This window comes from Glossina fuscipes, unplaced genomic scaffold (assembly GCF_014805625.2).
Source record: "Glossina fuscipes isolate IAEA_lab_2018 unplaced genomic scaffold, Yale_Gfus_2 3, whole genome shotgun sequence".
NCBI lineage: Eukaryota > Metazoa > Arthropoda > Insecta > Diptera > Glossinidae > Glossina > Glossina fuscipes.
In genome coordinates, this window is record NW_023998417.1 from 14,943,344 (window position 1) to 15,015,432 (window position 72,089).

Consider the following 72,089-nt stretch of genomic DNA (forward strand, 5'->3'; position numbering starts at 1 on the left):
AGGTGGATACCCTGGCAACCTACATAATGCTTTTCAAACTCCTTGTGTTATGTTCGTCCCGCATCCATATAGTTATTAATATAACAAAATAGTTTTAAGAATCGTTATATTTGCTATTGAAAATGATATCATAAATATTGAGTTTCGGTATTTAAGTTATACTGCAGGCAAAATGTACATAGTTGCTACCACAAATGAAAAAAAATATTATAACAATTGCAACTTATTTACTGTTTATAGCAGCAAATAAGCCAAAGTCAATCATGAAAGAGATTTAAGCTAACAATTGAAAATTAGAAACAAATTGTAAGGCGATTGGCTGATTACTTTTCTCCATCTATTGTCCTTTTTCTTATGTCTAACGGAAAGTGCGTCCGTTCTCTTTACCGCTCAAAGGGCGAGCTATACTTTGCACGCCAAAATTGTGGCATAGCTGTTTACGGGGAATACCGGAAAGTACAAATTACGTCCATAAAGCAGGCCTTCATCAATTACTCCCATATAATGACAGATGGCGATGCGCGATTTCTGTTAGAAAATGTTGGACATGTCAGTATTGATTTTATAAAAATTTCATGCAAAAAAGAATAATTTTAAGTCAAACGCTCGACTTGTTTTTATGTAATGACAGCGACAACGTACTGCAAAAATCTTCTAATATATCCTTTTTCGTACAAAATCCCAGCACAATTGTTGTACGACAACAATTGTGAAATATATTCAATTCCTCTTCTCTCTGTGTATTCGTTTGCTCGTAATTCTTGTGTCTTATCAATATTTCTATAAAACTGTCACGATCTCATTGAAAATAGTATGCTTCTGCAACTAAATTCTCATAAATATTATCTAAAATTAAATCTCAAACTCGTTTGATGTCTGCAACGTTTGAAATAAATATAAAACGCTAAGCGACCCCAAGCCAAGCCATTGACCAAGAAAAAAAAGGAACGAAATAAACGCAATAAAAACCTCGAATGGAAAGCAATTGAAAATGTAAAAAGAAGAAAAAAAAAAAATCTTACTCTCTCTGTTCTTTAGAATAAATTAAAAATTTTAAATATTGTTGTCGCTTTAAATAAATGCACTTGGAACAAATGCTACTATTTTGAAATACATTTTTCCGATTATGAGCTGAGAGGAAATCGGGAAATTTCTGTTATTTCGCAAAGCTCCTTGTTCACGGTAATATTGGCGTCTGTGAATAAAGTCATTATGATTTATGTGCCACTAAATTTGCATAAAAATTTCATTGATTAACAATTATTAACTGTAGGATGATTTCAGCGTTAGCTGACAGCAAGCGTACACTATGCGCATTAGATGTTTTGGTTTAACATTATTTCTAAACTTGCATTCAACTTTTATTGCTTTTTCAATCGGCTAAACCGCAAACTGTATGCGGGCATAACCGCAACGCCAACAGTAACACAGACGTGCTAGGCATTGTGTGCAAGATAAAGTCTTTGCATTACTCCAATTTTAAAATTTTTTATGGATATTAAATGCTCCAAATAGTAAATAAACTCACTTTAACGTGAATAATTGTCTAACGTTTACTCGCAGATGCCGGCTACTCAATGCTCACCTTTCTCGCTTGTTTTCGCCCACCAATACGCTTAGATATAGATGAAGGGTCAATCGAAAATTGAGTTTGCGTCAGATACAATGCAAAAAATATTATATAATATTTTGCGTACTCTTGTGATTAAGTGGATAGAAACGGGTCTTATTGGAGACTCGATCTGAGAAAATTGAAAATTTCTTCAACAAAACTTAGTTTTCTACTTCAATTTTTGCAAAATTTAGGAAAGGCGATAGTTATGTGTAAACTTCGAAATCTTAACACGTACGTATGGAAAATATGTTTATCTTAAGAGAGTTGTTACGACAAATTTAAGAGGATTTATACGATACCGCAATAACTCTTTGGTTACGGTATTAAATAACAAAGAAATGTTGATTCGTTCTCTTCTAGATAAAGACGATAATGCAGTACCTAGTTGTGGACACACGCATGCAAAATAAGAGACAAAGTCGTGACAACTTTTTTTTTATAATTACAATCTCTTAAACTTTTTAGTATGAATTTGCTCTTTGCATAAACAAAAGCCGTATTACTTTTACGGGATAAACTCATCATAAATATTTTGTTAATGAAAATGCATTTCGATGATCTTTTAAATTATACGAGATTTTTTACAAAACTTGCCCAACCTTTCCTATTTTTAAACTGTTTCTATTCTCAAGCTTTTGCACCTGCCGCCAACACGAAAGGATTAATTTATTGCTCTCTTATGGAGGAGAAGTAGAAGAAAAATGTGCATTAAAATATGTCTGAATAACGTGTAAGACTCCTTTAAAAATTTTAGGATAGTAATGCCTATTCTTTGCTCGACTTTACTAATATTTTCAGATACTTGGCGCAGAAAAGGGGAAATAGCAAGCAAATTTTATTAATAATTTGTTAAATTGCGGCCAAGAAACACACACATTTTGAACGCTAAGCAAAATCGAATAAAATCAATGGCATCTTAATAACTCAGTTAACGTACAAAGGGCGATTCTTCTAAAGTGCGTGCGTGCATGTTAATTATTCAAAAGACCACGACTCACAAAAACCGTTCAATTCTTATTCAACTAAAGTGTTACTCAACGTAGGCGCATACACATATGCATAATGTATTAAAGACAACAGTTTCCCGGCCATCCACACTCTGAAAAATCGTTAAAATCTTGAGAATAATTTTTTTGTTTGTGGCTCGTCCCTATCTCACATTTTCCCAAGTTTACCTACATACGTATATGTATACTTCGTCAAATATATTGTCAGCAATCAATTTTCTGACAGTGATATAACGATTTAACAGAGTTATGTGCTCAGCATAAGTGTTATGTTTTTCGATTAAAGCCATAACATGTGATTGAAAGCTTGTCTTTGTTTTGTGGGCGACTCGCAAATGCATGTGAATGCAGCAATGAAACAAAAGGCATTTCATTTGTCAAATTCAAAATGACAATTAAAGTGTATTGTTCTATAAGAGGCACTGGTCAACATCAAAATAAAATTAAATTGACTGGAGCTCCACACAATATGCAATGTGTATACGCATAAACGAAAGGGTATCAAACAGTTAAGGTCGTGTTTGGTTATTGTGCAGTTCAGCCGAGGTTTTCGTATACCAAAAAGAAAGAAAAAAAAAACAATTCGAAAACTGATATGTGACATATTCAGTCTTCAGTAATTCGGTACTCATTTATATCTGCCTCTCCTTCTACGCATTCAATCTAGGAGCCCTATAATCGATTTTCTCGTCTATCTGCTTGATTATTATACCATTTGTTTTCCGTTGTCTTTCTCCCTTTTTCCGCTTCTCCTTTACATTTTACATCACCTTTCTCATTCAAAGATAATCCTTCGTTGGTTTATAATCAGCCGATAGTTATATTCTGGATATAGGAAGAATAAGAAAACAAGTAGCTCTGGAATGCGGGTAATTTTCATACTTGTTAACACGTGTTGAAGTCTCGCCCTGCTACAACAGTTTCAAATTAAACAATTTATTTGTCTAGAGAGAGGATAGAGTATAATCGAATCTTGTAACACTGTAAGCCCAAGAGTTGCTTTCTCGTTTTTGTCTTTGTTTTTTGTTTACCCTTTAAACCACTAGCGATTTTCCGCCTATGGCTATTTTTGCTTTCTCTTATTTCACTAAATGATCAGGCGCCGTTTTGAATACGAAGGACTGGTCATCGCGGTGTATAACCTGTCATTAATAAGAATCCGAAACGCTTCGCAGAGGAAACTAAAATTGAAGAGGAAACACTTCTTCCCGTCTCATCCGTACTTTCAATTGTGAAGCCAATACGTACTTGCTGTTAAAAATTGCTATTCTCAATGAAGAACTTTGCACAGCTAATGAGCTACTTTGCAACAATTACAATTTAAAGTCATTAGGGAGATTTCCTCTTCTTAGGGGTAAAATCCGAACGAAAACAAAAAAGATTTTCGTTAACAAACTCTTCGTTTAAAATAAAAGCAAACAAAATTCTCTTTGCTGAGCTCGCCTTTGTTTTTGAAAACAATGCTTTATTTACATAAAAATAAAAATATTTCATTTTCTTTGTGCCGAGAGAAAATACAAAAAGGAGCCAACTTCATTAAAATTTATCATAGTTCATTATTCGTCTCTAACTTTCCGGTTAGCTGAGATAGGCCGCAAATTTTGTTGTTATTATCATTCATTTTGATATTATTGTACAAACATCTCTTCAACTCTTCTTCTTAGATCTTTATTGTAAACATTTTTATTTAAATATTCCATAAACGTCTTTTATTACAAGTTTACTATGTAAAAGTGTACCATATTCGATAAAAAAAACAGGAGTTGAAACTCTTCTTAACCAAGATCTGCATAATTATGTATAATAAGGATATATATATATATATATATACATATGATTCCTACGAATATATTTTGACTGAAAATTTTCTGTTATAATTCCAGGTGCGTTCAATGACCTTCCTAGAGATACGAAACCCAAGTAAATCATCATCATTGTGAAACGGTAAGTTGCTTTAAATAACTTAAAGAAATTCGAGCATAAATCAATTATAAACGTATAAACGAAAGCCTAACAACCAACACGAAAATATTGACCCATTTGTGATAAAGATTTTAATACGAAAGTTGAAAATGATTCTAAACCCATACAGTTTGGAACTCACATGTACGATACGTGAATGCAGCAAAGAAGAAATGCATAGAAATGAAGCAACTATAAAAAAGCAGACCAAGATACGTCGCCCTTTACCGACTACTTCAACAATTACAATTGGCTTCTTTTGACACAAGAAATCTCCAATAAATTGCATCCTGTTTGTATAGGTAGGACATTTGATTTGTTAGAGAACATCTATTATACGAAATTGTAAAATGGCTTTTTGTAAAATTTATAGTGTCTTCTCGATATGTTAGCAGATGAAAGGTCATATTTTAGGTCAATTAGGATCGCATTTCATAGCGAATGAGTGAGTGTCAAATGAACGATCCGTAGCGTGTTTATGTTGGAATTCTTACTGACCTCAGGGAATACTTTTAACACTAAAGATATCCATACTTCTCATAAGCTATAAGTTGCAGTTATCTCCCATTGTGGCAATGCTGGTAGGATGATCACATTAATTTGTAAACAATCTGTAGTGATTAAATAGGGACGTGCGGGTCAAGAATTATCCGCGTAAGCACATTCACGAAAGCCCGGACGGAGGGACAAAGTTAAAGACTCAGAATCTTATGTTGGTCGAGAATTTATTATACCTCACAAACGGCATAAAAATATTGCCCCGATTGGAATGTGCATAAATTAAAGTTATTCTGCCTTAAATTAAAATATTATATCATTCGGGCTAACTGCTCTAATTCAGGACTCTTTAACAAACAAAAACTCTGAAGAAGAGAAAAAAAAAAAGAAAGAAAAATGAACAGCCTTTTCTCCCTAAGAAATGCCTTAAGCAAATAATACGGCTTTGCATTCGACTGTAGGCCGTTTATGTGCACATATCTTCACTTTTGCATGCAGAACTTGGCAGTCGGTCTGGCTGAATTTCGTGAAATTATGCGGATGTTTTCCGTTTTAGTTGCGTGCTCGTAAGCGAAGGCAAATTTTGCTTAAAGAACGCCCAGCTCGTTTGAATTATTTTCGATTTAACTCATTCTAGCGAATATAACCATTCCTGTAGTAACCAGAACACACCTCGCGCCAAAAATAATGTAATTTTCTAACGTTGGGCATTAAAGATTTATGACCGATTATCACTAGCTATTGCGATTACACATGCATGTAAATTACATAATGCTATATGAAGCAGTAATAGTAGAGAGTTTTTTTTTTTTTTATAGTTTGTTTTCTTAAGTTTAAATATTTTTTTTTTTTCTCGCGTTTGCTTATATTCCATATTATTATTGGTTAACTTTTGCATGTAACCAGCTTAGTTTATGTTTTTAATTTCATATACTCTTTAATACATAAAAGTCGAACATTAACGGGTATAAATCTGACCACCTAAGCTTTTGATATTCTTCGGATCCAAGTAGCTAAGATGTGGGAAAGGGAAAGCGAAAATGATTTGTAAGTCATCCCTTGCTGGCTTTCATTGGGCAAAAACTTATTAGTAAAAATCTTCTGGATAGACTTGTTCGCCGCTACCACAATATGTGTTACCTTGTGTTTAGTTGAATGAATTCACATGTCCGCGGGCTCAAGACGAAGTGAATGTAACATTTGCACTCAATCTCCGCATTATAATGACTCTAACGGTTACCTTCAAAAAGATATTTACTCCTTTTGAAAAACACACATAACATTTTCAACCTTTGTTCTAAAGATTTGTAGTTTACTTTGTTCTAAAGATTTGTAGTTCACTTTCATTTCCATTGTGTCCTAGTTTCTAGTTTTTTTCATTTTTTATGAAACTTTTTATTTTCCAATAACAACATTGAACCTTAAAAAGTATACGATTGTTAATCAAAACTACAAAGGAATGTTTTTTAATAACGTATTTTAAAATGTGTAACGTATTCGTTCAAAGGTTCAGTTAAATTAATTTCTTTATGTCAAATAATTCTAATTATATTTTTAATGTACATTGCTATCGAACAATGGTTAGCGCAGGCAGAGCATGCGAACGCTAAATTTTAAATATATTGCATCGGAATTGGTTGTTAAAAGCAGTCAAAAAGTCAAACGCGATGTATATTTCCGTCTAATTTTGAGTATGTATTTTAGTTCAGTGTAATGCCCCTCTTTAAGGGCGAACAAGCCGTCTCCTATTTGAAAAGAATTCGGGCAACCTTTCCGACCGCTTCGTTATGCCGATCAATATCTAGAGCACAATGTAAAACTAACTGAACTAGTGTTTCGTATACACGCAAACCGACATATGTATAAACATATTATAAGAGTTTGTTTGTTTATCTCATTATAAACGGATATGCAAAGTTTAACCTGCGAACGGTGCTGTATATACAGAAAAATGACAACAGAAATCCAGATGGCGGCAAATACTAGCAACGGAAAAGAAAAAACGAAAACGAAGTCACAGCTTTATCCATATGTTGAAATACAACGTCTTTCTGTTTTTAAGCTCGGGCATGAATTTATGTCTGTGCAGGCATGCATGCATGCATGTACGTGCGTACCGCAATTCATGAAAGACAAATGTAGTTATGCACTTTTTTCATTACAAAATGTATAAAAATGCATTAACTTCGACCGTAAAGTCAATTAAAAATTGCACATCATAGTGCGCGGTCCTATACGCAAAAGTGGAAAAATGACATATTGTGTAGAAGACACGCTTGGACAGGGATGATACGAAAGTAGCCGTGGGCCCATAGAAACACAAATATCGTTGAAAATTCCATTTTTTCTTCATTAACATTTAAAATATTCATAAGTTAAGCATGTCTTCCATGTGTTGCGTTGTGGCCAGCAATCAAAGACGTAACTTGTTAATCACAGGGATTTTTGGATTTAAACGCAAAATACTTGCATGCACTTGTCAGCGAAGATGGTTTTAATTTTATTTAAATTGTAACCTTATATTCTTGGCATTGCTTGTTAAAAGTAAAATCAGGTCAATGACTATGAAATCCGTAATAAATGTTGTTCGATAAGCTACTCACTTGCAAAGCTAAGAAACTTTATCACATCCTTAAGCGTAAAATAACACGTGACGATTGAAAACAACAATTTCCCTGATGAAGCGAGTATTGTGGGAGTTTGAAAAATCGCATTTGGGTATTTGATTACAAGGAGAAGATCAGTTTTAGTGAAAACTTTTACGTAAAGAGGATCCCCTAAGGGGCAAAAGTCGGTATCTTTTTTTTTTTTTGATATATCTGTCAAACGAAATCGCGATAAACAAGTGAGTTTGCAAGCGAGGCAACGGAAGGAATCCCAACAAGCCTATAAACTCTATAACTGGTCATTGCAAAAGTGGACTCGAGCGGTTCAAACGCACCACAAACAATAGGCAATATAAAGTAGTAAAGTTTTCAAACGTTTATCATTACATTACAGCACAATACACACATACACACACACACACGCACACAGCTAAATTCAAATCTGATTGCATAAATGGTTTAAAATACTAAAGTGATAAGAAACTTGAAGCGTTAACTTCTTAATGCTAAACTCCATGCATACAAAACATGTGTGTATGTGAATGAATACATGCGATGGTACACCTTAGTTAACGAAACGTTCCCTCAATCATGATAAAAAAAACCATTATGCATATAATTAAAACGTTATTTTATAAAATTGACACCATGTAGAGGACAACTAATGTATCAGCTCGTAATTGGCGCGATTAAGCGAACAAGAAGAACTTTTTTTAGTTAAAATCGACTTTCTTCCCTCAACAGTAATACAAACAGCCCATTTCGATGGACTTTTTTAAGTTGTCCTCAAAGTGCTCTTCAGTTCCCGCGAAGATCTCATCAGTAAATCGATCTTTTTAAGATGTGCAAACGGATAATAGTCCCTTGTGACCTGATCTAGGGAATAAGCTGGAGGGGATAGCTACTCATCTTCGTAGTTTAATTTACTTCGAATGTCGGATCTTCGTAGTTTAATTTACTTCGAATGTCGGATCTGTAAAGTGAATTCCAATCCGAATACTACGCGTTGCCAATGCTTGACGACCTATAAATGTTTTCATTTGATTCTTATATTTTTCAAAGTTTGTCTCTAACGTTTTCTTTTGACTGAGACGAACCAGCAACTGATTCATTTTTATCTACTAAAGCCTAAAGATATACAATAGCAAACGAAAAAAAGGAGAATTTCTACATACTAGAGGCGAAATATTTAACAATGAATGTGGGGCTAAAGGAGTACTAAACTCTTCCGAAAAGTCATCACACTAATAAGTTTTGAAAATAAGCCGCAGCAGTTCCCGGTTGCTCGATCAAATTCAACACATTTTTCACTCAAATATCTTGTGGAGCGCACACACGCACACCCATCTATTTTATACAACATTTTTCAAAGACTTTTCTACCCGAATACGGTTATCTAGCTAATGAAGGCAAGTTTCAGTGCACACTCGATCATAGCTCGACGAAACGTTGACGAGAAATCGGCGAAAGCTCGACTAAAGCCCGGCTTAACCTCGTGCCAAACTACGATCTTGTCTCGAACAGGTCTCGACCATATCTTGATGCGAACTCGACCACATCTCGGTCAAATCTTAAGCAAATCTCGACCAGAACTTTGATTCGACTTTCCCATATAAAATGAATTTTGTATATATATATATATATATATATATATATATTTAGTCCATTAGAAAATAAGGTTTACCCAAGCGGGAATCAGGTAATAGCCGCTTTTCTTACGTCTTTCGCAATATCTGGGATGGTCGACTGTTCCCTTAAACTGTAGATGAAATGAAAAGGCACTCTTTTAAGAAACATTTGTAGTTTAGTTTTCAGTTTATTTGAATTAAATAACATATTATCCTGTATTTTTAACATTTTCTTTCTCTTTCATTTGGTTTTGTTTCAGTTTATTTTTACTTATTTTATTTAAAAAAAGGGGGGCGAAAAGTTCGGTTCGGTTATTGAAAACGAATATTAAATATTAAAAATTTATTTCAACTAATCATAAGACACAGAGCTCTCTATGGAATTACAAGTGTATAAAGTTTTTGAATAGTTTATTTATTACTTTTGAATTGAAGAAGGGGTTTATCTCTTCATTTTTTTTTTTTTTTTTATATTTGTTTTTTGTATAAATACATTTTCCTAATATTTTGTTTACAGTTTTGCTTTGCAATGTATGTAAGTGTTTGATTGTATATGTGAACAAATTATTTATGCTCTGTATAGGTATAAGTGTGTTTATTTACATTTAAAAAGGTACTTAGGTAAGATATTTAGGAATTAACCATAACATGTGTATATATAAAGTCGTAATAAAGAAGCATAAAAACACAGATCTCAGTTCAAAACTATTCAGCTTGTAAGTTGCATGTCAACACAAAAAAAAAAAAAAACGATAAAAATGCTCGGAGGCAATTGCTTGTCTCTCATATGTCCCAAATTTATCATAGCTTTACACTAGCTAACAGTCGATAATACAATTTTTCCACCTGCTCTCTCGGCTTTAAAGGCATTTTAGATAAAAAAATAATCAATTTGATAGATAGATGGAAAGAGAGCGAGCTGGGCGAGCTTTAGCAACATGCAGACAAGAAGTAGATAAACAAATAAGTAGATATAAAATTAGTAGAAAGTCGAAAGTTATTACAAAATGAATGAAAAGTATATAAAATAAGAAAGTTCATCCTATCTTCGAACGCGCATCCTAAGTATTAGTATTTGAATGTACTCGTACGGTGTTAGAAGTGAAATTTGAATCATTCTTTGGTATTTCTTGTTATTATTATATCTTTTGTTTTCTTATAAGTTTTACGATGATAACAAATGATTTTAAAAAAACAATTAAAGAAAACAAAAATGACGTCTTTTAAATAAAAGTGTATCGAGATAAAGTCATATTTATATAATTCAACAAATAATTATATTTAATATAATAGTAGTCTTTTATCTTAAATTTCCTCTTAATATTCTCTTCATATACATATAAAAAGCTTTAACACTTGGTGTCTCGGCGTTGAATTTTTTTGCTTATTTCATTTAATTTTTTTTTTTTTGGAAAATTTCAATAATAAATTATGATATTTTTATTTGTTTGTTTTCTTTTTTTTCTTTTCTTTTTTTTTTGGAAATTCTTAGCTGCCAAAATATATAGGATCTCTGATTAAAATAGATATAAGAAATTAAGGTACTGATGATATACTGTATTTTAATAAGAATAACAAATGTTTCGATTTGCAATCCCTTTTGTGATTTTTTCAACCTTACTTAGATACGATGTTATAAATTTTTTTCTATTAAACATTTATGTGAGGATAAACTATCCCTCCCTCACTACATATACATATTAGAACCCACTTATTAAGAAAAACTAGTCTAAGCAACATTTACTAAACTAAAAGAAATATTTTTTCATATTTTCTATTATCAGTAACTTTCATTTCTCTTCTTAGTAATTCTGTGTAATTCAAATCAATTGCTAAACATAAACTTCATAATAAAAACAAATATATCCTACATACTATGTAATTCACTAAATTGCTTTAAATCACTAACATTCTTAAGCGCTATGATGATACATTGTCTTCGGAATTGTCTAGTCCTTCGGGAGGATTCTTTTTAACGCAATCCCGTATACCCTGTAGTATGATAGCTAATCTGCGATCCAAAGCTTCGAAATGAGGTTCCCACAGTACTGGACTCACAGGATCCGTCCGCATAGATTCACGTAATAATTCCGACAATAATTTCGGACCATTATGTAAACTGTTTCAGATAGGATATGAAGTAGAATTTCCGGAGTTTTAATCGAGTTTCACTTAGACAATACTTACTCTAGTAACTTCCTTACGGTTCTTTTTCTTAACATACAGCACTGCAGCATTGGCGCCAATATCGTTAATTCATCATGAAAAGGTTTTCCAAATCCTCTGCCATGATCCAAATGCAAAGTGAAAGTGTTATTGCCATAAATTCTGTTTAATAAAAGAGAAAACGAGAAATATTTTATCTAATTAGGTTCGTTTCCATTACCATATAAATCGTTCGTGAGAGTTCGCTAAAGGGATGTGATATGAGGGGTGTGATATGAGCATATGATTACAAGGCAACACCTGCCGTATATAATTCATATTTTGTCGAGCCACCCCGCCCATTAGTAAACATGTTTTGAAAGTAAACGTAAGATCGACATACACATATAAGGCAAGAAAGCAGATGACAAACTTCGCAACATTTCATACTAAAGTGTGTTTCGACCTTTGCACATGAAACTGGCGATTGGAGGGACTAACGTTTTGACCAAATACAAAGTATGTGCACGCACGGCATTAATTACAAAACTAAGAAACCAAAGCATATCCATTCACACAATCTTTCGTAACCATTGCCATTATCAAAAATGTTTGCCTCTAAAATATACTATGAATTTTCGTAATTTGTAAATAATGGGAAGAGGTTCAGAGTTTTTGCTTTTGAAAGGGAAGACAATACACGTTTGCTTACTTGAAAGTTTCATAATGATGCCGATCCATATTTCCGGTAAGAAAATCAAAAACAGACATATCCATTAAATCCAGGAGTCGACGACCTTCATCGTACGGCGGTATATCGCGAACCTGGAAATAGACGAATACTTGAAAGGAATATTTTACAACAAGTCGTAGTTCATTCGTTCATTAATTGTATTTAAAGTGTGGTTTATTTCTGCGAATTTCTAAACCAAAGCTTCTTCTTCATTTTACTAATTTCTTGAACTGTTTTCTAATCTCTTGCTTTACCCGCAATTACATAAGAGTCGCAAAAGAAAAAGCGAAAAATTACTCTTAAATGCAACTAAATGACTTACCAGAGAGCAGTAATTTGCGTCCGTTTCCCACTGCGCCTTTCTACGCTTATGATACGAACGTCGCCAGGGATGGCGCCAAGTCTAGATAAACAAAAATATTAAAGAGAATAAATTAGATAAGAAAATAATTAAGTTAGCGTTAATCAATTAAAAAAATTATTTTTTATTTTTATTCCGCTATGCAAGAAGGCTGATCCAAACACACTTTCAATGTACTTATCATCTGCCTCTAATGTATTTTCCTAGAAGTTTTCATTCCTTAATACTTTATTTTACTGCATAAGTGAAATCCGTGCAGAAACGGGGCGATTCCCATATTTCTGTTAGGAAAAATACGTTAACTGAGAGCTGGTCACAGAAACTTTGTTATTTCATTCTCGAATAGAATTTTTTAACAAAACAAAGCTCGTTTCTACGCCAAGACTTCACAACAAATATACAGACAGCAGCAGGAAATATCAATGTGCAGTCCTATGCAAACATTGAATAACTTTCCAACTCTCCAAAAAAATAACGGTATTGATGGAGTCTTGCCTTCAATTTGCAGAACTCTAAAATGAGCATCGGAAGGCTAAAAGTTGATCTACTAACTTCTACTAATGAGGAATGTTTTTCAGCCTTCACATTAAGTACCAGAATGCTTGCCTCATTATTGAATCATATTTGAAAATAGAAATAATTTCAAATGGTTTTGTCAATAATACGTTATAATCATACTGATGATGTTTACAAGTGCAAAGTTATATGAAAATGCAAGCAAAAAAAGCTTAAAAGACTTATATATTTTCAATAGTCGGACCACAAATCCATTTTAGGTTTGATTAAATTAAATTATGCATCTGTTGTGGATTTTCTTGTCAAAAAGTTTAACTAATTTGTAACTGATAAAGCAGATAAACATTCACGCATCGCCATGTTAAAGAGAATTTGAAACATTCCCCCCACGGCAATTAGAACGTTTGCACTAGTTTCACGTAGATACTAATCTGCACGTCAGTGTGAGTTTGGGTGTCACAAGTGACGACCTTAAGTGATTTACTTGCGTTTCAACGAAGAAGTTTTGATAAAGACACAAAAACTGTCTAAATAGAAATCGAGAAACATTTCAAGCCAATAATTTATTACGCAAGAGTTTTGCTACGCGAACCCTCTTTCGGCCGTTTGTTGTAAACATTTAATTTTTTCGTTATCTTTCCTTTCAGCTTAGTTCCCTTACCCGCTCATTCAACGCCCTTCACATAAGTGCAGTAGGGTGTTGGGGGGATAATCAAAAAGTTGCAGAGTTGAGAGGTGAAATTCTGGTAACTTTACCTTTCGATTGGCCATTTCGAAAGTTGGGAGGAAAGCAGCAAAAGATCCTTCCAACCGGTCAGGATTACCGCAAATAGCATGCGAAGTATCACAGTAGTATACACATTTGCCGTGGAAACACAAATTAGACGCTGGCGATATGAAGAACGTTTTCAGTAAGCTATCGTCCGCTACTTGATAAATTTCGGTGGTAATGTTTAGTAAACGACCTGCCACTGGCATAGCACGACGAAACCCTAATATTCTGCTTGGAATAGGAAAGAACTTTAATGATCTGCTTATTTCGGGGTATGTTGTCAGCGAACTTTTTTGAAGATATACCCACCTGTCTAAATGGAAAGCTGCTATCTCAGCATTATGTCTTTCATAATCAGTAAAATAGAAATGATTAGGTAAAGTCTGCTGGTCCCTGGGAAATCTAAAAATATAAGAAGTAAAAGCAAATTTAGGGTGAAATGTATTTTTGTAAAATTATTTCTACAAAATACATGCGTTTTTTGAGTTTTTTTTAAAAAAAAAAAGTCTTTCTCTAATACACGCAAGGAAAAATCGTCGACCATTAAAATTTTGATTTCTTGATTTGTAAAGAATTTTTTATGAAACTTTTCACCTTTTTCGCCTCGAATCATTTGCATTGCACGTTTCATTAGTAACCCAATTGATTACCCAAGCAAGCACGAAATTACTTTATAGCATACATCAGCATAATGGCGACATATGAAGATATTTAAATACCAAGAGTAAAGCAAAACGCATAGTTTCGCAATTACAGCAATATAATAATAATGCGTGGTCATTGAAAGGCACTTATGAAGTAAAAGCTGTTTATAAATTATTAGTGACATAGTGAACAATTACATCGGAATACGACACAATACCGGAAATATCGCACTGAATGGAATACAGCGAAGCGAGGAGCGAGGAGGTAGCGAAGACCTCTCTATAACCAGAATTGCGAGCATAAGCCCCACGAGTACCAACACTTTCGCTATTTAAGAAAAAAAGAAAAATTTAAATTTCCAAAAAAGAAAATTCATTCCGTTGTTTGTTGAAACATAACCACTTTGAAGAGTAGTCGGGCGCTCTTAATGAATGATTTTATGGGCATATATATCACATGGTTTTCACTATTGCCACGACCGCAAATCGTTAAACACTTGTCAATGCGTTGAACATCTCCATTAATAACGATTCCAACAAATTACCCACCAACTATTAGTTGGTGCTCACACACAACAGCAATGGTAGGAATCTTTTCATATCCTTGCAATAGTTTAAGTACACAACACGATTTATTTGCTGATTGTATGGTCGTGTTATTTATATTGCTATATATACAGTAGGCCAATTGAAAAGTTTGTAGAATTATCCTTTTTAAGTGAAAAAAAGTTCATTCATTTCAAATTGATTCATACAAAAGTTCAAATGATCAAAGGAAATTCACATTGAAAAAAAACCTGCGTATAAATGAACTGCGGGATAAAATCATTGTTTTCACTATATCCCCTTTTGTTTACCTCAAGTTCAGATAATTTCGGAATAACTTCATGCACACACTCAAGCCCTTACCAGGAATGCTTCATTGGACGACTTTTTCAAACAGCGTCATGAGCCGTCCTTGTCCCCCTTCGCAACTTGAATTGCTACGATAGAAATTTATCCTCCAATTTGGACACGTTTCGCCCACTCGTAAGTGAAAATATGTTATTCCGAGATTCCAATTTATTAGCAGGTGTTTGTCAATTGTTTAGCTGTTGTTTTGTTCTTAGAAATACGTATCCCAAAAATCAACTTTTCTGATTCAAAATTAATTCTAGAGTACATGATTACTGATGATTTGCCATGGACTAGATAAAGCAACATATCCGTGTGTGAGCAGCAACGACGTCGCATATCGTTACGCTACAGTGTTGGACTAGAAGGCCAGGGTTACATAAAACATTGCATGTACTGTACTCACGCACTTCACTAATAAAACACATTTTCGTTAAGTTTAAAATCCATTTACCAGAAAGCAAGCAAAAGTCGCGAATGTTGACAGATTCGGCCTAAGTCGAATATAAATTTTTCTCGTATGCAAAATACGTGACGGTTAGATAGTTAGTCCACTTAATTTAATTAAACTAATGTTTAACGGCATGTGTGTCTATGCACATTTATTTGCATGCACATAAGTGTATGCTGTAGTATGCACAAACGCACGTTGTTTTCATTACACGACTTTCTGTTATTTAATCTTTACAGTTTTTTACTCATCTGCACGTAAGCTCAGTCGGATGCATTTTTCCTAATTAGAGTAAATGAAAATTGCTGCTTTATGCATGAAAAACTCCAGTGAAAATAATGAATTAAAATTTAAATAAAATTTCCTTTCTTTTATGCTTCCCCACGTAACTTCCGTACCTATGCAGATACAACATATCAGACGATATATATCGATTAGATATATATATATGAGTTATGGAAGGACTACTTACCTCATTGGTTTCATTAAAGCTTTGATATCATTTGGATATTCAACCAGTAGTTTAAACTGCGTGCCGCCTTCCTTTTGAGCTGTCAAAGGGAGAGGAAATAAAATTACAGCACAAATTCAATAATAAATTAGTCTATGGCTGAAATGTAGACAAAGTACAATCAATTGACATTTTTAGTAGAAATAATCTGCAATAATTTGGAAAAAAGAATATTCTTACAAATTTAATATCAATTTTCATTAATTTCCTTGAAAGTTCTCATAACAGAATGATGTGATTAGTTCATTTCTCTTGAAGGAGATATCCAATTCATAACGAAATGTTCATTAAGTTAAAACTTTCTTCTACCAGAATGATGTTTAATGCTCATTACTTTCTAATCAGAACAATAATTAGTTCTTTAGTTGGACAAAGTTGTACGCTTATGCACATACGAATATGTGTTAGCTCTACTACTATGCAGATCTAAGTAATGTTCATGGTTTGTGGTTAAAGGCAAAGAAAACTTTTTCATATAAATATCACGTATGTTTGTAAGTATGCAACTACGGAGATAGGAAGTGAACTTTTTAATGGAAATTAACGTTTATATAAATTTTATTAAAATTTACTTTCTATATATAGCTTGAAGTCGAATTTTAAATACTTATCTCCAATAGAGAGAATTATTTTATGAGCTATTCTTTAGCTCCGTCCTCACTCTTGCTTATATCACTCAAATTTAAGAGTTCTTTCGAATGCATTTTCAAATACCGCATAAGCGAGCAAATGAAACGGAGCGTTGTTGTTACTAAGTGCAAACAAAAAAAATTGATCTAAGGGAACGTGAATGGAAAAAATCTGCCAAAGACTTTGACTATTGACGCCTTTCGCTTGCAATGCACAGGCAACGACAATATTCGTTTGGTTAATTACTCACTGAAATCAGCCAAGAGATCTTGGATACGTTCATATACATTTTACTTTCCATTCTCTGTTGTTACCATTGAAAGGGGCAGTGGTGTCCCGCGATTCGACATTAGCTGATGCATTGATAAATAAGTTAATAGAGACACACACTAACCAAAAAAGTCTTAATTTGTTTAAGAAATGACTAAACTTTAAACAAATGCGACCTAACTTTCACTGCTTTTGACATTACTGGCTGCTAAGACTTGCATGCATGCATTCATAAGCACTTCCAGCCAATTGTTCAAATAAGAAAAAGTTCTTATATATTTCATAAGTTTACCTCAAGAGGAAACTTTTACATAAATGTATAAATATGTGGGATAGAGTGGAGAACGGGTGATAGGTGTACAAAGGGGGGCAGGGCAGTAAGCATTTTCTTGTTATTTTATTGCTGATATAAGTTAGATAAAAAATTGCGTAGTCTACTTATATATATAAAGTTTACTTATATGTATAAAGTGCGTTTGTAAATGCGTGCGTATATGCATAAGTGTTGTTGATAAAGTAAAACATAAAAAATTCTGTTATAATAAGCAGAACGAATACTTAAGTGCAGGTGAAATAACTCATTAAAAAATAAAATAAATTGATGAAAAGTTTTGAAAATATTTTACTACCGAAAATAAAAGAAGAACAGACGTAAGCAAGCATTCAAGTTGCATACGGTTACGTTACATTTTTTATTTGTGTAATGTAGGTTGAATCGCTTACCTACGTGTAAGATGGATAAAGTAATCATGTCTTTTAAAACTGCTTCCACCAACGGCTCATTCTCGGCGTATAATTCTCTTTTAGAGATCTTCAATTGAAATTTTTCCAAATTGGTAGCGTTTTTTCTAAAACGATCGAAAGATAAATAATTAAAAATTGAATATAAACATATATCAAGGAGATAAACGAGCTTATTTGAAATTAGATTCCTGCGCCTTGCTTTCTTCCCATTTCACTCATCTTTCAATTCTTTCAAAAACGTTGTGAATTTCTTTTAAAGCGCTTAATAGATGCTATAAACTACGGGAAACGTGAGGAAGAAATTTTACTATTTGAAAAATATTTTCTCAAAAGGTCTTTCAAGCACTAGAGGAATGTATATCTTCTGCGAAATTTCCAACATAAGGTATAAATTTGAAGTTACTACTCTTTTACTTTGATAAATACCTCGCTCTCTCGCCAATTGCAGATGGCGGATGTCTTTTTAGCTTTCAGCTGTTGAGAAACAGAAAAACAGAAATATTCGTTAACTTTTAAAGTACTGGTGGTGCGGCTTCTGGAATCCCAAAGCAATCCCCAAAGCAATTTTTGTGAGAAAACATTTCAAGAATACTTTCCCAAAGTTTTAAGTCACTCGGTCAAGGGGAAGTGTCTTGGAAACTCTTACTATTTCTACCACTACTCCTCCCGCTTTGTCTAGTCCTATTACTTTGAACCTTAATCGATTTTTTCTCATAACTAACTCTATTGTTAGGCGACAATCGCGCGGATGCTCTATCTAAAAAGTCGGCGAGAGCCACGCTTCAATGACAAGACTTTCAATGGAAAACTTGTAAAATATTGTTCAAATATTGATTTTTTGTATGCTTGAAGCTTGAGATGAAATGATTCTTTCGTTATGTATATTTCAAAAAAAATTTAGGGAAGATAAGGTACTTTTTAGCCCTTCGAAATCTATCCAGCTACTTAAGGAACAGTAAATAGTCCGGCAAATTGGAATTTTCACTTGTGTTTACATGGAATACCACGCTGGAATACGTAGCTATGAATCTCGTAATAAGCTTGAAAATCGTTTATGGAGGAAAGCGCAAAATTGCGTCTGACTAACCATGAAAAGTACATATATGAAAGAATGTAAGGGAGGAACGATTAACTCGATAAATATTTTTCTTTTATCAGAAAATTGCTTTAGCGTTAAATCTTTCTACGATTTTCCTTCGTTTGTAAAAGAGAAAAGAAGAGAAAACATCAACAAATATTTATAAATAGAACTTTGGTTAACGACTTGTCATGCTACAGAAAATTAACTGTAATCAAGTGAATGTACCATGAAGAAGCAAAATATCATAATAAGGCTATTGAAATAGTCAAGTTCTCATACGGCCAGACTTTCGAAGCGCAAGAAAATAACAACTTTTTGAACTTTGCTACATTGTTTTAGGCGACTGGTAGGCGAACTCTAAGACAGTTTAAAATAGAAATATGCCGCTGAAGTTATTATTTTTTTCGTTATTGTTTATTCAGTAGAACCTCTAACCAGCACTTTATTCTAATATACTTATCTTTACAAACATCTAATTAGACACTTTCCGCATATATCCAAAGTAATGCCTTTCTCTTTTTTTTTTTTTTTTTGTTAAAAATGATGCGGAATAAGTGTCTTTTGTTGACTTTCATTATTTATATATCCGCCCTCTCAGCGTACGTGTATTACTAATTTTGCAATTTTCAACTATACATTCCATACACAGATATGAAAAGATCATTTATGTGTTTCCGTCCGCTCTTTCAATTGCCGGCTATGCCGTAGGGATTGAGCTAGCGGACTCTCAACTATATTGCATCGATAAAGTTGCAAAGTAAAGATAATTTCCTAACTAACATGACTACCGTAGTTGAAGAAAAATCAAAGCAGTTTCGAAAAATATATTCTAATGTTTCATTTTACCAACAATTTCAATAAATTTGTATTAGATATGAACATATAGGGAGAAATGTTGGCCATGGCCAATGTTACAAGGCATTCTCCCAATCGATGCCCACTTTTCACATATTTATTTATCAAGGTACACCTCAGCTAGTAACTTTTTAACTTGTTGTAGTTGTAAGAACAACCGCGTGCGTGTAGGATATACGAATGTATGTAATTGAGTTGCGTTACATATTCATGTCGTTAAATTTATCTACTTTGCACTTTGTAAGCAAAGTTGTGACAGACTTATTAAAATCTGCTGATTGCAGTCTTATAACTTCTTCTTATTATTATTACTGCACACCACACAACCAAAGTAAAATGGTTTTATGCACGCATAAGAGGGTTTTTCAGCAAAAAAGATGACGTTTACAAGCGTTACTGCGGTAAAATAAAATAAATTAATTCATATACGTATCCGCTAAGAGAGCTTTTGCACTTTTCGTGTTTTCAAAAATAATGAGTGAATGATGAGGGCTGGGATAATAGTATGAGGAATAATTTTTATTTGCAAAATTTTTTTGCAAGTAAAAGTTTGAGCGCAAACTTGGTACATAAGTGTTGGAGTTTTTATTAAATAAAGTCGTCTAGCAATCGCATGAAAACGGCATTCGTAACGATCGGTTAGAAAAATTTCACTATCACTATTAATAAATAAATATTCAGTTTACTTACTTTGGTTTTACATGCATCAGGTCACCTAAAGTAGGATTACTCCCACTGTTCTCTTCTTCGCTGCTGTCGACTATGACATGATCGTATTGCTGAGATGCATTGCCATCCGAAAGTATGTGTTCCAGATCATCGAAACGATCCCGAATTGTGGGTCTCTTAGTGCTCAATAACGATTGTTTGACATCTGAGTCCGCTTCTTGTAAACCCGAACTTACGACTCCGCCCCCACCGCTTTGACTGCCGACACTCCCAGGTCTGCCTTGCGTTGTGTAAGGGGTGGATGTTTCTTTGGAGCCGGAAGAATTACTGAGAAAAAACCAAATAATGAGTAAACTGCTTGCGATTTCTTGACTAAAAAAAAACCGTTTGATGTAAGTATATTGTAAACGTAATGTAATCGAAAACACGCGAACTAATGAAAACAAGTAACAGCCGGTAAGTTAGTAAACTAATTTAAATGTTTACAGTTCAGTTGTGACAAACATAATGCACATGACTGTACAAATAAATTTCTAACTTAAGCCTCATCACCGTTTTTGATTGCCATACCCTCAGATTTATTCGCTTCACCCGTAAGTGATTGTCGCTGGGAAATTAATTTGTATCTCAGCCAAAAGTCAAGTGCATTTTCTTTCTTTTGCACGTTTACGCCGCACGTTATCTGTTTTCTATGGTTCCTCTTACAAGTTTTTCTGCTTTTTTCAATTCAGTTTCACTTCCTCAACTACTAATCCCTTTAATAATTATGAAAGTCACACTATATACGACTCAGCTAATGTATGATGTACTTTCATTTGCAACCAATACGATATAAGGGCTACAAGTCACTGTTTGCCTTAGTTACGCTAATTGTACTCAGTCAATTATTAGTAAAATTGAAAGCGATTTCGTATATTTACTATAGAATGGAGACAATGAGGAAGGTATTGTTAAGTCTTTAGACACCCTGTTCTCACCAAAACACGATTGCAAGAATTACTAACAAAGCATGCCGCAATATTTCCGTTAAATATCTGGCATCAAGAACTTTGACTGAAGACGGACTTGTCCCAATGCATTTCAAGGCAAACAAAGACTTATCGTTGCTATCACAAAAATGTATTTATAGCTACGTCGATCCGGCCTTCATTTGCGATTGCTCGTCATGTGCCGCCTTTAGTGTTAGTTTACTATGCTATTGAATTGATTTTGCAAACTTTTCGACAGTTGGTCTTTCCCCATTCAAAGGCACACAGACAGAAAATTCTGAGTAATCCAGTCGTCCAATGCAAACGGAACGAAGCAGAATGATGAGCAGAAAACTCCGACTCCCACTGTTCGTGGGGGAATAACATTTCTGTTTATATATACTTTAGTAAATCGTACCTCTTTTGAAGGAACTTTCGTTTGAAATCTTTGAAAAAGCCGACAGCACCGCCATTTGGATCGTCTACGTAGCGTACCCGCTGATGCTGAGTGTGCTGCGTGTGCTGAGTTGGCATTAAATGGCGATTCGTAACACCGAAATCCATTTGTACATCGACCACAAGCAGTAACGTTAGCAAGATCAGCGTAGCGCCTAAACTGATTGCCAAACGTTCTTTCAATTTCATAGTTCTCAACATACCCATGATGTTGATAATCGGTGGTATTTTATCAATTCTTGGAATGCCCAAAGTAGTACCTGATTTCTGTGCTGAAGTAATTAAGGCCGTGGCTAACTTTGCATTTTTGTTACAAAATTGCTTTAAATTAATTCTTTTTAGCAAATGCCCGAACCAAAACTCGAATTTTCCAACTGAATCTTTGGTGTCTTCGACAGATTCCGATTCTTGCTTGCGTTTCTGGGTTTTTAACTTCTTTATGACACGTCTTCGGACAACGACCTTTTTCACTTTGGTATTTAGGGTTGGGATTAAATCTAGTTCGTTGCGTTGCGATTGCTCAGTGTTTAGGAACCTTAATTGTTTAACAATGTAATTGTTGTTGGCGTTGTTGCTGTTGATTTTTTGTCCGTCATTATCTTTAAGATTTCTTAATCCATTTCTTTTAGATTCTTGTTGAATGGTTTTTTGCTGTTTTTTGGTTCTTGGTTCCGCTGATACCGCGTCCAATGGATATGACCTTTCAGCTAATCGGTTTTGTTGTGCTTGTGATTTCAAATCAGTTTTTATATAATTTTTGCTGCTGCTGCTGAGCGCTGCTAATGAATGTAGCGATAAGCTTTCGTCGCCGTATGAGTTTTGCTGTTGTTGTCGTTGTTGCTTGAGACGGAATTTCTTTAAACGTTCGGCTAATTCATTAGTCGTCGTTGCTATTGTATTTCCATTGTAATCAGCAAAACTGTTTTGCCAATTATTTATTATTGCACTGAAATATAGAAGAAATAAATCCAATATTACTTTGTTCGAGGTCTATCCATGTTTACTTCTACATTTTTATCAATTGCTATGAATATACATAAACTTGTTATTAACTAGAAAAACGCATAATAAATTCCCTGAACGGAATGAAGCTTAAACCTCAAAATTGCAAAAGAAATCAAAAAAAACTAATTAATGTTAAAATCTATTTATTTATTGGAGAAGTCATGGGCTGTCATTTCATCCACAGCGTCTTATGAGTGACTGCCTCTGCATAACTTGGGAAGCAAAAACTTTACTGCGCCGTGTCCATATCATGCTGCTGCAACGCTTACCCACAATGATTTTCCTTTTATTTTGCTCTCTTTTTTGAAACCATAATATTTTTTATCGGTCGAGTCACTTAGCATCTAACATTTGATATCATTCCACACTTCAATATAATATTTTGCAAATAAACATTACGTAGGTGTACAATCGCGAAATATTCATTCGTAATGCTCCTTCTAAATTCAGATAAATAGCGGCCAACAAAGGTTGACCAATTCTAGGTTTAAATTTTTCATGCATCCTAGCGGAATACGCCGTTACGAAAATAAAATCTTCTTGCCTTCGATGCACTACTTCTTTAAGCCTTGTTTTGGCCATAAAATATCTGAACATTAACATCGCTCACGTTACATACAACCAAATAAATAATTGCGCGTCTAACCAAACAAATCTAATAAGCGTTCATAAAACTCGCATGCGATTTATTGCTCACATCTCTTGCCTTTGCATCAAATTTCGTAACTGAGGTTATAAATATTACTCATCTCTCCTTTTTTTTTCCATATTACAATCAACGTCAAAAACTACATATTTTCGATAATTTTCGATAATTAGTTATAGTCTCCGCTCACTAGGTTTAATCTTCATTTTTTTTTTCCACGTAATTGTAGTTCATTGTAATCAAAATCGGGCCCAAATAGCGAAAAGAAAAAAAAAAATCTCTAGGGTATCTTGCAAGGGTGGTCGTGTCAATGGGCGCATGACTTATACGCATAACTTTCACGCTGAATTTTTAATAGAGAGAGTATTTCGGTCCGAATTTAAATCAATTTCTGTGACTTGTTTGGAGTTACAGTACCTTGAAACCTGTGCCTATCATCTAAAAATACACATACATGCAATTTCAGATTTCTGCTTTTCTAATTAAAGGCGCGAAAAGGACGGGCGGACTTTGTAAGACCTCTGCAAATGAATAAGTTACAGAATTGTTTAATAAAATATAAAGAGAAGATTGGTTGGTAGGCTGAAAAGGTGGCGCAACAAGTGGATTATGAATTATAGCCCATTTTCAGTAAGCAGACTCAACTTTAATTTGAAATTTAAGCTTGAACAAGAGATCTGGGATATGGACTTTGGCAGCCTCTTTTGGTATCTTTTCACTCAAAAACAATATACCGACCGCACCGAGATATCAGAGCGATCAACAATAAATATAAATGTGAATAGCAAAGCAATACAGGTTTTAAGAATGCGACTAGTTTAGCTTGAAGATTTTCCTCATTTTATCAAATCTCATATGTGCATTAAAATCTTACGAAGATCATTGATGATATGAAGCTTTGTGGTTTGGTTTCATGTTAGTTGTGCTTCTTTATTTAAAAAAAAAAAACACTTGTGTAAGCTTCTGCTTTGAGAGCAGAGCGATCTTAAAGTATTTATTTTTAAATAGGGGTATGTGTGGGTGTAACTTAACACTTTCACTATGAACCGTATTACAAAAAAATGTTTGCATACATGTTGTGAATGAATTAATTCCGAAAAATACTTTGGGATCATTTTTCTCTCCCATGCAGTTCACTGTGTAATATCGTGACTGAAATTTAATAAGCGGCAACAACAAAGTGCTCTTGTGATAAACATTTACCTTTCATCTAACGAAGTATCGCATGCTTTGTTAACATTGCTGTCATTATCTTCCCAACGAACTGATGGGTTTTCATAGAGCCCATTACATGCTCGTTCTAGTGCCAATATTTGATGAAAGTTCTGCTCCTGTTGATGTGGTTCTAAATGTAAAATTTCATGAAAGTGCTTGGCATCATTGATTCTGCCACCTTTGTACTTGTCAATGGTAATTTTGGCAACGGCAGAATTTGAGTTGCTTACTTCTGTGGATACTAGCATCATAGCCATTGTAGAAGAGTTAGGATGGGCGGCGTAAGCAACTGAAGGCAAATGCTTGATATGTGAATTCAATTGAGCTTTCATCAGTTGTGCCGCACTTTTTTTACAAGTTTTTTTAGTTGTTGTTACTGAGGTGGATAGAGTTTCTAGAATTTCATGCGGTTGGGGTGTCGGTTGCTGCTTTGGTTTCACATTTATTATTGAATTCAATGGCTTTGTATTCGTATTGCTGTTGCCGCCCAAACAAGACTCTTGTGCTTGTTGCCCATAAAGTTCTTTATTTATGTTTACCTTATGAAACGGTTCGCTACACAAAGCAGTTTCATTGTTATCTCTTTCATTTCTATTTTTCTGGACGCCATCGTTTTTATCGCGCGCAAAAACCTCGTTGTCATTATGAACATTTTCGTTTCCAATATTATTCTCATTTACATTACGATGATAATTGTGGTCGTTCGTAGGTTGTGCGCCATCTTCATCATCGTTGCCGTACAACTGATGTTGTGGTTGCCGATTATAATTAGCTTCTCTTTGTTCATTATAAACATTGCCTTTCTTCGAGTCGTTGTTTCGTTGAGTAACAACATTCTTATTGTTAGTGTTGCTAACAATAGTCTGCGCTTCATTAATTTTTATTCGAACAATCTCTTTGCACCCGTTGCATGAGTTGCTTCCAGATTCTCTTAACCAATTTGCTTTGCCCGGCAATTGTGCAAAAGATTTTATTGCCTTTGAACAAATGTCGTCTTTGTACAATGGCTGCTCATACTTGTTATTGGGATATCTAACAACATCATCAGTGTTGAACATTTCGCAATCATCTGCATTAAGTTCAATTTCCAGCGTTTCATTCTGATTGCATTTTAAGCAAATATTTCTATCGGCCTGATTGCTATTGATATTCCTTTCTAATGCCAATTGATTCGCACCCAAAAAGCTTTTGGCCAATTGTAACTTCTTTGTTACATTTCCGTTTCTAGCATACATATGCCAATTTCTTGAAGAGTCCAACTTGTGCTGGTAGCGCAATTTCATTCTATTTTCGCTTTTTATTTGGAACTCGTTTGTACAACGTTTGGCACTTTGCCCACTATTTTGGCTCAGTGCCTGTGCTTGGGTTGTTTCTTTCATTCCTATTGCATCATCGGCAATATACGGAATATCCTGCCTCTTCATTTTCCTCAAGTAATGAGATTTCGATTTTTTTAAACTTCTAACCAAAATTCTTTTGCTATTTTCCTTTCCTTTACTTTGCCATCATTTTTACATGTTGTTTGTAATTGCATGCAATTTTTGGCTTTGTAGTAGCAATTGTGTCTCTTTTGTGGTATCTTTATTTGTAAAATTTGCGTCATTTCCGCAAGTTTCCAAACCATTGCGGTTAACCTAAATTTAATTCTTTTTTCCTAATTTTTACAGTTTTTCAGTTTAAAATTTAACTTTTTTAGCTGCATAATTATTCAGCCAAAATATTACTGGTTGCCAGTGCAATTATTGTTAGTCAGAAAAATCACTTCTGTAAAATTGCAATAAGTAATCAATTGTTGAACACAGCGCCATCGAGTTAGCCATGCATTCTCTTTCCATTTTAAATCACGTTAACAGCAAAAATGAAGCAAATCTTTTTGTTTGTTTTAAAAGTTGTGTAGTATTATCAAAATGACATTTCAAAGCTGCAACTTAAAGTACGCACAACAAACATTAAAACCAAAAATTAATTCTCCCCAAAAAAGAGGTTAGAAGAACAGATTGATTACACTTCCAAAGCAAGCAAAAATTTAGGCATACCCGCTACCGTTGTTTAAAAATTCGTAATCCTTCCTTCCTCGCCTGTTAGGTTAACATGATTCCAATTCGTGCTACACTTCAGATCAATATCTACCACAAGTTTTGATTGTATAACGAAACAAGTAAAATATATAGGAATAGCAATGGACAGATGGCCCTGCGGACAGACAAGCATATATGTATTTGTAGTTCTTTGAATTTGCGCCTGTAGAGTTTTTAAATAACTGTATCGAATCGATGCTTAAGCCACATTTGCTTTCCCGTTTTGCTCGAGTGGCATTTACGAGCTCAAAATCCTCTTTGCACGTCTGCAAATGTTCCATCATGTAGCGGTTTTTGAAATGAATTTGATAAGAGTAAAAGAAAAGAATTCGAAAATTTGAACTCTCGATTTTGCTAAGAAAACTAAACTGTAAAACGCATAGACGCGGGTTATCGATATCATTATCTTGATAGCCACAAGGCTTTTCAGAAAGACCGCAAATATATTCGCTATTGGCCCTGTTTACCATCAAATTCAAATAGCGTTTCCATAAATTGTTTTCTACATACAGAGAATAAGTGTAGAATAGCCTGCGAGTTAGTTGCTTCTATCAGTTAGATACAACAGATCAAAAAAGAAAACATGCTCAGCAAACATTTTTAATTTTTTCTTAGTCTTTGAAAGAATCTCAAGCCAAACTACTTACTTTAGTTGCACTTGCAGCATATCTCACAATAAGTAATTGTAAGGATACCTAAAGAAATCGGCGCATACATTTACACATACGATTTCTCTATGTAAAGTTGCGCCATATTAATAACAAAAACAACAACAACATTAACAAAAATACAGTACTTCATTCACACTGTGCAATCTATTATGCTTAGCTTGCGTGAGAAGGTGCTGAAATAGATTTTTGCTTGGTTGGGGCAAGTAGCGCTTAAGTGCGGGGAGGTACTACAAAAGAAAGATCAAGAAAAAGAAAAATTAGTTGAAGGAGATGTGTAATATTGCATGTATTATATGTAGCTTGCTAGAAATATTCCGTTAATCATTCAAAGATTTAAAGAAATGAATGCGTTCTTTAATTTCAATATCAGTCCAATCACGATTCAGCCAAACAACACATCTGGGCTAATAAACTTTCAGTTAATTTTTAATTGGCCCCGCAAATTCATAACGCATCCCTTATTTAAAATTCGTAGTGCACGTTGTAACAAGCACAAGAATAATTTCTAATCCCTGGCATACTTTCCAAGACTACCTACAACAACGTGTCACCTCGCAATCCTTTGATCGGAACTTGGAGAATTTAGCAAGGCAGCTTGTGAAGAGTTTCTTGATATCCACGATTATGATGCATTTGCGATCCTGCACCAAAAACCCGTCGAAGGGACTCGATAGAGCATTGCTGAAGATGCTTTGCCCTTACTTGACCCCATTAATTGAATTGTTTAATCGCAATATCTACATAAAGATATTTACCCAGAATTTATTCTTTCTTCTTCTTATTCTTCTTTATTCCTACTCTTAATCCATCTTAATCCAGAATATTATCGTCCTAGAGTGAAAGGTTTGCTCTGGAATAGTTTGATTACCGCCTAACAAATTTCTGTCTTTTCCTTTTTACGTCGGCAACTCATCGAAGCGAAAACATCCTCATCGCTGATATCCAGTTACTTTTCTGCGTGAATGCCTTCTATCTTCCAAAAGTGTCAGTAATCTAAACAGTATATATGTCTGGAAAAGATTTCGGAAAAGATTTTAAATCTAAGAATCTCGTCAATACTTGCGCAAGGATTGCATGTCTTTGATCAAAATTATGTGGTAGATGCAAAGCCTAAATTATATATGATTAGTACGCTAACAATGATGAATACTCACTCTATGGATTCCTATTTTTTCATTTTTCTGCTAGTCATAATAAAGTAACTTGAGTACACAAATACTTGCGCTCTTTATAAGTATAATTTTTGCGCATTAATAGTTTATAATTTTTTACATGCGATAGCACAGTTGAGGGGCAAGTGGAACTCCATGAAGCGTGTGAGTTGCTTAAACACTTGCTAGTTAGGGGCAAAATAACGAATTCATTTATTCAATCATTTTGTACATATTTACGGATGTTGTATATTAAAGAGAGATGTATAAGCGTAAACACGACCAAATACGAAATTGGATGATGAGACTGCACTTGACGTAGTTGAGGAAACGTCTTAATAAGCAAAACAAAATAAACATCTTAATTAGCAGAGCTCGATTAAGCGAGAAGTTGTACTAACGTTGCGGTCTTATAATAAACACACACAATAACACAAAGTACTTTCCCCTCGATTTTATTGCTCACCACCGGAGGGAAACGTTCTCCGTCTCCCCAAAGAACACATACAAAATATATTTTGCATGAATACGCGAGACATAATGAATTTAGAGAATCAATTTTCCAAAATTATATGACTCGTTGCAGCCAACCATTGGAGTTCGAATTGCTAACACTAACGGACTTAATCAGAAGTCGATCGTTTACTCCAATATCACAATATCTTGTAACATCTATGGATTAGCTGTTTATAACACAAAGAACTACTTATCTTTTATTCCTATTTTCATTTTTACACGTAACGGATCGACAAAAATTTTAACTTTATTTTAACTCTGAAGAGAACATAAACACTTTTATGTACAAAATCAATCTAAAATCTTTTCATCTTTGTTGTAAGATGGCCACGATTAACAGAATGCTTTCTTGTTTCACAAAACCGATGAAAACGGAAATGATCGAAAATTTGAAAAATTCGTAGCAGCCATAGATATCTTTTACATCGCTATCATATACTTGTGGGGGGTCTGAGAACTGCACTTCTTAAACGAACTCTAGACTTGGATGCCTGGCATCAGTCTACATAGGTATAAGTAGAATAAAGTTTACTGCGCGACCAAATCAACGCATACTGCGTCATATCATAAAAATTGAATTGGATTTAAAGGCTCGTTTGTTTAAGATGTAATTTAGAGAAAAAATGTTTTCATTCCTTCATTTACCTTTTTTATTCCGTTGTTTACATGAACAAATTTTTTAGGCTTCATTCGTTTTAAATTACAGTTTAAGTTTTTTGGTCACAGTTTAAGAGAGTTTCTGAAATCACAAAAATATCTATTTATTTACTATTTGCGATATGTTGGGAAAGTGAAATGAAAACTAAATATCATCCATTGTTATGCAGTTATTTTCAATGAAAACAGATAGTCATGGTGTGTCATGCAGTAAAAATCACTTTATTGATTATACGTACAATGTACAGAAACTGTAATCAATGTGTAACAACATCATAAACCTCGTAGGTAGAAAGTATCGTGGAAAACAATTCATATAACTGTAATCAAAACCCTAAGCAAGCAAGCAAACGGTAGCAATAGCAATTTAAAATTTTACAAATCATAATTACGTACCTTTTCTTTCTTTTTCTCCGCTGGCTACATAGAGCTCTATTAATAACTATAATATTATGTCTACGAGACTCTGAGTTCCGTGAAGAGAGAAAAGTAATAAAGAAAGAAGATATGATGAGTTCATCGAATAGTTGATAATCAGAGACCTTTGCCCGACGCTTCGGGAAAGGCGTTCTGCATTTTCTCTTCTCTCGTAAGGCCACAAATGCTTCTCAGTTTGATTAACGTACTGTACTGGTCTTGCAAAGCGTATCAAAATTATAAAAATTTTACAATAGATGCAACATCAACGCTTGATTGTAATCAACTTCCTCTCTCTTCATTCCTCCATTCATATTAGTTCGGTAATGGAATTAGAATTGCTATTTCTCCATTAAGTGCTATGATGTCGATGATGTTACTCTATCTTTAATCTAATCACGATAGCTGATAACTTAATTTATTTCTTTCTTTGTTTTCAGTTCGTTTAATTTCAATTTTTACATGACCCTTCGTGCCGCTAAACTATTGTTTTAGATACCACTGAGCTTTACTATTGCGTAACTAAATTTTTTTTATTGCTTTACCTCATTGCTCAGCAAATTCATTAGTTTGTAGGAAAACTTGCAAAATCAATGTTCGTTTATTGCGCATTATATCGACATCGACATCGACATCGACATATAAAAATCGTGTAATCAAGAGTAGCATCGAAAACTTTTAAAGACTTTCTCAACGTTGCCTAGAAGGAAACAAAAATAATCTGTAGAAATAAATGCCAATTCCGGAACTATAGATTCTTCTTGCAAATCATGGAACATGAAAATATGGAACTTGTACTCAATCCATATTTAACTTCTCCTAAAGTGTATTCTGTGCCAGGCTCTCGCCCCTTTCTATCCATTTTTCCTTGGGCGTTCTAATTCTGAAAGACTTCACATCTAAGGCTGAAAGATAAACTCGCAGAAATGAGTTTAGCTTGTCGATAGACAATTGAGATCGGAAGAATTTGATCAAAGCAAAGCATCTAACATATGCACACTCACATTGTGAATTATTTATCCGTACACAAAAACAACAAGAAAAAACTTGTAAATTTAGAGATATTCTGAAAAGAACAAAAGTTTAGTAAGACATTCATTCAACTCATTCTCATGCCCAACATGGCATGGGATTGATTAGTGAGCGAGAACTCTCCTTCCACCAAAAGTTTATAGGCCAATATTGTGTCTCACATTTACGGTACAAAAATGATATAAAAAACTCTCGCGTTCACAACATGCAATAAAGAAATTAAATACAAATTAACATAAAACGTTTGAAAACAAAATAACGAAACAATTGCAGAATTCATGTTTTAAGAGCCCAGGTCGTAAAACAAATAAGACGAATAAACTGTACGCGATTACTAACAATGTATTATTTGTAATAACACTTTAACGCCCGCTGTCGCCAGTAGTATGCTGAGTGCAACACGTTGTTTAAGCGTCACGAATATATCGATTAAAAGGAGAATCTATTAATAACACTCACAGGAGGGTGTTGTCAAACGCTGTTCAATTGAATTCACCTGAAACCGATTATTATTGTCTTCCTTTCCAATTTCATTTACTCAAGGCTAATAGCCTTAAGTCGAAGAGAAGCTGCGTCAAAGACCTCTACGGCTTATTAGGAAAATCCAAATATATAAAAATCCAGCATAAGATAAACTTTGCTCGTACAAAGTTGATCAGTAGCGAAAAGAAAAGAGTAACATCAAACTTTAGCCATTTTGGTGAACATCGCACTGACATTATACGTTACTACTGCTACCGAATCTTGGATTACTTGAAGTCTCGTTGGCAAATTTTTATATCCAAACATTAATCGAACTCAACGATTTACCCTTTGGGCAAATTCGTCTCCACTATTTTGACCTTAGATCGTTTTGGTTATGTAACATTTCATGTTCATTCTATTTTCAATTTTATTGACTCATTATCAATCTTAAGTTACGCAACTGTTCGTCTTGTGCCGATTGTAGAGTTTTGATATTTGTTTCTTTCTTCTTGTTTCCCATTCAATCGCTGTGAGAAATTCCCAGCACAGCTAATCGCAATTATTGCAATATGTTGTCTTCAGTTTCAGTTTTTCTTTAGTAAACTTTTTGTTTTTTTCCTTCACAATTACTGCACAAAATTGCAAAATAAACAAACAAACAAATACATGGTATAAACATTATTAACACCCCCACCTCGCTGCACTAACACTAACACCGCGAACGCAATAATAAGACTAATATATGCACGAATACTGAAACAACTACAACTAGTTCGAGTGGCTTGCACATAAATTACTTTCAAATGCGTTATCTTTTTAATATTTATTTTTAAATATTACCCGTAAGTAATCTTAAAAGCACTTAAAATACAATCCACGCTTGTCGCGGAGTTCGGGTTTATTTACTTAAGCAAAAAGATGTTCCTCTTTTCGTATCGATTGCTCTGATCGTTTTTATTATATTTTTGTTTAAGTAGTCAACTTACAAATATCACCTAACAAGCACACCCTACACTACTCTCCCAACAAAAGAGATTAATAAATACATTACTGTTGTTATTAATTTATTTATATCTCTATAATGACTGCATGCATACTCCATGCACATTAAATATATGCTTAAAGTAAAAAAGCAATGATTTCGTTCCGTCTACTATCCGCGTACACAGGAATACTTGATGTTTACGGTTAGCTTATTAGCTGTTGCTGTTGAGGCATCTCAACCTGTTTAATAACATATGCTATTTGATAATGATTCGATTCATTTGCGACAAGTCTATTGAAATTGAAAGTTGTAATTAGCGAGATTGATATATGCGCACAAACACACAATAGCAACGGATTTTTTATAATCTCTTTTAAGCTAATAATAAAAGTGGAAATGTTACGCAGTTGACAAGACCTAATTGATATAATACACGAGTTCTCTTCACATTCGTGCATTTATATTAAAATCCCCAGTAGGATATACGTAGCTCACGTTCCCGAGTGAATTAATGATTTCAAATTGTGTTCCATGGTCGCATAGGCTAAGTCACGTAAGCTTTTACTTGAGGATAAAGAGGACTAGTTGCAGTTAGCTTTCCCGATATCAACGTGTTACGTAGTCGCTGTTTAAGCAAAAGACAGCTGAACGGGAAAATGCAACAATTTCCTCTAAAAATTTTGAAAGAAGAGTATTTTCAAGAATGCATTTACATAGCAGTAGTAAACGGTAAACAACGTGAATAACGAAATTAAGCATTGACCCACAGGTCCTCGTATTGACCTAGCTACATTAGCCATGACAATGCAGCTTGATTTATAGTGCACAGATGAGTGTGCATTTAAAAACATTATTTGGTACGTAGTGGGCCCAATGCATTATAATGAGTCTCATAATTTCTTAGCTCGTTTCGACTGCGGGAAAACTAATGCAAGTCACTTGACAAAAAATAAAGAAATAAATAAAGTAAAATTGATACAACAGAGCTTTGGTTGCAAATGCCAAAAATCGCTACTTAAAATGTCGCACAAGGGAATAAATATGGATTGCTTGAGTATGACCTACTCAAACCCGTATTATGATTCCGTCGTAAATAATAAATCTTTTTTTTATTTATTTATTCGTTAAACCTGAACGCATAAAACAAGGAAAATGGAAACGAGGCTCAAGGTTTTTCAAACCATGTCGGCAATGAGAACACAATCGAATTATGAATAATTTCCGAGAAAACAATATGCGGGCATCTTACGCAGTCAAAACTTTTCCTTCTTTAAAGATTATTGCTGACTGAACACTAAAATGGACCTGACTCGTACCCAATTTTCAAAGCTTGTCTGTCTGTCCGATATTTCCCGTGGCGATACCAGACTACTATAGGATTAATTCGTGTCAAACTCCCACATTAATCAAATATGTGAAACGTCTTAGATTAATTAGCTTATCTTCTCATTTCGGTAATGACTATACAAATTTCATAAACTATTGCTTTATGTTTTCAAGAAATAAAAATTTCACAATTAAAGAGCAGAAAAATTGTACAAATTTTCGCTATGAAATCATTCATAATTCATAAGCTGCCTTTAATATTTTGCAAAAGCGAGCGGCTAACATAGCAAACATTCGCAGTCAATTGCCTCAACACATGTAACGCACACTATATGTCAATAATTCGATAATCCAATCATTATAATCGTTATGTTTTTGCCAGTGGTTTTTACATGTAAGTGCCATAAAAAAAGGCATGAGTAGAAGTATGAATTTTATCCGATTTTTGTATTCCTTGCTTCGTGATAGTGTTATAATAGGGGGTAAGTAAATTCTTTGTAATACACACTAGAAAACGAAAAGATTAATGCAAAAACTCGAACTATGTTTTCTAAATTGAAAGCGAATGCATATATTATGTGTTTTCCTCGTGTAGAAATGAAATTAAGAATGAATGATGAAAAGAAACAAAAAACACTCAGAAAAGGAACGTTTGAAAATATTGCCGCTATGTTGCCTTACAATAATCTATTGGAGAGATATATAAATGAAATTTGTTAAAAAGACGTGCAAGAAAGTAGTCACGATCGGATAACTGCCATGCCCACAATTATCGGTCATTCCTATGTGGTGTCCATCGCGTCCCTGTTCCTCTCTTCAATTAGAAGATGTGCACTCAGTCAAATGCAAAATCGTTTCATTGCAAAAATCGTGACTTTAAATTATGTTGTAACAACAATTTATATCACATGCACATATATTGTGCATAGTAGCATACACATTTATTCACATAATTGCATAAGTAAATTATTATTTTTGCTGTTGTTGCCGTCGTATTACAGACAATAAGTGAACTATACGTAAATTTTAGGTTTCACATGCAAACTATTTGAGCATTTCCGTCGAAACATTACAACTTTGTGTTATGTGTTCATTATTTAATGCTCCAAATGTTTTTGCATGCTTTTTTTTCTTAGGGCTTAAAAATCTGTAGTAGCCCAGCAAGTACTCTGCGTTCCATTTTTCTTGCTTTGTAGTTGTAGTTGGGTTGATTTGAAATTCATTTTTCTTTCAGAAGAGAATGAAAAAACGACTTTATGAAAACACTTTATTTACCCGTAACAGCACACTCCTACACAAACACACTGAAATAAAACGACAATCACATGAATGTCATTACATCATAACAGTAGCAAAGAAGAGTTTTACATTGTACTGTATACTTCGAGGCTGCTCTCGTTTGTCTGCGTCAAACGTAGTCTCTAGCCTCTACTAGTCCACTACTAGAATAGAGGAGCAAACTAATTTTGTCATTTCTTTTACATGGAATACATGGGAAAAGGCAACAGCAGACATAAAGTGTGTATGTATGTACAGGTAAATACAATTAATCGTACGGAGATTTTAGAACGATATTCCGCCTCGTCTATGTTTAAGCTTGCAATTCGAAAAGAGGCAGGAAACGGGACAGACAACTCAAACTTGACTGATAACATTTTAGTTGAAGTCTATAGATTAAGTGGAATAAAAAATCTCAGCAAATTAAATAAATGAATTCTCATCGATATATGGATCGGAACTTTTATAAAATTGCAATCCTACCATTTCCATAAAATTGAACGTTCGCCCATATTCAACTCAAATGGTGTACAATGAGAGCACACTTGCCCTGGCAAGCATAGCAATCCTAACTGCTTTTGCTTCGTTTTTTCAATGCACATGCACTGGCATGTCATGCATAAAAGTTTTGTTTTACACCAGGTGAGAAAACCGCTTCCCTATCTTTACTGCTAGGAATGCGTAGTGACCGTCTGACTGGCTGGCTGGCTGGTTGCCTGGTTAGCTGATTGACTTCGCGACTTCAAGTGATATTTTACTATTCATGCTTCCAAATAAAAAACAAAAAAGACTAACAACAAATCCAAACAATGTTAAGGAAACTTTCCCATGCATTTCCTCTTATGGGTATTTACAGGTATTGTTTGCATTCTCTTTTGCTTCCATTGCTACTGCTTTATTTGTTCTGCTGTCAACATTGTTGTTGCTATTTTCGTTTTTGTTGATGTTTTTCTATTTGCAAAGTTTTTATTATACTAATTGCAGGTTCAATTGCTAAAGTCAGCTTATAAAGATACCGAAAGTAAAACGACCTCAGCGTTTTCCGAATGAAATCGTATTCGTTAGCACTTTAGCCCCGAAGATTATTTCTTTATTTTCAGTTGATTAAGCTAAGTCAGGTGTTTCACTGCTATCTACATCTAATTTTTTGGGGGTATTCTTTCTTTACCTGCATTCTGTTAATTGATAGAAATGTGTTTAAATCATCAATTTTTAATGGTTTTAATGGATAAGACACTCATGCTATGCCACATAAGAGCAATCTCGGTTATAACATTGGATTTTGTAATCCGAATACATAGCCTATGTTTCCTAGATTTCAATTCCATACTCCGATCGAGACCATTGCTATCAATACCTATCTCCGCTATCTTCGCAGCTTTAGTCTGATCTATAAAAAGATTAGTCCTATTATTCATTCCACTTAAAACTATCGGCAAGGATTCACTTTAGCTTCAGCTTACTGCAGAGATTCCATTAAATCGTTTTCAGATCGCAAACGACGCACTATCTCGCATTAAGCATCGCTGTTCGCTGTTCGCTGTTCGGGCCGTAATGGGTTTCTTGATTTTTCCATTCATTCCCAAATCCGCTTTAGGCGTGAGTATAACCTAATATCGCCAAAACGAAAATATGATAACAATTTCTGATGGCATTTTCTCTTTAGAGACATCTTGAGAGACTATTTTTTCGATCTCTTCTTTTTTAAAGGGTTTTGTAAATTTCCAAAACAAAACTTTTGAAAAACTTTTTGAAGGAAATTATCTGTTACGTAACTTTTTAAAGTAAATTTTGAAAAACTTACTAAGCTAGGTCACCTCGAATGCCCTCGTTTTATAAAATAGTGGGTTATACTATACAATAATGCATTCTATTCAATATATTGTCTTACGGTGAAAAATCTAAAAACATTTTAAAATAAGAAACTCTTTTACCAACAATTGCACAAATTTATACAAAAGTGTAAAGAGCTCGTAGCAATTTAACTGAAGCTAAGCTAAGGTTGGCAAAGGCCATTGTTAGCGTCGCAGTATTTGTTCATTACAAATTGATTATCTTGGCAGTCAGAAAGAAAAAAAAAATGCCATCTTCTTTGGGCTCAAAAGCAAGACTAGTCAACTCACTAAAAGTTTGCAAGTTGAGAAAATGACACAAATTAGTAAATAAATCTGGCAAATATTTCTCTTTTAATTTTCCCTTTGCTTTATTTCGCGTAAACAGCACGCATTTTATTACTGATAAGCGGAATATGAAGAGAGCTCTCTCTCCACATATGGTGAAATACAATTTGTAAATTTTTTTCTTCGAGTCGTGATATCGGTTCATCTGATTCTGATACCCAGCAGGCGCATAGAATGAGTCGACAATGGATCTCTTTTTGTTGGATCTCTCATGTTTTTATTTTATAACCGATGGCGACTTTGGTTTTTAGAATGCAAAAACGACGTGCGAGCTGCACAGGGACCGCAAAACATTTGACAAACCAAAGTCACGGCCTTTTGGAAATTCGAACTTTGAAAACAAATTCTCGCATATGCCTTTGAATGCTTTGTCTTTGAATGTTTCCGCTGCTGACAATTGATTGTTAACATAATAAAAAATATTAGAATTTTCCGGACTTGTACTTGATACCATTCGCATGATTTCAAGGTAATCTCGCTGCGAAATAACGACACGATCGAAACGAGAATATCGTGCATCGTTTTAATGAAACCACATATCTACTGTGCATATTGCATATCGATGCTTTCGGGCTATAAGACTTTTGAAATCATCTAAAAGTACCTAAGGAATCAGTTCGTCTGGGGACCTCCGTATTTTATTACATACAAAGCACAGCATAAGATAACCTTAAGCCTGATTTTAAAAATTTTCTGAGCGTTCGCTTTAAAAGTCTTTAGGGAAAGTGTAAAAATGATATATTAAATAAATGAAAGTTCATCACATGCATTTATATGCATAGATTTAATTGTCACTCATACTAACTTTTAAGCTAATTATACAAAAATGTACTGCTTATGGACTACAAACGACATATTGTGCATATCATATAAGTCTCGAATGAAATTTCATACATATTGTAATTTTAGAAACGAGAGTGAGAGAAATATACGTGAGGTTAATACGGGCTTACAAGTGCTTCTTGTAACTTGTACAAACAAAAGATTTCTAGAAAAGCATCTTTGTGAAAGTTGCAAATTTCGCTTTTATGTTTGCTTAATATCAATAACACTGTAATATAACATATACATAGATTAAATTGTCTGCTTCGTGCACATGGCCGTTCCTATACATCACTAATATAGTCCATCGACTTATTTGCCTATGTCCATTCATTTGTAATCAACTATCGGAAAAACTGGCAGAGAGAAACGTTCCGTGCGGTAAAATTTTCTTACTTATTTTGATGTTGAGAAGGCAATATTGCAGGAATTCCAAATGTACCGCAAAGCTGAGTTAACTTGGACTCGATAAATTAATCTGCAAAAGGAATTTCTTTCCGTTTTCTTATTTGTCGTATTTTCGTTTTAATTGACAAATAGCTTTAAAAATTGCATTTGCACAAGTTTCTGCCGCGCATTTTTCACATTCCTTTCACACTTAAGTTCATTATTGCGGCAAAAGTATAGAAGAAGCTAAAAATAGAAGAATTCATGCACCATTTGGTATCATTATAATACGCGATGCTATATTACGTTTTAGAAATTTAATGCATTTTCAGTAAAGAACGATTAAGAGCATCACAGGTAAAATCATATATATATATGGAAGTCGCCGCTAAGGCTTCTTCACTTTTGTTCACAAACTTTCGCTTTAATTACTAACGCAAAAGGTTCAGATGCAAACAAAGCAACCCAGCAGTCGAAAATAACGAATGACCCGAAGCTTCGGCAGGTAAAATGAGTCGCGAAGAGATGTACACAAGAATATAGAAATTCTAAGATTAGAACAAATATATATGCAGAACGGATTAGAAGTCACAAGCACATTTCTGGAAGTTTCAATCAACAGTTAACCTACAGTTAGCCCTTGTCTATCTCAGGTCGGAATGAATAGAAATTAAGAGAGCAAAAGTTTTAAATGAAAAATTGAAATTATTTTTATTGCAGGCTTAAATAACCCACCGGTTGACGTTCACCAATAGAAAGCATGCAGGTTTTGATGCTTGACTTTCAAATATTTTCCGTCTACAATTATAACCACATCCTCCTTTCCTCCATTTTAGAAGTAGTTAGCAAGCTCTTTGAACGCGCTTTTCTCGATTAAATTGTAAAAGTTCTCTTCTACCTTCTAAGCTTAGCGCATATGTGCATATGAATTGATGATTGACAACCTGTGGAATATTTTCTTTTCTGATCTGGTTTTTTACTCCGATTCCAGCCGAAGGGCAGTGGAAAACAGTTAACAAATATTTAAAGGCAAGAGGAAAAGAAGACACAAAACATTATTACCTGCTTTTTTCATTTTTAATTTATAAAAGACATGTCGTGAAAATAGAAAGGGAAGCAAGCTTCACATTCGGGACGAGGCCTTTAAAAGAATCCCTCTCGCATGCGATATTTGGTTTTTTCTTTCTCCGGTCATGTATAGTCCATCTTCTTGGAATGTGATGCTTCCGAAAAATCGTAATTTTTTCTGATGTAAACAATTTCAAATTAATGTTCATTACGAAAAGCTTGATGGCTTTTCTGCTCTCCGCGCGTGTCTGTTGAACTTGGCAACAATTTTTTAAAGTTTTCTCTTTAAAAATATCATTTTCGCTCGAAGTACATTCAACTAACCAAAAGTATATATTTACATTTATTAAGCAGTTCGATTCTCGCTCTTAATAAAATAAGCTTTCCATTACGTAATTAGTGCAATGACTTCAGTGTCGTTTATTTAATTAAATCACTTACCCTGACGGAAACTATTAGAAGATAATTAACTTAGTAATATGTAAATAATGCAAAATGAAACTGGAATACTTATATCCATATGTTATTCTCAAGAATCGCTTAAGTTCTTTGCATTCTTTGCGACACTGAAAACGTTCTTACTTATCAATTTTACTGAATTGCAAAGTCCTTTTTTCAGTAGTAAAGAACGCAACACCAAGTCATTGACATTTATTAAACTGTAATTCAATTAACAGGCGTTAAACACATGCACTCACACCAACAATTCATAAACGTTTGTTGAAATGAAATTAACTAAGCGACACCATGCTCGCATGAAGTGCATCATGTATGGAGAAGAGCGCAGTAAGGAAAAATGCAATTAATTAATCTTTACAGGGAAGAGTGCGAACAGTATAGTATGTTTACAAGTGCATAAATACAATATAGCAACAACTCTTGCTTCACTACCGCTATCGTTATATTATTGTATTGTATATATTTACGCGATATATGTATGTGCATCGTAATTTGTGTGTATGTACACAATGGGTCTCAAACATGTGTTTAGCACTTGTTTTCTGCGGTTTTTTCAATGATAGCACAAATTCTGCCATTAATTATCTAACGATACGGCAACAGCAAGCAAGTGGTGCGGGCATAATTACTATATTAATGTTAATTTAAAGCAGATCCACCCGAGGCTTTAATTCAATTAAATCAATCAAAAGCGACGGCCGTTCTCTATCAACTTTGGGTCAACGTTTACATTGTAAATATAAAATATAAGCATTGATTACATTTATCGTATTGGGGGCGTGGAAACCATCACCACAGAAGACAGTCCGGTATTTTTCTTTCTATTTATATTGACACAAGCTTGTTGCCTTGAAAATGTTTTGTCTCGGTGATAGATAAACGACTACCATGAGGTCTTCATAAGCAGCAAAACAGTCTGTCTGTTTATCCATTTATTAACTGTGTGTCCACCTGTCCGTCTTTCGAATTGAAATTAAAAATGGTTAACAGTTGTAAGGCAAAGATTTAAATAAGGGCAAGTAAAGATTCGCCTTAGGCCGAACCCTCATAGTTATACATTGAACACCATGATATTTTATTACTCCGGGGTTTTAGCTGCCTCGAGCGAGAGTAGCGAGTATTCGGATCAAGTTCGAAATCTTAATAACTCTTACAGGCTTATCTGTGAAGACGCCACTCCCCTTTTTAAAGTTAAATTGTGAGCATAAATTCATATTTGCAGTTTTAACACATACATAGCATGCTTAAGATGGATATAAGAGATATAAGAACAAAACAATCCGACAACTTACACTGATGGAAAAAATTTACTTTTGACGGGGTCGTAATCCGTGTTTTCGAACGTTGTTCAAGGAATGGCGAATTCAGTATATCTTCATCTGTCGTTACCACGTGCAAGAAATTATGTTCAACTTGAATCGAATCTTCTGATCTTTACACTTATTGGCTTCTTTCATTGAAGACATATCGAAAAAACGCTTGTTTTTTCATCAAAGGAAGATTTAAGAAAATACGACATTCTACGCAAGAGGAATCCCTCTATGAGATAACTGTAGTACAGTCTGTTCGCACATATGATGGCATACAGAAGCGCGTCGAAAATATTATGAACACACACACACACATTCAATATAATAGAATTATATAACATAGTTCATAAAGAATAGCTGCACAATATCGTACTAAGTATATTATTCGCAGTAAAAGCACATAATTCATAACAAAATGATGCTTTCGCAACGATTGTTGCACGAAATCCATAAGCTTAGCTTAGGCTTACGGCAACAAACTGAGAAGCCTTACATAGCAAAAGAAGGGACAATAACTGTTTTGTAATACCTTTCCGCATGCGACTGTTTCACGAAAACGAACAAATAAACAAACTTGAGGGCAAGACTGTGTTTTCCAAAAAAAAATATGTGGCCCTCACGATTGCGAATTCAGCAAATGCACTGCGTAGACAGACACCATACACCATACACCATGCAGATAGAGACGGCTAAGTAGGCCTTGCTGCTAATCACAGCAATCAAGAATGTATGCAAATCACTCAATTTCGCGCAAGCAGTGCATGGTTTTAAGATATCCCTGACAGTGATTGTAAAATTGCTGTATTTATTTTTCAAATAAAAATTTTGTTATGTATTTTCTTCTTTTGCCTTAAAACATTAAAGGAAAGAGAATAAAGTTGATCTCAAGTGAAAACAGTGACGAAGGTTAATAAAGTCATTGGCTTAATTTAAACCAGTACTTTAATAGGTTTTCCAGCGTTTAATGCGTTGCATTTATTTGAATACAAATTTGTGTTCTGAGTTCGTCTAAGCAAACGAAACTTGCACGCGATAAGCATAAGCAAGAAAATTAGTTGAAATGAGTTTTAGGCAATAGCTTTAATTATAAAATTATTGCATGTTATTGCTTGTCTATGTTTGTTTGTGTATGCTTGTTGAGTGGTTCATTTGTAAAATGTATGCTTGTTCAAGAATTGTACAAACAAATATTTTCCTCTCTTTTGTGGCGCCATAAACGTGAACCTCATTTAGTCTGTTACGGACCTTAAAAGGCACACTCATCCAGATCTCACAAAACACTGTACAAAGTTGAAAAAGCGGGCTTTCGTAGGGGCCCTTAATAAGCTTGATTTGCTTCGGCTGTTTGAAAGCATCTTTTTTTTAATTTAATAGCGAAATACACTTAATAACATGTCTATGATTGTCTCTATCTTTCTTTTTCCTGAATGTTCACCGTTACATTAAAAGCTGATTTACTTCCGCTTTGATCTGGCTACTTATAATGTTATTTAGGTCAGGTACTTATGGGACATTTTTGTCTTGATTCAGGTTGAACAGATGTGTGGTTAGCTTTCTTTGCATTTTTGTTGCATCGACAGAGTAATTTACATACGGACGACGTATTTGGTTGCGTGCGCATCGCAGGCTGAATAATTGAATGTTCGCATATAGTAATGCTTTGTAAATCTGTGAACATCTTTGAGTGTTTAGAAATGGCGGGATAAGCTATGCGCGAATGTGGGAACTGTAGTTCAAAGCGGACATTGCACGAACATAAGCAGGACACATATAATTGGTGTGCAGAGAAACTCAAGCAGACAAGCAATTCCGTCACATATGGAAGTGAAAAAGGTGCAGACTGCAATCTGAGCATTGGTTGATAGCATCAATGTCGAAATTCCACAAATTACGTTAAATACATATCTTCTTCTGTCGCCAGCATATGTGTTCATAAATTTATGCGTGAATGTGTTTTGCTAGACAACAAACAAACAATGTTTCACCTATGTTTCCTTTCTATGTCTATTCATTTTTAAAAATTCGTTTTTATTATCAACATTGTAATCAATATCGAAATTAACTTTTTTCTTCTCTTTAATTCAAATTCAAATTCAAATTTCAATTTTAGAATGGCCCGTTGCCAAAAGCTATGCAAAATAGAATATTTATCAGCATTCATGTGCAGGAATTTAAAGAAAACAATCTGATGTTTTCGTTCAGAGAATCACTTAAAACTCACGTATTTTCAACAGATATCTTTTGTAAGTAAGCAGTTGTAAGTCAACAGTTGACGTTATAAATATTAATTACTTTGCAAAATTATCTAAGACATGCAAATGTATGGACCAGTGTAAATGTAAATGTTTCGCTCGCATAAATCCGTCTAAATTCATTTGCAATCTCCTAAAAATTTCAGTTGATATGCAAAATTCTTTATGCAAATACCTCGAAAAGATAGTTTTACCACTTCATTAATTATATACAAAAAATTATCTTTGGTTGTGGCCGAATTTCCCAAACGCATCACATTTCAACTCAATTTCTGCGCGCTATAATATTGGTAGGGCGCGTCCGATCTTTTTCATTTTTGTACCAGACAGAAAGATAGGCGTATGTTGTTTTATGTTCGCTTTCACATTTTCCTCCTTTTTTACATTATATTCACCATTCCCGCTTTGACAAAATTATTACGTGATTATCTGAACCAGGAGAAATTTTTCTAATTGTTCCGCATCTCTCAATATTAAAGTTTAAAGCATTCGTGAGGAAGCTTTGCAGCTGATATAGCCGTGCGGTAATAAATTTGTGCATATTTCCCTTATTTCGAAGGTAACGAACCAGTCGTCCTTCTTCTTAGCTCGACCCGTCTAATATTACTATAAAAATTAATTCTTATTGCATTTCCTTCTCAGAAAATCCAATTTATCCTTAAAACCCACTTTTACAGCAAAGTACCACAAGACACTGTATCAACATCAAAGCCCTTAACTTTCTGCAGCGACAACTGTCCCACGCAGGATTTTGAATAGTTTTGCGGCATGTACAAACGTTGTATGACCATTTGTGGAAGCTATTTTTACAATTTCTATGGCATAGACCTCGCACCTATTTTTCTGACCACATGTGTATATGAAACTTTCCACTGCCGTGCTGCTGCTCCTGTAGTTTGTGAGTAATTAGTAAAAAAAAACTTTCAGTACCGTTCGAATTTGAATTTAAAACCTATGTCACAATTTGCGACCAGGACTATATGTGGTCGATGAATGCAGATGAAGAATATGCGTTATATTATAAGGCGTATGCACTTGCCCTCCATATCTTAAAGGCCAAAGCAACTTCACAAAGAATGCCGCCATTTTCAACATTCCTTCTCAATAATAGTCCGCGACATCTAATACGAATATTTGTTTGATCGGTTTGGAAATAAACGAGAAAAGTTATGACATAGCGGGTATAACACAGACTTGTCTGAAAGCAATTTCAACTTTCTTACTGGTTTTGTTTATTTTCAGTTTATTTGAAATTGTTGACATGTTTGTAGCGCCAACAAATACTATACTTTGTGTTTAATTTTCAGTTTGCACTAAAGTTTAAATAACTGAATCCGAAAATTTAAATTAATTTAATTGCAAATAAAATAAAATGCATACTTATTAAGCTTTGAGAAAATTTGTAATTGCTTCAAGTCTAAGGTATAAGAGTAAATTACTCTAATAATCTTATTTAATAGTCACCTTGAGGGCAAACTAGAACAGAGACACATATGATAAACGTAGGAAATTTGTTGAAGTTTTGTTGTTGTAATGTACAAAGTGATACATATTGAAGAATCGTAAACTGCTTGAGAAAATTTCCTAATTAAATGGCGTGAGACAACGGCAAAGAATGGATATAAGAACCTAGACGACTTTGTCCAAATTGCCGGATTGACATCAACGATTGTCATTTGTCGAATATAACATTTGACATCTTCCAAAGTATGGTTGGCTGCGTTATTATCTTAACGAATAGCTAGCTCACTTTAGCTTATGTAAATCACACATGCAATCTACATATTGAAGACAATTTGGAATTGAATTACGTTTTACCACTATTATGTGATATGTCATATATGGAGAGAAGTAATTTCGATTATTTTTCTTCGCAATTTAGAACATGTCATTATCCAATTTATATATACTTTAGTTGTGCACAAATGGATAGAACTAATTACACATAATTACTACCTAAGCATATATGTGCCACAAAAGAAAGAAACTATTTTTGTGGCTTCTCTAGTGCATTCGTTTCTCATTCTTTTTCCACATGAAATGCTATTAAATTTTACCTTGAACCAAACTGCAGCTTATAAGTAATTTCCGAAAGGAAAAGAAAGAAACTCAAAATTCTAAAGGAAATGGAAAAAAAAAAACGACAAGAAACGTAATTTTTTAAAAAATGTTATACGGAAAAGTATGTTAACAGGTAGCAACGCAACTACGCGAACGTAGTTTTAGATTTCAAAATTCTCTTATGTGATAGGATTTTCCTTTTTTGGTGGCAAGTGTTTACATATTTACAAATATCGTGTCGTTACAACTAATTGTTATTCAAGTCAGTATTTAAAATTATGATTAAACGTAATATTGCGTATAAAACAAAAAGACAAGCCATAAATTTTTTTCACCTGACCATCGTTGCGTACTCATAACAAAAACAATATACAATTCACCACAAAGTTCATTAACCGCATCAGTAAACTTTCCCATTACCGTACTTTTATTCATTCTTTATTCAGTGTCTACTCTACCTTATTCAGAAAATACTCGCGTAAAAGTTTTTACTCATTAACTACAAATAAATCACAATGAATTTATGAATATTGGTGGTCATCTCGATTCTCGAACAATACCTAAGATCACAAACGTCACATTCATTAATACGAGACCTTGAATGCATGCGTATAAAGTTATACTTCCCTCTACATAACCTCCTTCGAGTGTCACAACAACCCGTCTAGAGTATCTAGTAGACTTGATATAGCACAACACCGAGCTATGACTCCGTACTTATAATCTCTCTCTCTACTCTAAGTTATAGTTTAAAATAATTTCAATCAGCCAAATATTAGTTAAATGTTCAGCTATGCTCTGTATGTTTTCAGCGTTTAGTGTAACTGCTAGATAATTTTGATTACATTTCCCGTTTACTCATATTTCTGTCCAATGACTTGTCTTTTCAAGTTAACCATATATTTTTCCTTATTCTCCTCTCATGTCGCATTTCAACTGCTGCCTTCAGGTTATTTCCTGCTGTGCATTGTCAACTTGTCTTGTTTACTATGTCAAACTCAAAAAACACATTTCCTTTCTCATTCATGCCTTTCTACAGTATAGATCGCTAAGCTATCTTTGCCAAATCATTCGATCGATAAATCGGTTAACCGCCTAATAGAACGATTGCAGCTTTCAAGATCGTATAGCAATGCTTTGCATACGGCATATATTTACCTCCCTGACCTAAGGATCTAGGATCATTTGTTATCCATTAAGCTCGTTTTAGTGAGGCGTTGCCATGAGTTTGGAATCTTCTGCGAAACTTGTTTTATCTTAAAATGGGTAAATTAATTTCGATGCTCACAATTAATGATTGCTGACTTACGCTTAACAACGTCAGCAGGCTTACATTCTAATTCCACTTACGCTTTTATTTTAATGCCAGTTTTCGTATATTTTCTGTAATCTATATCAGTCGACCTTGGGCTTTATATTGGATCCACTGGACGATCGCCTAGGTAGCGTGCATTCTCCCAGGTCTATGCGTCCAAGAAAAAAAAAACGACATGCTTTCATATTCTGCTTTTTCTCCATTGTACTACTATGTACTGCACTATGCACATACAAAATAAATTTTGCAAATATTAACCTTCCTTTTTAAAACTCCGCCCTCATGCCGTCGTTGCCTCTCTTAGTCTTCTTTCAAATTTGTCTTGTAAAGACGGGAAGCGCTTTGATGTGCCAACTATGGACTAAAAAGCTTTTACTCTGTGAAGCTGTCAATTGAAATGAAAGCTTCCCAAGTCGGATAAAAAAAGCTTTTTGACGAAATTTTCAATCTCCTTGCAAACCGGGTTTTCCTACTCATACCCGTACTCCTTCTTCAACATCTGTCAATGTGAAATCGATCGATTTAAAAAGCAACAATAAATAATTTCTTGTGGTTACTCATCCGTTTTTGGAAGACCGAAACGAAAAACAATTGATGAAGAATGTCAGCTTAACTTTTCTACATACGTGATGGAAAATATACATATTTTATATGAAGGCATCGCACATTTCTTCGGTACATATACTTATAAATTTCACTTTAGGGTCACCTGTATGCCACCTTAGTTATCCTTTTGTCTAAAAGGTAAAATGCCAGGCGACTGTAAATGCAAAACAACATTTGCCGTTCTATGAACCGACAACTAAACGTCTATAATCTTTTTTAGCGAGTATAGGCTTTCGTTTGCATTGACTGAACTGCAAACCCTTTCATGGCCATGTTGAGAATTTTAGATTGCTTTTCTACTTTCTCCTTCCTAATACCGCACGTACCGAACATGTAAATGTTTATGCAACTATGTATGTATGGATTTCCACAAATCTTTATGCGTTCCGCAGCATGCTTGCATCGCTTGGGTCAAAAATTTTCCGCTCAACGTACGCGTTCAACAACATGTGCTTGTCATGCTTATACTAATTTCATGAGGCTGTATAGTGCATGCATCATTAATAGCATGTAAATATTAATTTTTTTTTAAATTTTTACTTCCAGCTTCTTTTAATATTTTTATCATGTGCTTTGGTTCAACAAAACATCAACAGGTGAGTTTTACTTGAGATGTTTATGAATTTGTATGAAAATTTCGCAAAAGGCCTAAAAAAAGGACTGATTCATAACACAAAATCTGACATGTCCCGATTAAAACTTTAAAACTTTAACATACACCTTTTTCTTTGTCTATCCTTATTTTCATTTTTTCGTAATTTGGGCGTTTTTTTATTTCGAAAATAAAAAACTTGGCATCAATTCGAACTACCAATGTACAATTCTATATAACTATCCGGACTACGTCGAAATGTTTGTAGATTTTAGAGTGACATGGAGACATCTATATAGACTTCCAGGCAATAAAGAGAAGGCTATGTGTAAGAGAAGCGGGAGAAACGGTATTTTTTTAGAAAACGCTAATTTTGAAATGCTCCGAAATGTTAGCCCGCAGCGTTACGGTACATTGAAAAGTTGGATTGATTTACAATTGCACGCAAAGTTTTACGACCTACTTTAATTTCATCTTAGCTACATATTGACGGAGAAATTTACAAACAAAAATATATTTCTGACTTCATCTATATGTGACTTGTATAAAAACATTATTTAAATTAAGTAGGAAATGAATCAAATAGTGTGTTAAGGACAGACATACAGACTATTGGTTGCTTCAAGCCACTTATGAACCGAAATGTACAAATGTTCATGTATCGAACAGGTAGTTACGAAGCGAAAAACTAAGACACCCTTGACAAAAATATTTTAAATATCTACAAAGGAAAGAGCAAATAATAAATCAATTAAAATAAAGCAAACATCATCGTTACAATAACGAAACAAAACAAAACAAAAGAAAACAAAACTAAAATCAAAATAAACGCAGATAAGAAAGATTACAGCAAAATGACTAATGCATACGTATGCATGCATGCATGCATGCATGAATGAGAATGTAAACAGCTCATGGAAAACGCGCATGTGCCCAAAATGTCAAATGCTTTCGCAAATAAAGCGAACAACAGCTGGTGCATAAACAGCGCATGAAGTTTAACTGCATATGCTGCTTAGGAGTCTCCAAGCTTTAAAAATGAACCGATAAGGCTGGTGTAACCAGCTCTCCTTTCATCGTCTGCAAACGTGCCTCAAATATGCCCATAATTGATATTTTAATAATTTAGAAGAATCAGTGGTTTTCCTACTCTTTTTTAATGGTTAAAGGGTTAATCGTTCGATTACTAACAAAGGCAGTAACAGAAGTTTGCATTTTCAATTAGCCAATAAGTCAATAGTATCGCTTCTGTCGAACGTAAAACCCAATAAATAAACATTAGACTCTCATGTGCAAATAAATAAATTTCATTTTAATTATTAACAACAAAATATAAAAAAGTAAGGCAAACAATGAACATTAAACTTTATTGCCAGTTCATGCTGTTTAGCACTTTTTAAGCTTTACTCATATTCGTAAAACGTAACAATAAATCTAACTGATGTGACGTTAAACTTAGTGTAAATATTCCAGCAGATTATTTATTAGACAACGCCTTTATGGGCTGATGTTGATTGATTTTGACACTCAGTATAACAAACGTTTTTATCGCTAAAGAAAACAAGCATTATGTTATAATAGGGTGCGTGTGTGAAGTTCATCGTCACAAACGCAGTAACAATTCATAGTTCGTTCTCCGTTCTATTACCTTTACTACAATATTCATAGAATGCAATAAAACAAGATACATTTTTCATTTTCGCAAAACTCCAACGAAAGAAAGCAAATGTTCGCGATCGCTTAAATGGAAATAGAATGCTGCAGATTGGCGCAGGTGTACCTAACTTAGATCCACAGATCAAGTTTCACAACGAATGAAATTCGCTCACAAACATGCAAAGTTGAAGCACTTTACAAGGTGTGGCATATATCGGTCTAGAATTTTGCTCACATTATTTTAAAGTTCACAATGCGACGAATACTGTTTTTCTAATGGGGGTTTTTTTCAAGTAGTTCGTAGCGTGTAAACACATGTGGAAAAAGAAAAGACAACAAGAGATTTTGAGAAAAAACACTTTGTCGTTACAATTAAAAAACTATTAGTTTACTCAAAACAAAATCGTTCATATATTTTTCTTGGTTATTGAGGAAACGTGTTGCCACAAGCACATATTTCTAGGCTAGACTGTATTCATTTGCAGTGTCGGCCTGTTTACTTCAACATATGAGGACTCAAGCATGGACGGAGAGTATGTTGGGTAGTAGAATATACAGTGAAATTAAATAGACAACGTGCTCTTCGAAATTAGGAGAAAGTAGAAGGTCAGTCTCAGGCACAAACTGTCCGAAAGCAAGTTTGAAAAGTCGCCGCCTTCGTTCTTGAACAGGACAAATTTTTCGTGTAGACCTAGGGTATGCCTTTCGCCTTTCGCCTTTCGCCTTCTAGCTGAGTTTGCTGCAGTAATCATTTTGCATTTATTGCAAGTTTGACTTTACAGTCAAGTCATATGAGCGGACAGGATAGCATACCCTACTTGAATGTGTCGCTACGCTACTGATCTGCATGAACATAATGCAATATTGCAAACCCAGCAGAAACGGGATTTGTAGCCACAATAATAAAATGTCAATGTTTAATTATTTCCCTAATTTGCATTGCAAGCGAAATTGTTCCGAAAGAAATCTCAAAGAGAATGCTTAAGTCATCATCGCCAGATTATTAATAGAAAAGCGCAGTTAAGAATATTGAATACAAAACTTAATTTTATTGCTATTATAAAAGAGCTTTATTCGCTTGATAAGCAAGAACAAGCCATAAAGAATGTTTATAAAAAGCAGTTCATTAACATTAGCATACAGTAATTACTTCAATATTATCATTTCATAAAAAGGGCATTGTTGGTTAAGCAGTGTCACCAAATTATCGAGATATTAAATTTTTTCAATGCCCTAAGGAATTCAAGAATTCAAAAAGTTGATTAATTAAAAGATGAGAATGAGGTGAGCTTACAGATAATGACAAGAGTAGATCGGAATGACAAATGTCTTAGCGAAAGCTAGTCTTGCATTAAAAAAAAATAATCTAACATGGTCTGACTGCGAGTCCTAATTTCTTTTCTTTTTCGGAGGATAGTTGCTGCACGCTATGCAGATATATTTACATATATGGGTCTTATACATGTATATGAGAAAAATTCAAGTCAGATAAATTATAGGATGCGAAAAAGGTGTAATCTGATTACTGGAACATCACACGATCGAAATAATCTGTTAGGTTTTTTGAAATAATGGGTAAAGTTTAAAATATCAAAGTGCCGAACAAGACGCTCTGCAGTGGTGTAAAATTTCGACTTGAATTGTTTTGTCTCTAACCAGCGCGCAAGCTGCTCAAATGTCAGCATGTTAAGGATTTTCATAAACAGAGAATAGCGAGTAGAGTTAAGCGGGATTGAGAGCGAGAGAGAGAGAGCGCGCACTAGAGAATTTTGACAATACACTTTTATAAACAAAAAGAGAGTGAGACTGGGATTAAGAATACGTCTGCCTATTGAAGAAGGGTGTGAGTTTCATTTATGTATTCACTGTAAACTTTTTATTTTCATAGAAGTAGATAAGAAACTATCAGTGCTTCACTGGATTACATATTATAATATTTGTAAGGTTTTTTTCAAAAAAGGAAAAAGTTATATAAAATGAATTTCATGAATTTATTCATCATAGATTGTTAACGAAATTTTTACAATTGCAGTCGAATAATGATAACATTAGTAACGGTAAAAGTAGATTTTCCAAATATTTACCTTTAGAAAAATTTTACATTAATTGCACTGCATGCATGTCATATCAGTAATTATGACTGCGCAATTGTAAACAATTAAAACTGTTGGCTTGCAAACTTTCAACTTTCAACTTTCAAACGGTGAAATTGATTTTTGATAACCATCAACTTCTTAGCATTTTCCCAGCTAAATACACAATACCGATATAGGTTTCAATTTTCAACTTTTCCTTAGGACTGATTAATTTTTAAGTTGTAATGTAATTATCAAATTTTTTATCAATTCTTCATTTATTTATTTGCCTCATGAATTTCACCTCTTTTTCTGAATTTTTATTTTTTCATTCTCTTTCCATTTCTTTTCTTTTTTCAATTTAAAAGTTTTGTTTTTGTTTTAAAACTATGCCTCGGTGGGGAGACAACTACATACGTAAAAAAAAAACGGGAGCCAAAAATTGATTATAACGCGCGCACACACGCACACACACATACACACACATACACAAATACATGTACTTTCTCTGGTTTAGGAACACTATCCATTAGAAAGCTCTTAATCAACGTTTTGATTTTATTTACTAAAATTCTGGTCTCTCTCGTCTCGATGAGGATTTGGAGAGATAGACCGAATTAAAGAAGAACTTGTATAGGATTCACAATTATTAGCATTACGTTCCGCGTAAAGGAAAATGCAAAATATATTTTATATTCGTGACCAACAAAAAAATAATAGAAAAAAAAATGTTCAATTTCAAAGAGATCATATTAATATTAACAAAAATATAACAAACAAACACATACACATATATATATATATATATTTATATATCTATATATATATACATATAGATAGATAGATAGATATATATATACATATATAATAAATGCATATACGAATTACTACCGGGACACGAAAGCAGTTCACTACTGCTAGCGAGCAAGTGTCGATAACAACTAAAACAACTGCTTGTACCTCCATTGCACGCTTGTGTGCTTGGTCAAAAAGTGCCTGCTCGTTTCGCTGACATACTAACATACCTATAAAACTACCTACAGATTTGTTCAGTTAGCTGACGAGTAACGATGATGATGATGATGCCCTGTGCAGTGATGTTATTTTAGCTTATAACAAGATACAAATTATGCTATACCTGGCTTAGGTCGCCAGTCATTCAACATAGTACATCTTAAATATCTTATAGGCAATGCGTATTTGGTTTTCTGTACGACTTGGCAGCACTTTATACATTTTTGTTGAAACCCGCCAATAAGCGGACACATTTCGGCTTATTCAAACATGTATGTTCGACTATATTAACTGAAACTTGACTGTTTTTTTCCTTTGAATCGGAGAATATGGTGTATCTGCTTGCCGCTGACGACGCACTAATGGACCTACTTAGCTGATTTAACAATTTCAATTTTTCTAAAGTGGTAAGAAATATTGAAAACTGGGCAATGTTTCAAAACGATAATCCTTACCTTATTTATTCGGACAGACAACAACCACAGATGGTAGTTAGATAGATCAATTTCACTATTAACGGTGGTCAACACGATGCTTGTACTTCATAGCTATGAAGACTGCCGATTTCTATATTATACGTAAATTTAATACACCACCCTGATGGGTACAACCATAGCCATACATTCACTAAGCATATACAAGATTCTACTTTTGTTATTATACGCTTTCGGTTGGGTCAATATTTTCATTTTGTTATAATATCTCTCGCCTCCGCCGCACATCCAACCACCTCAATAGCTCTTTGCGAGTTTCCCGTTTGTTTTTTTCTTTTGTATGTTTGTTATTATTTTTTAACTCGATTTCCAGTTTACTCATCTCCTACATTTTCCTCTCTCTTGTTCGTCTCTCTTACTCAGCTTAAAGCTCATCCTAAAAGAATTGCAAGAATTGCTTTGTGTGTGCTTTGTGTTCTATTGCATTCAATTCGAGAGCGCTGCTTCCTTGCATTCTTCAATACGCTCGTGTAAATACTCTCTGCTTTTTTGGTTTTCCGCTCGTTATCCGCATATGTTATTGTTTTAATTCATTAAATGCATGATGTCTTGTTGACTTTTCAAAACGGCTCTCACTTTCCCATTTAATGTGAAAGTGATGGGATTCTTTTAAAAGCGCAGAAGAAGCATTTCGTTACCGCGTAAATATTTGCGAAGCTATGAACTTTTTGCTAAAAGCACTCCTTCTCGTTTACTGACAGTTACACTTGTCGCTTGAATTCAATCTCAATTGTTACGGTCACAAGCTTTTTGTGTAAGCGTTTGGAAGATGTTTACGCTTTGCTTTGACTTTTATACGCACTACTACATAATATTAGAAGTTTTAAAATAAAAATTTTTTTTTTAAAAATTTGGACACAGCCTGAGATTTTCTTAAATAAAAGGATATACACGTATGGATAGAAGAAGCGAAATGAATATTATAGTTTCGATCAGCTCAATATATATTATAGAAGGCGGATCACACTTACTTTCATCGCCATTATTGTCTTTACATCCCGAAAATAATTAATTATGTGGTACCTTTCACATAGAGGAGACATATTTTCATTAAAAGACAAATGTCTGTCTGTTATACGTGCTAGAAGAATTTCCTCTTTCCGTATATATATTCTTTCCATTATTGTATATATATATATATATATATAATAAGAAGGATTTGAATCGACTGCACCTACTGTAAAAATATTCATTAAGGCAAAGTCGTAGATGTGATGCAAGACATGAAAAGCAAAGCTGGCCGTATAATAATCATATTAATCACATAACCGTAAACTATTAACCGTAAAAATTTATGAAAGCTTTTAAATTTTCATATAAAAATTTAATTATTGCAATTATGAAACTTTTCATGCCTTGAATACAGGAAAAACACTCTAAGATATAAAACACATATAACTGTCAAATGAAATATATGCAAATATATGTACGGACGTACATGCATTAACAGATAAGTGGGTCTAGGTCGATGCCGTACATTGACAGCCGCTACCCCGCAAATATCCGCTTGCTCCTCTTCTACAAAGCATTAGCAATTTTATTAATCATTATTTCAATTTCCGACAAAGCAATAAATTTTCTACCAACTCTGCAAATAGTTGTTGCGTGGACGCAATGTGCACTCACCGTAAAAATAAAATATTATACAAGTAAGTGATGGTTGTTTTTTTTTTTACATTTTGTAAAGTATTTTCCAAAACGCATTTACTAAATTTAAGTGCAAGCAAAAAATGAAAATGCGCTTATTTTGTTTTTGCGAATTTGTGCCAAACGTTTATTAAATTATGCAAAGAAAAGTGATAAAATGAAATAAAAATTAAAAAAAATAAATCAAAGCATCAATTATTTTTGGTCGGGGACCGACATTTTACATTTTACCTAGCGATCTAATCTAATTTCAGTGCCAATGATGAATAAGAAAAATATTTGTTTTCATTCGTCTAAAAACATAAACAATAATTGACTTGGGGCAAATCTTTTAACGTTTACCACCAGAGGCGTATCCAATTTTTTGAGGGATTAGAAATGGGATTAAAATCCAAAACCTACGAATGCTCCAAAAGGCATATCCTGTTAGCTCTTTTAAATTTTAACTCCACGCTAAAATTTCTAAGGATCTGAAGAAGAGCGCCAATCGATTTCAATAAAATGTGAACAAATACACGCACATGTATATGATCATTGCTAAGAAATTACCCGTTACTCCGTAAAATAACGAAGTTGCCATCGTCTTGTTGTTGTGGAATCGATGCAAATGGTCATGCAGGAAAGGCCATGCAAACTAGCCGATATATCGTATATCTCTCTCAAAAATCATAGCCTCCGCTGCTCCTCAGGTTTTTTCCGTCTTGTTTCACGGACCTTGACATTTCCTTGCTTGTCGGCTGAAGCAGCATTCGGGTTAATAAAGGGGCAATGTGAAGAGTACTTTTCCCGCAGAGAGGATTTTATGGAAAATTTACTTATCACCTTAAGCGGTAAACCTTCAGGTTTCGAACCAAACAAACGTATTTCGAGAACATTAACGATAACGTCTATATTATTTTTGATCGATCCGTGAACGCAATTCCATATCATTTTCAATTTTTATACCACTTTTAAGTATAAACTGCATTTATTCTGAAAGGAGCTAGAAAATGGAAATGATTACCTCCGTCTGTTTATATCAGTTGTCTAATCCAACCGAAGAATATCGATCTAAATCGAGCTACAAAGAACTCAGGAATCACACATATCTTTACCATAGCGTTCTTGTAGTTTGGTTGCTTCGCGTGTGCTTAGCGCGTTCCGTTTTTGTGAAATTTAGACTGGTATGTTGACCGCATACATATATTGCATATGGCTTCGTATTTACGTACAAGCAATGTTAGATAAATTGTTTGATTCTTAAATATTAATTGGAAGTAACACGAGAAACACTGTTGATAAGGTCAATACAGGTATACGAGTTGCAACACTTCCTCAGTATGTTTACCCTTGTAGCGTAAACGAGCATAGTTCCTCCGCTTCTAAATTTATTTCAATTGAATTTAGGAAAATTTATTTATACAAGAAGAAAGAAATGAGTGATGAATGGCAACAGATTTGCTCGAGGTAAAGTCTTTTCTTACCATTACTTATTGTTAGTCTTTAGTTTTAATGCGATCACATTGTTATAATGATGGTGTGACTTACAGTACTTACACGGTAACGTCTGTGCATTTGGTAAGAAGTAACATGTACTGAAGTCTCAGCTCATTCGGAAACTAACTAACGAGACGTGCAAATGATGATACATACGTTACATTGACACAGCTAACAACGTAAGCAATGCTAGAAGTTTTCCACGATTCAACATCAGACGATAGAACGCCAGATAGGCGAGCAGACATATGGAAAAGACTAAAGGTAGATCAATTCGTAGTCTCATGCTCATGATCCGTAGTCATCTACAATGTTACAAATAGATGGGGAAATATAACGCACTTCTTTCCATGATGATCTATATAAAAAAAATAAATAAATAAAAAAAAGAGTTGAGCAAGAAACCACTCTAGATGCACTTATGTGTACATAGATTGGCATGTGCGGAAGTACATGCATGTATGCGTGCGTACACTGATGTTTATTGCACTTAAAGAAAATTTTTAACAAAATTTACATCTTTTTATCAATTGCCGAAGAATGGAAATAACAAACTCTGCCATTGCCTGCCTTTGTCATGGCACGCATAGCATGAACAAACAAGTTTGCATATTTAATAAATTAAGGGCGAATATATTTCGAGATGAATAGACGCTACCCAATGCTTCTTAAATAGTTTATGTTCTTCTAGGTTTCAACTCTGAATATTTACTATTTATAAAGATTTATTTCATCTTTTCAAGGAGAAGACGATTCTCTATCGAGGTGATGCGAACCCGGAAATGTAGAAAAGCAGTAGAAGTAGGATAAAAATTAATCCATTTATTAAGCTAAGGCAATGTGTGGCAAACTTGCTCCCGGAATTACGCACTTATTCAAATTGAAAAGTAAATCCAAGTGGCACTCACTCTTTTCAAGCTGCGTCTAACAGAATTAAAAAACTGGCTTTCATTTACCGCATGCTATGCAATGAACCATGAACGGTAGAAACCAATGCTTCTTCATTTTTCTAAATGTAGAGAACAAGCAATTTTTACTTTTGTATACATTTAATAGCAAACGGAAGTACTTAATTTCAAAACAGCGCTTTTCATAGTCAACTCCATAAAATGAAGGTATATTAACCTCCTTATTTGGTTTGCAGTATTTTAAAAGTTGATAAAAAAAAAAAAAATAGAAGACAAAGCTCGTATACGACCGGCTTGATTCCTAAGCAATATTTACAAAGGTGGCTAAGTGTTCAAAACTATGTCTAACAAATCGAAAACTTTAAATTGCTTTCGTTAGTATCTCATAAGGGATAGGCGTTAGCTATCTAATGTTTCGGCTTAAAAATTATTAAAGCTTTAAAAAAACGTTTCATATGAAATCTACTATGACCTGCTTGATAACCTTATAACTGAAAACAGACAGCGAATTTTTATTTGCTTTCCGTTCGTAAGCGGTTTCCCAGACAACATTCAACCTTTCTTATTTCTTATTATTGCCTTTCTTCAGCAAATAATGCCACTTTCCCTTGCCATGACATGTCTTCATTGTTTCCTATTGCTGACTGCTGCTTCATATTCTAATCGCAAACACTAAGTACCATCGACTGCTATGGAACAGAGTAAGCGTGCTCCCCGCACTCTCTGTTCTAAGACTTGGACAGGCGCACTGAATGGCCCAGCCTACGGAAGACTGATTATGTTTAAATTCAGGTGCCACTTTAGATATATAAAATATAATTTATTCGTAGACCCATCCGAAATGTATTTATAAAGCACATCAGACTAAAGAAACTTCCATTAATGCACACATAGACAAAAAGATATTTGACTAAGGAGTTGAGCATGAATTACCTAAGTGTCTGGATAAAATAGCTAACTTACGTCTCCCAACAATGCCTGACTGCAGTGCGTTGATTGTTATGCAAGACATACAATTTGAAATTGGAAATATATGATATATCGGACCAGGAGGCACTTACAAGTCCGCTATATTTAAGCGTGCAACCAAGTTTGAAAGCATTTGCACATGCACGCTTAGCTATACATACATGCAAATGTAAAACTGGTTTGGATACCATGACCCACTAAACTTAAGCAAAACAATTTTCATAGGTTTTATAAGCCGCGCAATGTGGAAAGAAAATACAGAAATGCACTCAATATGTTTTCTATATGTATGTATGTGAGTCACAATAATTGCACTTTTGATATAAGAAAAAATATATAACTGCATGGGCAAAGTTCTTCTTAGTTGCTAAAGATTTCCCAAAGAGAACAAATGCTAAAACCAAATTGTTACACCGTATGGTTACAGAAACGCTAGCTTTGCATGAGACAAGACCAAAGCAGCGTTTTTATGTTATGTTTTATGATATTTAAAAGAAGAACAATCTGTGGTTTGCTCATGAATTCGTTTACGGCAAACTGTCAATAATATTGTTAAGTGAGAATGTTTGTACAGCCCCATTAACCAGTCGTCAGCGAAGCTAGACCGTATTTTATGAAAACTAAAAACTTCATTCAATAATTGCACCTTTCATATAGCAAGCCAGTGTGGAATATATATTATCTACGATATGCTACAAATTTGAAACGATGTTCCGCATGCATCGGAGCAGAGCCTTTTCTTTCATTGTGTTCTCTTTTTACCTATCTATATAGTCTTCAAACTATCTGTTGTGTCCCTTTTCACTCTACCTGTTTCTTCTTACATGCCCGACTCCACCAGCAACGTTGAAATTCAAGGCAAGGAACAGAAGAGCAGCTTGAAGAAAATGTCTAGCAAAAATGGTTATGGCTTAGTGCCAAAGAAAATGTAATGAATTTTTCTTAGCAAAGAAAATGATTGCTAAAACAGAACGGCACTGAAAATGTAACAAGTTTGTACAGAAGAAAGAAGCACTAAGATTAGTTTAATGGGATGGCAACTGAAATAAGTGAGAAAGTCTTTTCTGATTGTAGGTAGGCTGCTTGGAATGGCTCTATTGCGAAATATAAATTCAAAACTTGGGAAGACACTGTTCCAGGTATATAGCCGAAATTCAAGGATTGAAACTCGGGAAGAAAAATGGATTAAAAACTATGATTGTCTATTGCCTGCCTCTGCTTGATCATTAACAAGCGAACAACTTTCTTCTTTTCTCCTTGTGTCGTGTGCGTTTTTACTTTTAATTTCAATCGTTGAAATCCTTCTTTTATTGACTTTGCAGAGTTTGTAAATTTTCTGCTAATCCGAGCATTTTCTGTGCGCAACTAATGTTTCACATACCTTTTCACATCTCACCTGCAGGCATTAGTTAGTGAAGCAGTGAACTGAATTTCACTTCACGGACGAGCTCCGAAAATTATCAGCTTTGCCACTGTCGCCAATGGGACAATCTATTGGCCAAAAATTTTCGATATGCTAATAAGAGAAATCTTTGTTGTTTTTGTTATATTATTATCACTTCATGTTGAATAATTTTTATTAAAGACAAGTTTTTTAGAATTTGTTTTTTTTTTTTTTTTTCTTTTGCTTTTTCTATAACAAATAAGACACATTTGCAATTTGGTAAAGAAAGAGGACCGGCGGCGAAATGCATTGGACTTCGTAACGTGTTTTCCTGTTTGCAGACAAATGAAAAGTGGCCCGTATTTAAAGTCATTAAATAAAACCCAATTTTGGAAACGCGCTGTACACGTACTTGGGTATTAATAGTCGCTGAACATGTGTTTGTAATGCTGCAATATAATGGGTTTAACAACTCAAGTTCATTGCACTTCTGTACTGTCAATGACAATGTATTATTAAAACATTTACCATTTTCTCATTATGAGCTCGGACAACTATCTTGATTTTTTTTTCTTTTAACTTATTAGCCGGTTATTCTGTTTGTGTTTCCATGTACATATACCCTCTTGCGTGTATATACTTATATTCCAATTACAAAGTAATGCGTTCGGAAAGCTGCTCTCTGACGCTTTATTAAATATTTGTTACATTCGCTACATGTAGACAAATAGACGCATACACAACGGTACACCAGCATTATTTCATCAACAAAATTTTATGGTATAGTTAACCGGCTCAAGTCATATATATACCCACGTAAATACAATTTATACGCGTTATACATTGCATTTTTGTTGAATGGATTTAAAAAAAAAAAAACTTGCCACTAGGTAGAATTCGTTTTGATAGTATAGTTGCTGACTGTGAGAAACTGGAGATTGCTTTCCTGAAGCACTTGCTTTCGCATAAATAGAAGCATAAGTTCTATCATACTTATATGCACGTTACCGCATATGTCTGCAATTTTCTGCTAATTTAAATACCACGAAGTTCGAAACGAAGTACATCGTTGGATTAGGGTACACGAAAGTTTGATCTGCTCAAAAGAACATTTTTTTAGGGATCAGCCAAAGAGAAATGGACAAAAGATATAGATGGAATCGCGAGACTAAGTTCTCGTTTTCCGCAGAGATTTTTTCTAAATCGTCCCTGATATCCCTACTTGTAAAAATACTTGCATATACTTCATAGCCACTACGATACGTTACAAATATTGCGCAAAACTAACAAACTCCTATAGGGTAAACATAAGAAACATTTACTTTTAACCTACATAAGATGTATAGGTAGATATACTTTATATAAGAAAGGTCTTACTACTTATTTGTCATGGTGTGTTCAAATATGTTCAAAGGCTTATAATAAAAAATAATACTTTTTTGGCGGCGCCTTTTCCTGCAATTATCAGCTATAGTGGCTTTAAGTTGCCGAAATGACTGCACAGATTATCTTCCCATCTTACTATAGTTGATTTTCATTGTCAAGGTAAACAACTGAGAAACGAAAATTGTCATTTTCATTATATGGCATATGTATTAAAGTGCAAGGTTATCTTAGGTTTGAAATAAGTACAAGATGGAATTTGTCCTTTCTTCCAATCGTACGCACATGTGTAGCAAATTAACTACGGGGCCTTGAAACACTTTTTCTTCTTGTCTTGCGTTATTTTTTGTTCCACTTTGTGGAATTTTTTATCGTTTTACGAACGACCGCAATTGTGTTTTTTAAATGTCATCTCGGTCTTTAACATAACCATAGATTACGAAAATTTCTCAGGCAACTACACGTACACGTAAGTATTGAGAGCTTCGTTCGTGGGCATCTTACATTTTTGGTTCATTCGTAATATTTGCCTGATGATTAGAACAAAGCTAATATTTATACACAATAGTCCTTCAACAAATAATATTTTTATACTGATCTGTGAATAGTGTAGATCTAGATTGAACGCGTTAAGTAGCAGAAAACTAGAATTGATATCAAACTTTGTGTCAAGTGAGATACTTGTCTTTTTGCATGCATTAGTTCTGATCGATCGTACCGAAGGCGGCGAAATGCATGAAAATCATATAGAAAATCTTACTTGTCCGAATATGTTAGGTGTTTATTACTTCAAACGTGAGACCTTGATGTTGATCCTAAGATTTGAAGGTAAACACAAATTGTCGTTGTTAATTAAGAAAAAAATAATGTGCAAAACTTCCACGCACGCACATGCAATATATATGTTTTGCATGAATGAAGTGCTTGTCTAATTTTAGTCTTGCTATAGCACGTGAGGAAGGTGAAGATCCTCAGATAATAAAATTGAAAAACATTGTAGCACTTGTTTACTCAATTGAAAGTCCTTTAGATGTGATCCCTAATCAAAAGCACAAATTCACTTATTACCTAAGATCGGTTCGATCAAGACAATAACGCTTTGTAGTTCAAGTTTCAGCAATATAGCTAAACAACTCTCGATGAAATGAACGTTTTGAAGCATTTGCTTAGAACTGAAGATTTATTTGGTGAAAATTAAGAGAGATTGATCGAGAAGGAGCCGTACAGTCCGGACTCTACCACGTCATCATTTATGTCGCTGTCTGCGCAACTCGCTTAACGGATTTTGTTACTTTACAGTAACGATATATAAAATTCATATTGTTTCGGCCGTTTAAAGATTAAACGGCCTCGAACTTCAGACTTTATTGCTGTAGATGTCTGACAACGCAAGTAAACTTCAACTTAAGATTATTATGGGAAAAAACTTTTTAAATAGTCTCCACTTCATTGATTGAGTTTAAATTCAATTTCAGCTTGGCAGAGATTTATTTCTGGCATTCCGAAAACACTAATTTCATTCATTGCTATTAACAACAACAATGAGACATAATTAATTATGTGAATGTGACATTTTTATTCAGTACTCCTCGTTTAAAGTTGTATTTCCTGATCTTCCCTACGAGTATACAGAAGTAATAAACATAATAGTTTATAATGTAATGTTGTTCTCAAAATTCAAACGCAGGAGACAATTCGTTGGAAAAGAAGGCTTTATCCCTTTTGGTACATTTTTCATAAAACAAGGTAATACCCATCTGGCGATCTACTTAATCGATGTTGCGATTAAATAGATTTTATTCTTTTTTTACTTTTTATAAAACGTTACGTTTTCATACTTTATCGTACACCATTTAGCTGTGATCGGCTTCAGTTTTATTCTCATCGCCTTTCAATGCTTTGAAAAGAGTTAAAGTCAAGTATTGAAAAGGAATGAATAAAAATATTATGTTGGGCTTAACGCCTACCTATGCAATATATATCAATATTATATAAAAAAAAAAATTACCTAAAACACTACATGCAAAACAAATGAGAACGAATATACGCTTATTTTCAAAGGGGCACAATACATGCAAAACAAATGAGAACGAATATGCGTTTATTTTCAAAAGGGGCACAATACATGCAAAACAAATGAGAACGAATATACGCTTATTTAATCAAACAACTTGGGTAATAGAACTTGCATATAGAACATTTATGCGGAACAGAGACGGAATTATCGTACAAAACTTTTGAGAATAACCACCAACACAATCAGCAAATTTCATGTGCTTTTCCGTACATATTTGAAAGTTGTGCGTGCGGACGGGATTCATGTTTACTTATACATGTATATAAACATGTATGAAATATCAACTCAATGCAATTCAATTAGTTTCAACAAAATCATTTCATAAGTGAGTGCTTGCGAAAAAAAATTGTAAAAGAGGAAGAAAAAAAGGTTAAAAATTAGAAAAAGAAATTTGTTAAAAAGTGAAATAACAAAAATTTATGCCTATCTTAAATATTTATAATAATATATATACATATATATATTAATCATAAAATATTAAAAAAATTAGGAATTGGAATTCTATTGGCGGCAATTGTGACGTGAATTCTTTTTGATTCCTAGGATATATCATGTACAAAACTATTAATTTCTTCTAGAGGACAAGTATATATATTGCTATTTGATTAATTGGTTTTCCCATTACTCTATCTTTACCACCTTCACTTCTGGAATAATCCAAGCAAAATGATAATTCGGTTTTTTATCGCATACTTACCCAGACTGTACAAAAATTTCATGAACACCAAAATGTCTTTTGATGAAACATATAGACAATAAGAATTGTATGTGGTGCATTTATTAAATTCGTACCTAACAAAACCTGTTGGAATGGGGCTTTTCCAAGTCCCATTACAGTCTGTACGTTTTAATGTTACAGTAACAATGTTGAAATTCTGCAGAAAAAGGGAAGAGAATAAGGAGAAAAAACAGGAAACAATCACGTATAAAAAATGTATACGTCGGCTATCACCTGTTTTTACTAGATTTGCAATGCAAACTATCATACACAGAGTTTTTACTAGATAATTTTACTTTTAATTTCTCCAAATCACGTGGTAAGTAAGCCACACTGTTTTGTATAAAAACGCATTAGAAATTTTTTAATATAAAAACTCAATCTCGCGGCGTTTCAAAATAATGTCTTGTTTACTTCATGCATATTTTAATGATGACGATCCAACATCGCTATGTTTGGTAAAGAAACGTTTTAGTTGGCATTACTGTATGTCACGTCAATCAATCGAATTTTTGTAATTTCGTCTATAAAGAGGAGATCAATTTTTCTAAAAGGATAACCAAAATTTGTGAAAGCTATAAACTTTGAAAAAGAGAAAAGAAAAATGAATACTTCAACTCAATTTCCTCGTTTCGAGAAACCGGTAGTGCAGTTCAACGAAACAGGGTGGGGGCCTTGTGAGTTGCCGGATACATTTAAGGATGTGCCGTATCAGCCCTTTAGCAAAAGTGATCGATTGGGCAAAATTTGTGATTGGACGAATACATCAAGTAGCGATAAAAAGTATCAAAGTGAGTAGAATCTTCGTTTGCATCTTTGAATACTTATTTAATTTGTGAGGTTATGTTTTAAATCGACCATTTTTGCACCCATAAATGAGAAGTGCTCGTTTTGTCGATAGCGTGTTGGCGTTACGGCAGAATATCCAATCTTTCCTATTTTTTTTGTTAAGATAAAGGTATCGTAGCTACGAAAATTCGATGAGCAACAAATATAATTTTCTTACTTACTTTTACAAATACTGTACATAAGGAAACCGAATATTTGAAAAGTAAATATGTATATTATAGATAAGTATGCTTCGTCGTTTGGCACTGGCAATCAGTATGCTTATTATCATGAAGAAGATGAAACTACTTTCCATTTAGTGGACACAGCTCGTGACCAAAAGCCACCGCACCAACGTGGACGTTTTCGTACTAATTTACGCAATACAAGGTAGTGTTCCAATGTCTAAGCTTTTGCATATGTTTTTTTAATAACATTTTATTTAAAAAGGGCCGGACGGGGTCGCAATACTCGCGGGGGTTTGAATTCTGTAATGACTACATTGGGCGGTAAGAATATAAAGTCTCGCGACGCACGTCGGGGTATGACAAAGAAATTCGGTGCCCGGAATGTTCCCCCTAAGATACGTGAGTCCTCGGTCGCTGTACGCTCGGACTGGACTTCCATCGAAGAAATGGACTTTCCGCGTCTTATGAAATTATCCTTGCCGAATATTAAAGAAGGCGAAGATATTATAACATGTGGGACTTTGGAATTTTACGATAAAACTTATGATCGCATTAATGTTAAGAGTGAAAAACCTCTGCAAAAAATTGACCGAATTGTCCATACAGTGACAACTACGGATGATCCTGTTATACGTCGCTTGTCTAAAACTATTGGCAATGTTTTTGCTACCGATGCCATATTGGCTACCATTATGTGTTCGACTCGTTCTAATTATTCTTGGGATATTGTGATTGAAAAGTTCGGTAAGTCGTTAATATGAGTATTGAGTTCAGTTCAATGGAAAATAACTATAAGTTCGTTATTTTTCGCTTTTACAAAGGCGATAAGATATTTATGGACAAGCGCGACAATACGGAATTTGATTTATTGACGGTAAATGAAACTTCCGTGGAACCACCAACCGATGATGACAGCTCCCCCAATTCGCCAAGAAATCTTGCAATTGAAGCCACATTTATTAACCATAACTTCAGCCAACAAGTCCTAAAAACTGGACCTAACGAATCTAAATACAAGTTCGATGAGCCCAATCCATTTATAAGCGAAGACGAAGATATTGAGGTAGCCAGCGTTGGCTACCGTTATAAAAAGTGGGATCTCGGAAGCGATATTGTATGCTTTGCATTTTACATTAAATTATCAAACATTGAAAGCAAAACTGTTTTCTTATAAAGGTTCTGGTGGCACGTTGCGAACATGACGGTGTTTTTCAAACGCCTAATGGTGATCATCAATTTTTATCAATCAAAGCGTTAAATGAGTGGGATTCGAAATTAGCTAACGGTATGGAGTGGCGCCAAAAGTTAGATACTCAACGTGGTGCTGTTCTTGCTAATGAATTACGTAACAACGCCTGCAAATTAGCTAAGTGGACTGTTCAAGCTGTTCTGGCTGGCTCGGATCAACTTAAATTAGGTTATGTGTCACGTATTAATTCTCGCGATCCATCAAGGCACGTTATCTTAGGTACACAGCAATTTAAACCCCACGAGTTCGCTGCTCAGAGCAACTTAAGCATGGACAATGCTTGGGGCGTATTACGTTGCATTATAGACATTGTTATGAAGCAGAAGGATGGAAAATATTTAATTATGAAAGATCCCAATAAGCCCATGATACGTTTGTATGACATACCAGACAACACATTTGACAGTGACGATTCCGATGACGGCGAAGGTGACGATGGCGAAGCTTTTCAACCGGTTTACAATTATGGAAATAAGTAAATGTATTGTCCTATCAGTATCATTGAAGAACTAAATACAATTACATTTACTTTAAAATACAAAAATAAAATTCGTGGATTACAACCATTTAATAAGGTCATCGGGTCTTCGTTGCAGAAACATGTACAGCTCGATTGCGTGCCATGACAGCCAATTATTAAATTTTTTGTAAACCAAAAGGGATATTAATGCTTCAAAGAGATTTTATTGAAAAAAAAATCAAAGCAAATAATAGATGTGATGCGCCAAATTTGATCAATTTCATAAGTTTTTAAAGATACTCATGCGTTATACATGTATTTTTTCCTTCTAAGGTACTAAACAACGCCCACGCGCCCGCGCAGCATCCTAACAGAGCTATTTCCGAAATTTGTTTACAAAAAGCATTCAGTATAAACGGACTCAGTATTTCAAACTGCTAAATAGAATATTTACATAGATTACAAGAACAAATGAAAAATGTATCAAAATCTGCATCGTTTTTATGAATTTGTGTTACTACAGCGGTTCACTCAAGGATATTGTTATTTTGAGTATTGCAATACTAATTACTATGTTAGTATATTTATGGAGAATGCGTTTTGCAATATCTTCAGAAAAATAGCTGATGTTGGCCTGTCATTGATTGCTTTCTACCTTTGGTTGTCAATACCGTTTCATAACCTCAATTAAAATACTGTTGATACAGACTTGATTTGACTTGCCAAGTTCGTTTTATCTGTTTGAATCATAGAATCTTTAATTGCGTACAAAATAAGTTTGAGAATATGCTCTATAAATTTTTTTGTAACGGGTGCTACAAACTGCTATTATAATCTACTATTCTTAGAAACGTCAAGAATATATGATCTGCATTTCTTCTCTCTTTCTTATATATAAAAGAGAGGTGTATTGCAAAGTTTTTCAATCAGATCTTTCGTGATGTTCCTTTCGAGAGTGCATTTTTAATTATTATCTTTGAGAGCTTTGCTTAAGCTGCTGCTTGATGTTTTCAGTCGTTTAGTTACTGTCTAACTAGTATTACGTTCAAACGTTGGCGGGTAACGGTAATTGGTGGCAAATTTCTCAACAAATTCATTTTGATAAAATAAAAAATGCGAAAATGCTTGAAAGTCTCACTAAAAAACGTTTTTTTAGTGATTACATTAAGTGTAGCCACAAGAGCGGGTAATGAAACAACATATAATAATAAACTCCTCGTGCTTGTCATAATTATTGTATTGAATTAAAAATCTATACGCTTTCGAGCAAACAAAAAAAAACCTGCATGCATTGTATATATGTATGTTTGTTCTAAGACGATAAGATTTCTATAATTCATTATACAACAAATTTCCAATGTTTTCTGAAAATTTTGATTAACTGAAACATTGCTCTTTCACTCGGACAATATTGATATAATAAGAAGTCGCAAGCAGTTAAGTGGAATTAATATTTCGGTCCCTAGAAAACATATAAACGCACAAAATAAATTTTGAATATTTAATTTCGATTGCTGTTGGAGAAATCTCACGACACTGCACTCTTCTTTAGAATATGTTTTCTGCATATTCATTACTAAATAAATGTTTTCAAACATTTTGAAGAGAATGGCAATTTAACGCACACTTCCTCGACAGAGAAGTTATCCGTGCGAATACTGTCCTGCATAGACATGTATGGCATCGTTAATATACGTTTATCAACGTCAATGTGCGAAGCAGCATTACTTTATAAAACATAAGAATCAATGTATGAAATCCAATCTACAAATGTACATATATAAAATGTAAAATTTAAAAAACTTTCTCCCTCGCTAGCAATCGAATGAATTTGTTTTTGAGATTAGACAAATCCCAAAAAAATAGCATATATTTCGATTTTATCTAGGTGCTCGCTCAAAATCGTTCGTACTTTACACTACAAATTTGTTCAAATGAAACTCAAACGTTTGCACTTTACTAGCGTAGCAAGCGGTTAAGCAGCTAACAAGTTTAGTAACGCAACTTATAAATATGTAATTTTATTTTAATTTTCATGCTGTTTTTCTTCGTGACATGGTCACGAAGACTCAAATCTTAGCGATCAACGTGATAATCAATAATATGGTTACGTGACATTGACCTTTTCAATTATTCTACCTAACCACTTTATTTTACCTTTTTCGTAGCATTACTATAAATGATAAGCGAAAGAGATCTACCTGGGCCTTAGTTCAAGGCTCGCACGCGCTCTTTGTTGTAACCAAAATAAACGGCTCTTAAGTGTTCTTTAAGGATAAAATGTTCATAACGTACTATTTTAGGTTTCGTTTGCGTGCAAAGTAAATCCGAGGCGATATTTGAAGCTTACAATTTCTTTTCAGGCAAGAGCGTCTTCATGGCATACTTGGCTTAATTCGTACTCGCGCAAATAGTTTTCTTCGTTCTTTCAACTTTTTTTTATATCTTTTATAGCGGTAGTGGGGTACGGCATATGCACAAATCCAAATCAGGAAGCCGGCCTTTGTATATCAATTCAAGACTGCGGTTTGCTTTTTGAAATTCTAACGACAAATCTCACCGCTGAAAACAAAGCATTCTTACAAGAAAGTCAATGTGGACAAGATAAATCCCAGTCATCGAGTGCTCTGCAAGTCTTGGTATATCTTCACATGATTGGAAATATAATAAAAGTTTCCTGTTTATTTTCCTTGATTGCTTATTTCCCTCCTTTCTCCACCTTAAAGGTTTGCTGCCCGCATCGTTTGCTTAAAGAAAGAACTACGGAATCAAAAGGCGTGCCCGGCAACACACTACCAGAGGTAGGAACATGTGGTCATGTTCTGAGCACGCGCATCTACGGAGGTAACGTTACTAAGATTGATGAGTTTCCCTGGATGACTTTAATTAGATACCAAACTGGTATGATAACGTAGAATGGAGAAACTTTTATACCGAATTTCACGTTTTTCATTGTTTCGGCAAAGGTCTCAATACTTTTGGGTTTTTCTGCGGGGGTACTCTGATCAACTCACGTTATGTTTTAACTGCAGGTCACTGTTTAAAACATCCTGATATGCCTGCTTCATGGCAAGTTTACAGTGTTCGCTTAGGAGAGTGGAACATAGAAACAAATCCGGATTGTGTTGAAGATGTGAGGGGCAAAAAAGACTGCGCCCCTCCCCATAAGGACGTTCTTATCGAATATGCAATAGCTCATGCCAATTATGTAGCAAACTCCAAGGATCAATTTAATGATATTGCTTTGATACGTTTAATCGAGAGTGTTGAGTATACTTTTTTTATAGCGCCTATCTGTTTACCTACATCTGACGAATTAAGAAGTAAAAGTTTCGTAAATACTACCATGGATGTAGCAGGTTGGGGCTTAACAGAAAAGAAAGTTCCCAGCTCGGTGAAATTAAAAATTATGGTCGATGTTTGGAATATAAGTAGTTGCCAGAGTACGTACCGAACTTTTCAAATGCCCATCAGCGAGGAAATACAATTGTGCGCAGGCGGTGCTCCTTCGATTGATACCTGCCGTGGAGATTCCGGCGGGCCTCTAATGACAACGCAAAAAATTAATGGCAGGGAGGCTTACTACGTAGTGGGCGTTGTATCATATGGACCCAGACCCTGCGGCCTGCAAGGTTGGCCAGGTGTGTATACGAGAGTTGGACAGTACATCAATTGGATCAAAAGCAATTTAGTAGCATAAACGCAATTATCGACTTAACGTCTTATAAATAAAAATACTCTAAATAAAGTCTTTCGCGCCAAAGGCTTGCATTTGACTTAGACCCATTTTTTTGCAATGAAAATATTTCGAAACAAGGTAAAATATAAAGTGACAATGAGACATGCTATGTAAACTTATTTGCAAGCGTAACGAAAATAGCATAGTCCAAATTGTAGTTTGGAAAATTTGGATACATAACCAATGCAAAACAATGCGATCAACGATGGCAATTGAGTTAAGCTAAAGAGAGTAAAAATAGGAGAAGACAAGATAAAATCGTATATACCCCTACAGCTTCTAGAAATACTTTAATAATATTACATTTACACACTTTTGCATATACAAATCACTTGCTAAATATATGAAAATAATCGGCAAACAACAACAAAACACCGAACAAAAGCTGAAGAAGGAATAACGAAAAGTCAGATTTCTAATCTTCAAGTAAGTTGACAAGCAATCAGCTGTACAGCCAGGGCATCATTGTTTGTTTACGTAGCAAGTTTCTTTAGTTCAATTAATTGATATGGTTTGCAATGAAGCAATAGTTTCTGATTAACTAACTATTAGACAAAAGCATTCGTTTTCCCATGTATGAGAGTGCTTCCAGAATCATGTTGGGAGATGTCATTACCTCAGCTAAGATAACAAGCGCCCATTATGTGTATAACCACGCCTACACCATTTTGTCAATACGATTTCCCAAATATTGTTTAATTTTATTGTAGCTGTTAAGCTACGTATTCAAATAGAGGGTAATTTGATACCTTTTACACCCTACACCGCTGACGGTACAGGGAATAGCAAGTTTGTGCGGAGATATGCACCACACAGAAAGCCTTAAGAGGGACCCAGCTTTTATTATACCAAGCAATTCAGAAAATGTTTAGAAGCCTGCTTGTGAGTCTGATGGCTGTCCTTGTAAATTGGTATTCAATTTACAAGCCGCAAGTTTTGAGAAATTTTGAAGAAATTTGGTACACTGGCGTGTTTTGAGCCACGGACGAATCCTACTGAAAATAGTTCGGATCCCCGCCCGCTTTTGCGACCAGTCGCCGTATTTCGAAAAGTCGTTACATAAATAACCAGGCTGATGTAGGATGTTACATTATGGTCCACTATATTTTTTTTTTTTTAATAATATTTAAATCAACTTAAAGAAAAAAGTCAAGGTATTACATTTTAGAAAATATTGTAAAAAATTTGAAAAGATTTGTTGGAAGACTTGAGAAACACGGACCTGAACTTTTGAAGCGCGTTATGGGCGAGTTGTTGTTTATTGCAATAAAATATTTATTATTTTTTTCATTACTCTGCAATCGTAGGAGTATA

At 34.2% G+C, this 72,089-nt stretch overlaps 3 protein-coding genes across 8 annotated transcripts; 2 read left to right on the forward strand and 1 right to left on the reverse strand.

Moving 5' to 3' along the window:
• Window positions 1–10,786: 10,786 nt before the first annotated feature.
• Window positions 10,787–52,516, reverse strand: LOC119634457 (extracellular serine/threonine protein CG31145). Of its 6 annotated transcripts, XM_038028668.1 has the most exons (15): window positions 52,251–52,516; window positions 29,944–30,037; window positions 27,757–27,858; window positions 27,608–27,694; window positions 24,871–26,646; window positions 21,979–22,962; window positions 20,614–20,919; window positions 17,967–18,091; window positions 16,305–16,383; window positions 14,153–14,245; window positions 13,828–14,071; window positions 12,517–12,597; window positions 12,174–12,286; window positions 11,504–11,644; window positions 11,237–11,435 (listed from the first exon to the last, which is right to left on the reverse strand). In XM_038028668.1, the coding sequence occupies exons 5-15, from the start codon at window positions 26,304–26,306 to the stop codon at window positions 11,237–11,239; spliced, it is 3,801 nt and encodes a 1,266-aa protein (XP_037884596.1). In that variant the 5' UTR covers window positions 26,307–26,646; window positions 27,608–27,694; window positions 27,757–27,858; window positions 29,944–30,037; window positions 52,251–52,516. The 6 variants fall into 6 exon arrangements, with proteins under 6 accessions (XP_037884600.1, XP_037884596.1, XP_037884598.1 ...); XM_038028672.1 differs by having other exon boundaries at window positions 10,787–11,435; window positions 27,608–27,858; XM_038028670.1 differs by having other exon boundaries at window positions 24,871–26,461; window positions 27,608–27,858.
• Window positions 52,517–64,782: 12,266 nt separating this feature from the next.
• On the forward strand, window positions 64,783–67,209 carry LOC119634697 (eukaryotic translation initiation factor 3 subunit D-1). Its single transcript, XM_038029007.1, has 5 exons — window positions 64,783–65,102; window positions 65,382–65,529; window positions 65,590–66,071; window positions 66,149–66,441; window positions 66,504–67,209. Exons 1-5 carry the CDS (start codon window positions 64,916–64,918, stop codon window positions 67,053–67,055), a joined length of 1,662 nt encoding a protein of 553 aa, XP_037884935.1. The 5' UTR covers window positions 64,783–64,915; the 3' UTR covers window positions 67,056–67,209.
• An 823-nt stretch (window positions 67,210–68,032) lies between these two features.
• Window positions 68,033–70,812, forward strand: LOC119634677 (serine protease easter-like). Its single transcript, XM_038028967.1, has 4 exons — window positions 68,033–68,222; window positions 69,491–69,675; window positions 69,763–69,937; window positions 70,003–70,812. Exons 1-4 carry the CDS (start codon window positions 68,150–68,152, stop codon window positions 70,734–70,736), a joined length of 1,167 nt encoding a protein of 388 aa, XP_037884895.1. The 5' UTR covers window positions 68,033–68,149; the 3' UTR covers window positions 70,737–70,812.
• The last annotated feature ends 1,277 nt before the right edge of the window (window positions 70,813–72,089 follow it).

Coding starts and splice junctions, on each gene's coding strand:
- LOC119634457 (XM_038028672.1), bottom strand. CDS start 26,306: ATGAAGAGGCAGGATATTCCGTATATTGCCGATGATGCAATAGGAATG. Junction 18,092..20,613: donor CTGATGCATGTAAAACCAAA/GTAAGTAAACTG, acceptor CGATCGTTTTAG/AAAAAACGCTACCAATTTGG. Junction 14,246..16,304: donor GCTTTAATGAAACCAATGAG/GTAAGTAGTCCT, acceptor TTATATTTTTAG/ATTTCCCAGGGACCAGCAGA.
- LOC119634697 (XM_038029007.1), top strand. CDS start 64,916: ATGAATACTTCAACTCAATTTCCTCGTTTCGAGAAACCGGTAGTGCAG. Junction 65,530..65,589: donor ACTAATTTACGCAATACAAG/GTAGTGTTCCAA, acceptor TTATTTAAAAAG/GGCCGGACGGGGTCGCAATA. Junction 66,442..66,503: donor GGGATCTCGGAAGCGATATT/GTATGCTTTGCA, acceptor TTTCTTATAAAG/GTTCTGGTGGCACGTTGCGA.
- LOC119634677 (XM_038028967.1), top strand. CDS start 68,150: ATGCGAAAATGCTTGAAAGTCTCACTAAAAAACGTTTTTTTAGTGATT. Junction 69,676..69,762: donor CGAGTGCTCTGCAAGTCTTG/GTATATCTTCAC, acceptor TCCACCTTAAAG/GTTTGCTGCCCGCATCGTTT. Junction 69,938..70,002: donor TTTAATTAGATACCAAACTG/GTATGATAACGT, acceptor GTTTCGGCAAAG/GTCTCAATACTTTTGGGTTT.